Source organism: Neomonachus schauinslandi, chromosome X, assembly GCF_002201575.2.
Source record: "Neomonachus schauinslandi chromosome X, ASM220157v2, whole genome shotgun sequence".
NCBI classification, from domain to species: Eukaryota; Metazoa; Chordata; class Mammalia; order Carnivora; family Phocidae; genus Neomonachus; species Neomonachus schauinslandi.
The window spans coordinates 116,761,066-116,833,154 of NC_058419.1; the positions used below are offsets into that span (position 1 = coordinate 116,761,066).

At 42.4% G+C, this 72,089-nt stretch overlaps 1 protein-coding gene and 1 pseudogene across 1 annotated transcript; both read left to right on the top strand.

The window, feature by feature from the left end:
* The first annotated feature begins 24,497 nt into the window (after positions 1 to 24,497).
* LOC110573710 (ER membrane protein complex subunit 2-like) lies at positions 24,498 to 25,387 on the top strand. The gene is given in 2 exon segments (XM_044911779.1): positions 24,498 to 25,200; positions 25,203 to 25,387. Coding segments are annotated over 2 exon segments (879 nt in total). The 5' UTR covers positions 24,498 to 24,506.
* A 14,845-nt stretch (positions 25,388 to 40,232) lies between these two features.
* Positions 40,233 to 50,488, top strand: LOC110573741 (annotated as a pseudogene).
* The last annotated feature ends 21,601 nt before the right edge of the window (positions 50,489 to 72,089 follow it).

Here is a 72,089-nt window from a genome sequence, read left to right on the forward strand (position 1 = left end):
CCTTCATTTCTTTACTGGAACCCGCAAAAAACCATGATGACAACTGTAATTAGAGACACATCATCTCTTACCAGGACACCTGAAAATCCCATGGTCGTTACCACAGTTTAGGTCACCATCATTATTTAACGGATACCAAAAGGTAGCAGAATATGCCTCTTTGACCTGAGAATTATTTTGAACTGATTATTTTGAGCAACTGCAGACACAGGAAAAGCTCCGGAAGCTCAGTAGAAGTTTCACTTTTGTAAGGGAGATTTATATCAGAAAGGGGCCTGTACCAAAAGAGAGCTATTACCAGAGAAGTGTCTCAGGTGAAAAAGTCATCTGCATGGCAGAGCAAACTGTTTACCATGCATTTCCTCTACTCACCTTCTGGTGAATTGCCCGCCTCCCCTTGGAAGCCCCAGGCCTCTGTACCCTTCCTTAGCTCAGGATAGAATATAAGCCTCAACTGCCTGGCTGCCTGTTTGAGTTTCATATCTTTGTGGGATTCCCATATGTACGTATATGCATAAGTATCTAAAATTGTTTTTCTCTTGTTAATTGGTCTTTTGTTACTGGAGGGTCTCAACCAAGAGCCTAGAAGGGTAAAGGGAAAATTATTTTTTCTCCCCTACAATACCTTCAAAGTCCCATATTTACTTGACGTTTACCATCAGTTCTTAACTAAATACTTGTAAAATACCTTGGTCACCACAGTGATTTGCGGTGCATCATCTTTACTTGGTTATCTACAGAAGCCTATGGTCTCTGCTAGGTTTAGAAAAACATATCTTACATGGAGATCTATAAATTATCCAGATAAATGTCATTGTTAAGGACACTTCATCTCTAACCTGGGTAACTATAAAATACCTTGGTACTACCATTATTAGTTACACATTTCTTACCTGGATACCTTCAAATGTTATAGTCACCGCATTTTGAGGACATCAACATCTCTTACCCAGATACTTGGAAAATTTCTTGTTCACTATTGTAGTTAGGAGTGCCATCATTTCTTGACTGTATACCTGCAAAATCCCATCATCTTTTTCATGGTTAAGAACCTATCATCACTTTACTAGACCTCTGAAAAATCCCATGGTTGCTTCTGTGGTTAGATTTCCCATCATACCAGGAATACCACAAAATGTCATGTTCACTAATGTAATACGGGGGACCATCAGCTTCTACCTGCCTACTTGAGAAACCTCAATTTCAGTACCGTAGTTAAGGCTACCATCTCTGAACTGGGTATCTACAAAATACCATGGTCACTCCCCTTGTTAAATTGATCATTTCTTACCTATAGAACTTCAATATTCTATGTTTACCACCTCTTTTCCTGCCTGGATATTTACAAACTCCCAGACATTATGATGGTTAGGTCTCAGTCATCTGTTCACTCTAGATCTACAAAATCCCATGGGTACTACCATGGTAGGGGACACCATTATCTCTTCCCTGGATTCCTTTAAAAACTATGGTTACTACAATGGTGAGAGTCGCTATCATCTCTTACCTGAGTATCTGTCAAATCTCATGGTCACTGGATCTCTTGAATAGACATTCAAGGTGCTTCATGCTCTGACTTCTGCCTGTCTCATCAGCTTCAGCCTCTGCCGCCCCTTCTTATCCTTTATAATGTGAACATTCTAAGTAGTTGAACTTCCCTGAAAATTCCTTTTTCTCCTGGTTACAGGTAATAGAATGCTCAAGCCAGCCCTTATCATCTCCTGGGAGCTGATTATTGGCATCTCTTTGCAACTCACTGTTCAGTGGCCTAGAAATTGGCCATGGTGGAGGTATTTATGCCACAGAAATTGGCAAATGTTACACATTAGGGCTTTTATTTTAGGCATTTACCAGGATGTGCTGATGAATAAAATAATAAATGAACGGGGAGAGGCACTCCTGAATAATGACAACTCAATCTTGCTTTCTCATGAATTTGATGGGACTTCCGTGCATGAAGAAGTGTCAGTTTGTTCTACAGATGACTTAAAATAATGTTTTCCCAAATATTTGTAGTTAATGAAAAAAATGGATAAATGCTTTTATTATAAATTAATACAATATTAATGCTGACCAGGGCTTACATAATTTCAGTGTGTCCAAAGTTCATAAATTTGCTAAAAAAAGGAACCCAATAATTAAACATTAACTAGACGTAGCCAAAAAAAATTATATATGTCTCACCCATTTACCAGAGCAAATCTTTTCTTTTCCTCACCATATAAATTTCTTATTGTGCTTTTGGTGACAATCTAAATTTCTATCAGTAACCATATTTAGATTTCATGAGGTTCTTAGTCACTATTCATTTGAAAAACAAGTAAAATGTCAAGTGAGAGAAGCACCACCCTACATCCCTGCTTTTTGAGTCTACAGTGTGGGAGCCAATTTTATGGTGATTCTGGGCGGAAAACAAAGAAAAAAGGAAGCTCCACTTTGAGGCAGGTCTGATGGCTGTGTCCTTCAGGATGCCCAGAGACTAGCAGAAGTGGAATGCAATAAATAAAGGCTATTTTTTTTTCATGTTGGGATTGGTTTCAGCTTCTAACTTCATTTCTCCTTGCACCTTCACTTTCTGTAACCCCTCCCGATCATAGAATCCCCCTCAGTTAAGTGAACCATGGAGATTATAAATCTAAAACTGATAATACCACTGGGCCATTTTCGGTTTTTTGTTTGTTTTTTTAAAGATAATTACTTCTATCTCTTAATGCTTCTCGTTAACTACTACCCACTTCTACTCACCAAGGTCAGCCCTTAGCTGCGAGAAACAATGCTGGCGCCCGAATGAGTGCACCACCAGGGACGTGACCCGTCCCTGAGGTCACTGCTGTCTCCTGAACCCACTTCTCACCCACCTCGCCCCTGACATTTTCTAGGTGAAAAAGATTATCTTCTTTGCTAGTACTGATCTTGTTACAGGCACTGGTTGAATTCACGGGGAACCGGGAATTAAATGTGCGTTACAACTATAATGGGCTACCCACTAGGTCTTTAGGTTCAAAAGCCCCCTGGTCAGATTCATGGGGAGCTTTCCCCTTTATATTTTGACTTCAGTGGAGAAAGTGTTTTTACAGTCTTATCTATTAGCCATTTGGTTAGAGTAACTGAAGAGCTTGCTTCTGTGTTTATCAACAGCTAGCCCTGCTTTCAGCTGAGCAGAGGGCAAAGTCAGACATTTGGGCTTCCAGCTAAGGCACGCCCTGACTCAGCAAGATGCCTTGTCTTTAGCAACCTTGCACTCCCCCCCTCCCCCGGGACATGACTGAGAGATGCCTCCTAAAATTAATTCTGAGATCGTAGCTACATGTGTGGTGAGCACAGCATCACTTAGAGATGTTGAATCACTATGTTGTACACCTGAAACTAATGTAACATCACGTGTCAACTCTACTCATTTTTTTAATTCTGTAATTTACATATCTCAGGTCTTGACTATTATGTCTGAATACAGTCACAGTACTATATAGCTGTTATGTATATGATCTATAAGATACATGTTAGTATAGATACTACTAATAACTTTATTTTATGTAATAAGCTTGGGCATCCTGGGATTGATACTAAAATTACTACTTAGGCACTTAAGAGTTCTAATACCCATTACAATGTGTGGAGGGGAGGTTTTCCCCACACCACCAATTCTCAGACACCAGCTGGGTGTCCCCCAAATTTAACTCAAGTCTGACACTGTCTACCTAAAGATACTGTCAGATCCTACAGGTTAAGAGCTCAGTCCCACAAGACTGCCCCCCCACCCCTTCAGATGTCAGTTGCAAGCCCCGGTCATTAGTTGTGCTTTGTGTGGGGCAACCCGATCAGATGGGGGTGCCTGGCAGCATGGGCGGTGAAAGATTCACCCAAGGCAGAACAAAAGTTATAGGGCAGAGTGAGGGAGTAGGGGAATGTATGGAATTTTCCCTTTTTTGGTACCTGTGCCTGGTGGTAAGTAGTCCATTGGTCAGCAAGGGCTTATGGTTATTTCGAGGTGGGCAGGTTAATGAGCCTGTTTGCATTTAGCCCAGTGGTGGCTATGGGCCCTTTTCCCTTACTCAGGTCTCCACCGCTCAAGCCTGTTGCCCGGCCTCTACACTTTTGACAAACCCATTTAGGAATCAGATGTCCCCACGACTCCCTCCTTGGGTTTGCTTAATTTGCTGGAGCGGCTCATAGAACTGAGAAATGTTTTACTTACTAGATTACCGGTTCATTACAAAAGGATATACCTCGGCCACAGCCAGATTCATTATAAAAGGATATACCTCGGCCACAGCCAGATGGAAGAGAGGCAGAGGGCAGGGTATAGGGAAAGGGTGAGGGACTTCCGGGCCCCCTCCGTGTGCCATTCTCCCCAAATCTCCACGAGCCTACCAACCTGAAAGCTCTCCAACAGCCCTCGTCTGGGTTTTTATGGAGGCTTCATCATGCAGGCATGATTAATTGAGTCAATGACCGTTGGTGATTGATTCAACCTCCAGCTCCCTCCTCCTCCCAGAGATCAGGGGCTGGGACTGAAAGTTTCAACAAGGTTGAAAGGTTTCAACAAGGTTTAAGCCTGGTTGGTTTCCCTGGCGACCAGCTCCCACCCTTAGGCACTTTGCAAAAGTCACCTCATTAATATAAACGCCATTGTGGTGGAAAGGACTTTGTTATGAATAAACACATATACATTACACCTTTATGGCTCTGTGGGGATTTCAGAACCGAGGACAAGAGACCAAAAATAACAAAAGATGTTCCCTTTGCTCTTATCGCTCAGGAAATGCCAAGGGTTTTAGGAGCTGTGAGCCACTAATCACGGATGAAAACCAAAACTATATGAGAAATAAATTTTGATCACCTGAGTCACCAAATATATAATTCTTATAAATCACAATATTGCAGTACTTTAAAAAAAAAAATCAAGAAAAACCACACACACACACAACAGGCTGCCATTCCTAAGCATACCATTTATATTAAAAATGAAACCCTACTTATGAATTCTGATTATTTAACTTCACTCTCTTCTCCCTTTTCTATAAGCAGACACCAAAAAATCAGATTTTCTGGGCACAGTGAAAAATATCAACATCCATGTACACGGATTCGTATATCATTAAACAGGTATTTGTAAAACCTAGCATTGTTAGTTCAGCTCAGTAGTCACTGTCGGCCCTTTTGCCTTGCTCAGGTTTCCACCGCTCAAGCCTGCTGCCTAAAAGTGGCCTTTATGGGGCACCTGGGTGGCTCAGTCGGTTAAGCTTCCAATTCAATTTCAGCTCAGGTTATGATCTCAGGGTCATGAGATCGAGCCCGGCATTGGACTCCACGTTCAGCAGGGAGTCTGCTTGGGATTCTCTCTCTCTGTGTGCACTCTCTCTCGCAAATAAATAAATAAATCTTAAAATAAAGAAATAAATAAAAGTGGTCTCTACACTTTAGAAAGTATCAACTAACCTACAAAAATACCCATGAATAATATTGTAGGGAGAGGAAAAGATATGTGATATATATATATATATATATATATATATATATATATATAACTCAATTATATTTAAAATACATTATTTGTGCAAAAAATAAGTTGCAAAGTCATACACTGAAAAGTTATCTCTGAGAATGGAATAACGGGTGAGTTTTATGTTCCCCTATAGACACTTTGTAGCTTGTACATTTCTATAAGGCATATATTTGAGTTATTAACAGGAAGGGGACAAACCATCTTCAAGGTATCTGTTTTCTTCTTGACTGCTTTATCTGAGAGAGCAAGGTTGTCTGATGTGACTTCCATGAGGATTAACTAGAACATCTGTAAACCACATCTGCGGCTCCGTAGTTCTAAAGATGCTGGTTCTTGTCTCTCCACCAAGGCTATTTCTGCAATCTTATTTGTACTTCTGAAACCACTTAAAAGTTTAAAGTTGACCAAAAATCAAAATGGCTGTACTAATGCTTCAGTGAAGCTCAATTTTGAAGTAACCTTTCCCCCTCACTTCTGCAAACTTCCCCTCCTACCTTCATAGCCTTCTGTTTTAGGAACCGGGTACCACCCTAAAGACATGACCAGCAGGGCTGGCAGCACAATTCCTGTGAAAACTGGCTAGATCCTGTATTTCCCTATAATAGCACCCACCCCCAGCACCCCCAGCACCCACAACAGCCCCCAGTCCCAGTCCAGCCGCCCCCCAGAGCTTGTAGTTTTTGAAGGCCATAGCCTGCCCTAGCTTTCTTTGCCTGGCAAAGCAATAAAGCTATTGTTCCTCTTTATTCCAAACTCTTGTCTTTAAGACATATTTTGGTGTTATTACTAATTTTTATTGCATTATCTGCATGCTAAACAGACTGTAATTTTTCCAGTGTTTACCTCTTAGGACCCCGGTACCTAGTAGGCCTCCGGTAAGTAGATGAGACTATAAATCATTGACCTGTAGGGTTTGTGGGGCAGCATTTCAAGACTAACTTCCTGGGCCTCATGGAAAAATAGTCCAAAGAGAAGCATTATCTTTGTACTACAAAAATCAATAAAGAGATAAGAATAATGAGATCATTAGGATTCTGGTATAGCTGAAGAGCTAGGCCATGGTGGCTAATTTCTCGGATTATAGCAGGGTTCTACCTCGGCACTATTAATACCTTGGACCAGATCATTTGGGGTGGATAATTCTTTGTTGTGGGAAACCTTCCTGTGTGTTGTAAATGTTTAGCAGGGTCTTTGGCCTCTACCCACAAGAGATCAGTAGCACCCACCCCCCACCCCAACCCAGTTATGTCAACTAGAAATGTATCCAGACATTACCAAATGGCCCCCTGGGGATGAAATTGCCCCCAGTCGAGAAACAATGGGTTAGAGGAAGAAGAAGAAAAATCAAAAGCATGGTATTTTTTTTTACTTTCTCTAAATCATCTGATCAGTAAGACTGTGAATGGAAATCTAGAGACAGGTCATATCAGAACAGACTTAATTTAGAAAGATATAGTTATGGATTTAGCAATTTGAATAAAAATTATAATTCTTATCTTTAGTCCACTGCCTAGTCATCCTCGGAAGAGTGACTTATCAAGCAGGTCTCTTGGGCTGGAACCTATTGCTGTTTCAGATTTAAGGGAAAAGAGCTGGAAACTCATAAGGTGGAGTAGAGGTCTGCTTATAAGCCAGAGAAAGCATATTCTGGAGCAACTTAAGAATTAACTGCAATGCACAGAATTTGTAAGAAATCCCTTCTGTCACTGAAAAGGCCACTGGGATTTGATACAGTGGAAATGAAGTCTGGTTCAAACCATAAAACCAAATAGCACTGAAAGATCCTTCTCTTGAAAATTACATTTAGTTTGATTTTAACACTGTCTTTGTAGAGCACAATTTTAGCTGAAGATGTGGTTTTGTGAAGGGGTTGGTGGCTGCTGGTAGCAATCGGTGTGCCTGGTCCCCCGGGGGGCCCGAGGCTAATTGCACCTGCATTGTAACAGGCCAGCCTCTCGTTGTATACTGATCATGTCTCCCTGTTAGCTCTGACATGAAAAGGGCTGGGAAGTCATCACTCTTGTCGTCACAACAAGAAAAAAGCTGAACAAACTGAAAATCGATAAATTTTCTTGGATCTAGCAGAGAATTGAGATCACAGGGAAAACGACCATCCTGAAAACTAGAGAGATATGTAAATATAGAGAATCACAGCTCAGCAAGAGCAGAGACCTCAGGAGCCAGACTAGTTGGAACATTAAAATGGTAGTTGGTGGGGCGCCTGGGTGGCTCAGTCGTTAAGCGTCTGCCTTTGGCTCAGGTCATGATCTCAGGGTCCTGGGATCTCAGGGTCCTGGGATCAAGCCCCACATCGGGCTCCCTGCTCAGTGGGGAGTCTGCTTCTTCCTCTCCCTCTGTCCCTCCCCCCCACCACTTGCGCTCTCTCTCTCTTTCAAATAAGTAAATAAATAATCTTTAAAAAAAATGGTAGTTGGTGAATTGCTAAAGGCTGAGTGTAGACTAATTTGATAGCTAAAAGCTGCTGCTGCCCCAGCTGTAGGGGCCCTCCCACACTTTTGTGGGTTTTATATCCAGGAGTACTACCAGGAATGAATATCATGGGGGAGAAAAGTCCCCTTTCCTTTGGGCACCAAGAATCAACTGGGTCTAAGTGACGTTTATAGACTGCTTCTTCCAACAGGGCAGAATGCAAATTCTTCTCAAGCTCACATGGAACATTCACCAAATTAGATTACAATATGGGCCATAAACACACCTTAATTTAAGAGAATAGAAGCCATACAATGTATGTTCTCAGATCACAGTGGACTTTAACTAGAAATCAACAACAGACAGCTGGAAAATCCCCAAATGTTTGGAGATTAAACAACACACTTCTAAATACATGTGTTAAAGAATTATCAAGAGAAATTTTTAAAAATTTTTAAAGATTTATTTATTTTAGAGAGAGAGTGCGTATGAGTGGGGGGAAGGGGCAAAAAGAGAGGGGGAGGGACAAGCAGACTCTGCACTGAGCAGGGAGCCAGACACAGAGCTTGATCCCAGGACCCCAAGATCATGACCTGAGCCAAAACCAAGAGTCTGACGCTCAATCGACTGAGCCACCCAGGTACCCCAAAATTTTAAAATATTTTGAACTAAATGAAAATGAAAATACAACTTATCAAAATATGGGAGATGCAACAAAAGCAGTGCTTAGAGAGAAATGTATAACATTGAATGAATATATTAGAAAAAAAAGATCTAAAATCCGTATTCTGTTTCCACTATAGGAAACTCGAGAAAGAAGAGCAATATAAACCTAAAGCAAGCGCAAGAAAAGAAACAGTAGAAATTGCGACAGAAATCAATGAACTTGAAAACAAGAAAACAATTTAAAAATACCCACAAAACCAGAAGTTGTTTCTTTGGAAAAAAAAAAATCAATAAAATTGATAACCCTTAGCCAGGCTAATCAAGACAAAAAGAGAGAGAAGATACAAATTAGTAATAAAAGAAATGAAAGAGGGGCCATCCCTACTGATCCCGTGGACTAATATTAAAAAAAGATAATGAAGGGATATCATGAACAACGACGCTATGCCCATGAATTTGATAACATAGATGAAATGGAATGATTCCTTGGAAGACACAATCTCTCAAAATTTGCCCAAGAAGAAATAGGTCACTGAATTGCCAAAACCTGGAAGTGACCAAGATATTTTTCAAGAGGTGAGTGGATAAATAAAATTTAGCACATCCTGACAATGGAATATTACTCACTGATTACAAAGTGAGCTGTCAAGCCGTGAAAAGACACGGAGGAGTCTTAAATGCATATTGCTAAATGAAAAGATCCAATCTGAAAATGCTACATACTGTAGGATTCCAACTATGACATTCCAACTAAAAAGGCAACCCTATAGTCAGTCGAAAGATCGGTGATTGTCAGGGGCTCCACGTGGGAGGCGTGGAGGGGAAGTGTGAGCAGGCGAAATGCGGAAATTGCAGGGCAATGAAACTATTTTATATGACACTGTCACAGTGGATAGGTGATATTATGCATTTGTCAAAACCCATAGAATGTACAACACGAAGAGTGAACCCTGATGTAAATGAGGGACTTTAGTTAATAATAATGTGTCAATATTGGTTCCCTAATTGTTAACAAATGTACCACAGCAACACAAGATGTTAATAAGAGGGGAACTGCATGTGGGTGAGGGAGAAAGGGGTGGGGGATATGCGGGAACTCTCTGTACTATCGGCTCAATTTTCTTATAAACCTAAAACTAAATTCTCAAAAATAAAAGTCTATAAATTAAACAAAGAAAATAAAAGAAAAAGCCTGCCAATTTCTGACTCTGTCCAAGCCTACCCCTAGTCATAGGAGTCAAAGCCACCAGCTCTATTTTTCCCACTTGGTGTATTTCATCAGCCTTCCTTATCTCCCCGGAATCACAGGAAGGGGAGTGGGCTGTGGCTATCTATTCTAGAGTCCCCTTGCCTCTTGGTATTTCCTCCCCCCATCCCATGACAGGCAGCTGTGCTTTTTCTTTTGCATTCAATATTGGCCACCACTGTCCCTCCCTCTGTCCACTGCAGACATTATTCAACAATTATGGCCTTCTCTTTCACTAAGTTTGAACACAGTTTTGCATCATCATCAACACCACTTTCAATGAGTTGGGGTTTGGCACAATAGATGATTACAATTTTCTCTGTCTGAACTAGGTGTTTGCAATTTATTCCATAGATGAGATGAAGCTGCCTCAAGGTTCTCCTTGGACCTTGATATATTTTGGGGGGCAAATGACCAATAGTTGCTTTTATGAAAAAGGTTTTTTGCTCCTAACCCACTTCATAAAAATGGGATTTTAATGAATAATAATTAATATTTCCTTCTTACAAACTTGTTCGTACTGAAAGTTCTCAAAACTCTGGAAAATATGAATTTTTCTCTAGTTTTACAGCATAGAGCGGGGGTTGACAAACTTTTCTTGTAAAGAGTCAGATCCTAAATACATCTGGCTTTGCAGACCTCTGTTGCAACCGTGCAATTCTGCCGTTCCTGCAGCAGGACCCGTGGACACGGTGCAAACAAATGGGTGTGTTGGTGTTCAAATAAAACTTTATTGAAAAAACAGGTGACAGGAGACCATAGTTTGCTAATCCCTGGTATCGGGAGACTCCAGCCATGCAATTTAAAAAATACTGGAGGGCGCCTGGGTGGTTCAGTAGGTTAAGGGTCTGCCTTCAGCTCAGGTCATGATCCCAGGGTCTTGGGATCAAGTCCCATTTCAGGCTCCCTGCTCAGCGGGGAATCTGCTTCTCCCTCTGCCCCTCACCCCCACTCATGCTGTCTCTCTCGTAAAAATAGATCTTAAATCTTAAAAAAATAAAAATAAAGAGTATTGGATTTGGAGTCGAAAGACGTACTTTCAAGCCTCTGGCAAGTAAGTAAGTCGATTCAGTTGAGCTTTCTAATTACAAATCAGAATATGCCCTTCCTCATAAGATTTAATTTGTAAAAATGCCCTATAAGCTGTAATGCAAGACATCCACGGAAATACAGGACACACGTGTAGAAAGGTGTTGTAGCCGAGGTGTTGAGGGCTCTGCTCATATCTTCCCAGCACTCAGAATTCTAGTACATTCCAGTGGTCTCCACTGGCCAGTGTCTGCGCTTCTACATCGGAGGACTTCCGCTTGAGCCCAGAGCCGGTCTGGTGGGAAGTGAGGGAAAGCTCGCATCTCTGGGAGCAACCCTCAGTCAATAACAGATGGGAGCTGGAGGAGAAGTCACCCGAATAACTTGCTTCTCAGTAGGGAGCCCTCTGAGACATGTTCTACGGTGTTTCCCAAAGCTCACCTACCGATCTAGCCTCAATTGTCCCTCAACCATGACCTGCTCTCTGGTGTGCCATCCATCAGCGTCCTTCCCCGCCCTGCCTCGCTCCCCTTAGGTGTGCTTGCTGGGCTCACCTCTGGAACAGGATCCCTGGCTCAGAGCTGGCTCTCCTAGGATAAGCCAAACTAAAGTAGTCGCTGAAGAGAAAGCTTTCATCGAAGCCACATGTCCATGGTGAATAGAGTCCAGACTAAGATGGATGGTGATAGAAGGTGTGAATATAAAATGAGAAGATGGATGGAAGCAGGCTGGGAAAAGATAAAGCACTCCACAAATATAAGAGGACAGCATTAGTATTATGGGTGTCGTGAGCATCGGAGCTGGGAGATTGCTCTCAAAACCCTGCCAGCTCACAGCTATCTATAATGATGGAGGCGAGCACAGGTATGAATAATGTAGAACAGTAGATGATTGAAAACCTAGTAACACACAGTTTCGAAGAACATTATGTGAAATTTAAACTGTATTTTTAATATTTTCTTATAAATTTATAAAAATACAATAGTTTGGAGAGTAATGTAATATCTGCATATGCACTAGCTGGAATGGAAAAGTGGTAACATTTTGCAGTTATTTGTTTTAGGTCTCCTTTTAAAAATAAGCAAAGCATTGCAGATACGGTTGACTTTTCTTTTGTACTCCTCACCTGTCCTAATTCCCTCCCTCTTTTCCCGGTGGTGACCATACTTGTTAAACTGGTGTGTACTCTTCGTATTCATGGTTTTGTACTTTTACTCCATATGCATGTTTCTAAAAGCAATACACATTATAAGGCTTTGTGGTTTTAAGATTTACATAAATAGTATTACACCAGGCAAGCATTCTGCAACTTTCTGTGTTCACTCAGCACCATTACTAAGAGCAATTCAGGTTGCCACATATCAGTTGGGTTCACTCACTTATCTTTGAGGAGACCCTCCCTTTATTCTGATAGGAACCATTTGAGAGACTTTTAATAAAATAAACTGGTGGTTCTCAACTGGGGGCAACTGTGCACCCCCAAGTGAAATTTGGCCATGTCTGGAGATATTTTGGGTTGTCACGATTGGAGGTGGGGTGCTGCTGGCCTCTAGTGAGTAGCAGCCAGGGGTGTGGCTAAACTTCCTTCAATACACAGGATAGCCCCACGACAAAGAATTATCCAGTCCAAAACGTCAACAGTGCTGAGGTTGACAAACCTTGATATAGATGAAAGCTAAGCACTCAACATTCTTGAAGAATTTCTGGATATGGGGAAATAACCCAAAGGAAGGACCCTTCAAGCTGAGACAGCACATGTTCTGCTTGGTGGATCACATTAGAAAGTGTATTACATTAGAAAGTATTTTCTTCTTGAATGTGGATTTTAGACTGTTTTATGGCTAAAAATTAATGCTTATTTTTGGGGAATTGTGTGTACGTGCATGTGTATTGTGTATGTGTGAATATTATGCCAAGAGTGGGGGAGGGGGATCCACAGACTCCATCTCTGTTCCTCCTTTTTTTAAAAAGATTTTATTTATTTATTTGAGAGAGACTGAGAGACATCAAGAGGGAGAGGGAGAAGCTGACTGGCTGCTGAGCAGAGAGCCTGACACGGGGCCCGATCCCAGGACCCTGAGATCATGACCTGAACCGAAGACAGACGCTTAACCGACTGAGCCACCCAGGCGCCCTCTATTCCTCATTTTGATAGAAAAATATAACAAGGAACTCAACTAGATATGAGTTAGCAAAAACTAACCATGCTGTAAGGTCCTACTCATGGTGTTAAAAAATAAATTTTTTAAATCATGACTCTCATACAGATATAAAAATGAATGTGTATTAAAGATCTTATTTAACTCATTAATGAGGAAAATGCTAAGGTATTACAGCCAGTTCAAAGGAGAATCCAAAGAACAGACACAGTCATTGCAATATTGTGATTTACAATAAATATATATTTGGTCTTTGTCTGTTTCTGGCACAGAGCTCCAAAAACCCTGGGAATGTTCTAAGTGATCAGAGCTATAAAGGTGTCTTGATATTCGTTAACAACCCCTTTCAAGCACACCTAAGTTTACGTTAATGAGGTGACTCTTGGACAGCATCTACAAGGGGAGAGGGGTGGTTGCCAGAGGAACCAACCAAGTGATTGGAGTGTTGGAACTTTTGGTCCCACCTGCCTGACCTCCTGGCCGGCAGAGGGGCTAGAGGTTGACTCAATCACCAATGTTCAATGATCTAATCAATCAAGCCTATGTAATGAAGCTCCATAGAAGAACAAAAAAGGCTGGGATTCAGAGAGATTCTGAATTGGTGAACACATGGAGATTGGGTAGAGTAGCACCTGGAGAGGGCATGGAAGCTCTGTGCCCTTTCTCCACGCCTTGCCCTCTGCATCTCTTCACCTGGCTATGCCTTTTATAATCGACCAGTGATCTAGTAAGTAAAATATTTCTGTGAGCTGATTTTTGTAACCTGCTCTAGCAAATTAATTGAATCCAAGGACAAGGTCTTTCGAACGACCAATCTATGCTTGATCCGAAGCATAGGTGACAACCTGGACTTGCCATTGGTGTCTGAGGTTGGGAAGGGGGTCAGTCTTGTACGACAGAGCCCTTAACCTGTGGGATCTGACGCTATCTCTCCATAGATAGGGTCAAAATTACGTTGAATTGTAGGACACCAGTTGGTGTTAGAGAATTATTTAGGGCTGTAAAGAAACCCCCCCCCCCCACGTTACACACATCAGAATTGGAATCAAAATCATTAGTTGGTGATCATAAGTGGAATCAGTGCAGAATATTAGTTATAGGTGAGGAATAGTGAAATGAATAAGCCCATTGAGACGGAACTGGTTTCTTCCATGGAAGAGAGAAGTCAATTGAACCTCTAGCCCTCTACCAGACAGGACATAATTTGATGTCTATAAACAAGTATTTTGCATTGCTGTCAGTTATCAACAATTTGCAGAGTTGTAAAATAGCTCCCATGAATTGGATAACCCAGAGAGGTGTCCTATACTCTAGAAAACTCAGTTTCCCACTGAAGAACAAATTTTTCCCCCAAATGTGGTAATTTTAAGACTGCATAAGGCAGTCTTCAGAAAATACACTGCCTACTATTATAATTATCTTGCTTAAGCTATGCAGCCCAGATCCAACCCTAGAGTGGGTATAGGCTTTCTACGCCCTCCCTGCCCCCTCACCCCTGCCAAAGGGAATGGGTATTCTCCTTGTCAGTCATTCTGAGAGACAACTCCAGGGCAGGAAAATATAGCTAGACTAGGGCTTGAGAAAGTCTGGAGGATTTCTTCTTTCTCTAAGTTGGCAGGCAATGGGACCTGAACTCCAAGCTAGGGCAACACCCGGAGTTGCTGATTTCTCTTTGAGTCGTCTCCCTGCCACGTGAGGGACTGCTGAGAATTAGGCAAGTCTTCAGTGTTTGAGTTTGGACTTGTCATCTCTAAAGATAGCTACTTCTCCTGGATGTTGTAAGCTATTCTCTGTTTTAAGTTTCCTTTTCCTGGAGCCTTCGAGGCATGGCTTTTTATTTTTTAATTTTTTTTTAAAAGATTTTATTTATTTGACAGAGAGATAGAGAGCACAAGTAGGCAGAGAGGCAGACAGAGGGAGAAGGAGAAGCAGACTCCCCACCAAGCAGGGAGCCCAACGTGGGGCTCGATCCCAGGACCCTGGGATCATGACCTGAGCCAAAGGCAGCCACTTAACTGACTGAGCCACCCAGGTGCCCCTATTTTTTAATTTTTAAAATTTATTTATTTTTAAAGGTTTATTCATTTATTTTTAGAGAGAGAAGGAGGGGAAGGTCACAGGGAGGGGGAGAGAAGCATACTCGACTCAGGGCTCAATCTCACCACCCTGAGATCATGCCATGAACTGAAATCAAGAGTAGGATGCTTAACCAACCAAGCCATCCAGGTGTCCCTGACGTGGCTTTTTAAAAGTACAGTTTCATCACAGTTTAGATATGAGGAATTTGGAGAAGGACTAACCTTGCTTTGAGACCACAGTAGGGGTAGATCAATTACGGTCACCAAGGGAGGACAGCAGTGCCCAGCAGCATTACTGTCCAGAAGAAAGACCAAGAGGCAGGGACAAAAGATGGTGACCACTCCGGGGTACTTATGAGGCATTATGCTGGGGACCTCAGAAATAGCTGAAAAACAGTTTGAGGAGGGTCAGTTTCCAGCAGTTTTACTGACTTGAGCTCATGACATGCTTTGGGTGTGAGACAGAAGTGTGACTTAATATTGTTGTTGCAGACTGATAAAGCCTGAGACTTGGGTTAACAATTATTGGCACATTTTATAAAATCATGAAAGATAGAAAATAACAATGATAAAGACGATGGGCTAAAAATACGCCATTCTTCAGCTGTAAAGTTTGAGCGCTGATTTGGTTTGGAAAAGTAAGCACAGGGCACCTGGGTGGCTCAGTCGTTAAGCGTCTGCCTTCGGCTCAGGTCATGATTCCAGGGTCCTGGGATCGAGCCCCGCAGCGGGCTCCCTGCTCAGCGGGAAGCCTGCTTCTCCCTCTCCCACTCCCCCTGCTTGTGTTCCCTCTCTCGCTGTGTCTCTCTCTGTCAAATAAATAAATAAAATCTTAAAAAAAAAAAAGTAAGCACGGCATCAATATTTAATAGCAATGAGACTGAATTTACAGTGAGAATTCAAGAGCATGGTGATTCAGGTCCTCAGAGGGCTTAATCACCGACAAATGTGAATTACTGGACTTAAGACATCTACCTCAGACTTTATAACATAAGCCAGTTCCAGGGAGTGCATGATAGGTGCCTTAGAGTTTGGTGCAACGTATTCAGATATAGTCAATTTTCTTTCATGAGAATTCACTTTGTTGACTAATTTATTTAGTAAGAATTAGTAATATTTTAAGCCTAAGTTTTATACTGCCCAGCCTAAACGTCAAGGACTGAGAGATATGTCATTAGCATTCAAAGAGAATTTGCACCGGAGAGGCAGTGTGCCCAGTGGAAAGGTCCGGAATTTTGGTCTCAAATTTTAGCCCTGCCACTTCCTAGCTGCAAAATCTTGAGCAATTTGAATCTCACTGGGTTTTTATCTAATCATATGGTAAACTGAGGGGTCTGACCAGACGATCCCTAAGGATTCTAGCTTAAAGACTATGATTCTATAAAGAAATCATTGCCTTCTTCCAATTTTGCATATGGCAGCAAAACTGATAATAACAACATGGAAAGGGAAAAGCCAAAGAAGCAAGATGGTACCTCTTACTACTAAAATAGCTAAATATATTAAAATTAAAATAATAATGGGGCGCCTGGGTGGCTCAGTCATTGGGCATCTGCCTTCAGCTCAGGTCATGATCTCAGGGTCCTGGGATCGAGCCCCGCATCGAGCTCCCTGCTCAGCGGGAAGCCTGTTTCTCCCTCTCCCACTCCCCCTGCTTGTGTTCCCTCTCTGTCTCTCTCTCTGTCAATTAAATAAATAAATAAATAAATAAAATCCTTTTTTTAAATTAAAATAATAATGAGGAAACAATCTGCATCTATTTAGACTACAAAAAGTCAACAGAAAAGTCAAATCTCATATGCTGGCAAAGCTGTAGGAAAACAGTAACACACATATATTCCAGATGTTATTGGTAAAATCTTTTTAGAGGACATTTTGATACACGTATCAAGTATCATAATCTGTTTTGATGCAGTAAACCCTCTACTCTGATTTCTATATTATAGAATTATTGTATTTCTCCATTTCTAAAATAGTATCAATTTTTAAGATGCAACATCAGTTTAATTGAGGAAATATGAAAATTCAAAAGGAGAAAAATCCATATGTATGAAGATATTTACAGCAGAGTTATTCATAATTTTAAAAAACCAGCATTTGCAGCCAATAACAAGGAAATGGTTAAATAAAGTATATATATTATGTATAAATAAAATGGGATGGTTTATGGTTAAAAATTTTATGATAAAAATGTAAAACCAAGAGAAAGTGTTTCTAAAATGATGTTATATAATGTATAAAATTTATAAGTGTATAAAATATATACAGCTTGATGGATGTTAGAAACAATATGACCATATGGATAAAATTTTGAAAGAACTCCAAACAAATGAAGATCATTATCCTGTGGTCATATTGGAATTACGTACGTACTTTAAATGCCCCCCATGTATTTTTAAAGCACTTTAATCCCAAATAAAAGATTCTGCAAACATTCTTATTGTGATAGCCAATTCTCTTTCTTGGGTCCAGTTTTTTACCCAACTTGGTGGAGTGGGTAATTTAGATATTGAGCTGGGCGGCCAGGAAGTAGGCACATTGTGATTTTCGGTAATGACATGTAATGTGTTTACATAATCACTTCCTTCATGAGTAAAGGGTGTAATTATGCAGCCATCGAGGGGTAGAGCCAATAAAGCAATCACTCTCATCTCTACCCAAGAACCCTGCCTAGGCTTGCAGGAACTAAATATTTTTGAGGGAGGGAACGGGCTGGTAAGAATTCAGCTCCTCATCATGGGGAATAAACCTCAGCATCTCAGGGATGCTGGTACTTCTCTTTCCTCACAGGGGCTATGGCTCTGCCAGAATCCCAATTTCAGTATAGCTTAACCAGACTTTCCTGTTCAAAACAGTGACAGCCCCGGGGTGCCCAGCTGGCTCAGTTGGTAGAGCACCTGGCTCTTGATCTCGGGGTCATAAGTTGCGGCCCCACGTTGGGGATAGAGATCACTTAAAAATAAAGCCTTAAAAAAACAAACAAACAAACAGTGACAGCCCTGAAGAATTTACGTTTTGTTATATTATGGCATGGGATAGAAGTGGGCACATTAATCCCTGAGTTTACACATGTGATCTACCTATGAAAACTCAAACTATGAAAACCCCATACCCAAATGGGTAAGATATTTGTCTTTCAGGATCAGAGGTTACCTACCAGGGCGCCTGGGTGGCTCAGTCTGTTGGGTGTCTGCCTTCGGCTCAGGTCATGATCCTGGGGTCCTGGGATCAAGCTCCGCATCGGGCTCCCTGCTCAGCGGGGAGCCTGCTTCTCCCTCTCCCACTCTCCCTGCTTGTGTTCCCTCTCTTGCTGTCTCTCTCTGTCAAATAAATAAATAAAATCTTTAAAAAAATAAAATATTTTTAGAGAAACAAAATGGGTGAAAAGTTGAATTTTGAAAAACATTTTTGTGCTTTTAAACCATATTTACAATAATTATTCAGACTTTCTTATTTAATTGATTTTCCCACTCACCATCAGGACTAATACCATGCACTTCTACTTTACAAGTTTTTATCTTGATTAAACAGTCATTTATAGAGTACATCTGTGAGTGAATTTTCTTAGGGTGGAATCTTTTTTTTGTTAAGATTAAAAAAATTTTTTAAAGATTTATTTATTTATTTGAGAGAGAGAGAAAGAGACAGACAAGGCATGGGGGGGCAGTGGGAGAGGGATACAGAAACTCAAGCAGACTCTGTGCTGAGCACAGAGCCCTATGTGGGGCTCAAACTCACAACCCTGAGGTCAGACCTGAGCCGAAACCAAGAGACAGACACTTAACCGACTACACCACCTAGGTGCCCCCCCAATTTTTTTAAAGTAATCTCTACACCCAACATAGGGCTCAAACCAATGACCCCAAGATCAAGAGTTGTGTGTTCTACCAACTGGGCCAAGTGGTCATACCAAGGGTGGAATCTTTAGACTGTATATAAGTGAGAATGATTTCGGTGACTTTTGCACATGACTTGATACGGAATTAGTGACTCACACACAGCCTTTCCTCTTCAAAATATTACATATTCTGTCTTGTATATCCTGTTGATGCAGGCTGGTTGGGTTCGAGGACCCAGAGGGCGTCCCACAAGACCAGCCAAGAGGGGCCCCGGCTGCATGCAAGATAGAAATCAAACACGAGCCAGGAGGAAGGGAGAGCAGAGTTTATTGAAGACAGAGAGAGAGAGCACATACTGAGTGGCTGGGAGACTCAGAAAGGAAGGGGAGTGAGTCTCATCTTTGCTCGGGGTCTGGGGTTTTTATAGAAGACGATGGTCTGGTGTCCACGTCCTCTCAGGCATCCAGGAACTGGTCAGAACAAGGACCAGTGCTCTGATGTCCTCCATAAGTCACTTATGCCCTGGAGCCAGGGGTCTTGGCGTCAAGGTGTCTGGAGTCAGTGGTCTTGGAAAACGTTCATGATGGCCCACCTGGTCACTCCGTAGGTGTTATCTATTGCGCTGGAAGTCTCCAAAGAAATCGTTAAGTCCTTGACCTTTATAAGGAGGACATACATTAAGGCACGTGTAAGGCCTGGGTACAGGTCCTAGCAAGAACAGAAGCAGGAAAAGGAGGAAAAAAGCCGTTTTTTTTCATGGAGCCCCTTCAGTTTCCCTGTCTCAGTGTTATTCTGTGACACTCAGGAGAAGCCTGATTTCATACTTTGTGGATAATTTTTTTTTTCTGAAAATCTACATCATTCTTTATCTTTGAAATTTAAAACATTAGCAGCTTGCCTTCATACACTGAACAATTTTAGTCAATTTTGCTTTGACTGTGATAGGGTCTTCCCATCTAGAGATGAAACTTTTTTCTTCAGCTCAAGAAAACTGTATTCTCTTCTCCAAATATTGCTTATCTTCCACTCATTCTGGAATTTTATTTTTTTTTTAAGATTTTATTTATTTGTCAGAGTGAGAGAAGGTACACACTAGCAGGGGAAGCAGCAGGCAGAGGGAGAAGCAGGCTCCCCGCTGAGTGAGGAGCCCGATGTGGGACTCAATCCCAAGACCCTGGGATCGTGACCTGAGCCGAAGGCAGACGCTTAATCGACTGAGCCAACCAGGCATCCCTGGAATTTTCTTTTAGACATGTCAATAATCCATGTCTTGGATCTCTAGTCTCTGTGTCTCATATCTGATTATCTTAGGCTGCTATTACACCGGAGTTAGGATATATGTGTTCTTACTTTGAATTTTAAGCTTCCAAGTAATGTTCATCGCCTGGTCAAAGCTTGAGCATCCCATCATCAGTTAATACTGAGGTCAGCAGCTATCTCTCCCTCCCTCTGTGAAGGAGGAAAAACCATTTTCCCTCTATTCTACTGGATCTTGGCTGAGACGCTCCTATAATAAAAAGACAAGTTAACAGGAGAAAAGCATACAGAAATTGAATAACATGCATATGTCATGTATACACAATGGGAGAGACTCTCAGAAAGGGCCAGGCCCCCACCTTAAATACCATCTGCAGCTGAAGGCAAAAGAAAGACGTTGGGGGTAGGGAGTCAGTTATGGGAGGTTACCCTGGCAAAGCACAGTAAGCAAGGTTAAGGTTTGATGCTGACTTGTCGGTGACTTCACCATTGATAAAAGTTTCTAGAGATTTGGTACAGTGAGGGAGACACCCTTACAGATGGAGATTTCCCTTATAAAAGTTAAATGTCTCTTACAAAAGGGTAACTACTACTATCTTTTCAGAGCTTCTGTGTCTGCTGTTTTGTTTTGTTTTGTTTTTAAACGATCATCTCAAGACAATCCTTATACCAAAGAGGCATATTTTGGGGTGACAAATTCTCCGTCCCTTCACCTGTTAACGCAGGATCTCAATAAAATGTGCAAGGCAGACAGGCAAAGTTTTCGAGGCTCTCTTTTATAGAGTTGGGTGGGGGCCGGGAGTGCCAACCAAATTCCTTTGGATATGGAACGTTAGTTTGCTTCTGATACATGTGACCACTAGTGGTCCGCCTCCAGCCACATCTGGGCTGGCAGTGGGTTCCTGCAGGTGCACAGTACGAAGCCGGCATCCACCCAAAGTGAGCCCCGAACTCCGGTCGCACAGTGGCCAGATGTTGTGCATGTAGTCAAGCGCAGGAAGTGGCACGAGGACCCAGCCCGAGTCGTCTGGTGAGGCACTACCAGCAGCCGCACCTCAGTAACGCTTTTTAATAGGAATTCTCCCCTCCCGCAATCCAAGACCCTATCCCGGATCACACATTACATTTTACTGTCCTGTCTTTTTTGTCACCTTTACTCTGGGGGACTTCTTGCCTTATTTGGTTTTTGATGGCATTGACATTGTTGAAGAATACAGGTCAGCTGTGTTGTAATGCGGCCGGCACGCAGGGGTGCAAAACCACCTGGCTAAGGGGTCCCAAACAGACCAGATCTGGCCACTCGCCGCTGACAAAATCCAAAGGCAGTGGTGGTGAATGAAATGAGAAAGGGATTTATTTAGTGAGACCAACACCGGCGAAGAGAGTGGACTAGCATCTCAGAGACTATGTCCAAAGTGCCAGCCAGACATGCATCCAATCCAGGCTGATAAGAGGAAAATGTGGGGCAAAGGTGGGTGGGTACATGCAGGTGGGCAGCGAAGGGCAAAGCCATCATGGTCTTGGGATCAATCACAGGCAGGGTCTCACTGGCTCGGGGTGGTCCTTGTTGCTTGAGGGGGTAGTTTCAATCTCCATCAGGGGATGCTTTGCCCTCAGGGTCTTCTGCCTGAGCCAAGAGACAAGCTGGAAAGAACCCAACTAGAAAGTTCGAGGTCAACATGGAGGCAGCTGAAGTCTTGTTTCAGTAACGTGTTGGGGGGTGTTTGATGTTTTCTCACAATTACAATCAGGTTATGAACTCTGGCAGGAGAATTTCGTAAGTGATGTTGTGTCCTTGTCAACATATTCTACCAGGAGACATCATTTTGGTGCTGACTAATCAACAGGTTCAAGCGGTGTCTTCTGCGCTTCTCCACTGTAAAGGTACCTTTTTCCCATTTGCAATTAGTATGAACTATTACATTTTGAGACTGTAAGCCACAGTGTACTTTTTGAGTTCTTGTTCAACCTCAATATTCCACAGGCACCTTTATTACCACATGTCAAGAACCAACCTCTTTGGCTTCACCCTCTGTACTCGGCTTCTCTTTCCAAATTTCCTCCCTCCGCTAGTAATGTCATCATCCTCCCAGACTTCCCAGCTAGAAATCTCAGGCATCTTTAACTTCTGTTTCTCCTTTCCACCTGAAGGGAAGGAAGCATTCTTCTCTACTCTTCAAGGTCTTCCAACGGGACTAAGAATTAAACTGACATAAGATAGATTAACAGGAGAAAAAAATCCCAGTTTTTTTACATGTTTACAGTCATGAAATTGAGACCCAAGAGAATGACCAAGGCAGGGAGTTTTTAGACTTTGTAGACAAAGAGACAATTAATCTATGAGGAATTGACAGGGCAAAGAGAGTGGAATTTGGGAGCTTCAGTTAGTAAGGAATTCTAGACAGAATTTGGACTGGGGTAGTAAATTACTAAAAAGTAACAAGGGTTGTGTAGAGGATGCTTTTAGGCAGCAGGCTTGAGCAATGGGATGTAGAGCAAGGCCAAAGGGCCCACAGGGACCACCGAGCTGCACACAAACAGGCCCATCAGTTGACTCATCTCAAAATCTCCCTAAGTTCTAGTGGACCAGTGGGTTACTTGCAACTGAGTACAGGTACCAAAAAAGGAAAATTCCATATAATCCCAGACCTCCTTCCCTTCCCCATTTAAATACAGCCCCCAACACTGCCTCCTGGCAGACAATGTCCCCTCTGCTGTCCTGCCTGCTGTTCTCTTGCAGTGTATCCAATAAACTTCTAGCTCCTTTGTTCTGCTTCAGGTGAATTCTTTCACTGCCTGTACCACCAGCTTCCACCCAATTGGGTCGCCCCATGTTTAGGGACCCCCATCTGATCAAGAGAGACACCACAGGTCATTTATACAGCCTTCTGGGCTCAAAATTTCCCATCTCTGGTGATCAGGATGTCTCTTTCCTGCCTGCCCCAGGAAGGGTACCTTTCATATGGGAGAGTTATTTCCTGCTTTCAGGAGGACAGAGGAGAGTCTGAGAGTCCTTCTGTGCAGGCTGCCCCTTAAGTCGCTTTTATTTACAATAATCAATATGCCAAAGTGGCACATTTGAGGGCAGCCTGCCCTGGGCCCCTATACACCCAAACAGCCAACGAGTCCTGATTCCATCTCAGAAACATTTCCCAAATCAAGTGCCACCTCTACTCCAATACTCCAACAGCCTCCTAACTGGCCTCGGTGCTTCCGGAATACCATCTCTATTCTAGGCCATCCTCCATGCTCTGCCAGAATGATTTCCCCTAAACTTGACATGATAGGGTCACTCACTGCTCTGCTGAATGTCTATCCTCTATTACTGTCTATCTGTTGACCTCTCTTTGTATACAGAAAGTAAATGTTCAGGATGTATAGAATATCATCCAAGATTGCATAACTTGACCCCAGTCTAGCTCCCCAAACCCCTGTTTCTGCACTCCCCACTTTTCCCCTGAACACCAGCCAAAACGAACTCCTCATTCCCCACAGGTTTCACATCATTCAAAATCTCACGTCTTGGTCCCTGGTAGTCTCTCAACTTGCGATGCCTTTCCTTCATTTATCCTTATACTCTTGCCCAACCTTTCCAGATTTCTATCAGACTCTTGTCTTTGATGATTTTCTCAGCTCCTTCTTCACAGGAATTAGCTGCCCTCTGCCCAGACCTCTAAGCTCCTCCATTACCAAGACTGTTGCTCACTCGGTGTTGTGCCCCAAGCGCTTAGACCATTGGCAGTCAGTGCTTCATGAACATTTGCTGAGGGAGAGAAGGCACAGTGCAGCCGACCACACACCTCAAGTTGTCTGACAGAGTGTGACACTGAATGGAAAGCTGGGCATAGCACTGCATGTACATTTCATATATTTGTGTCCTAGAAACAAGAATTTAATACATCCAGTCTCATCGGCACGAGAGTTTCCATTTCCGCATGTACTGATGACGTATGTTGAGAGAATTTCGAGCAGAGCCTAAGTTGTATCTTAGTTGTAAAATGGAAGTGTCACTGAAATATTGCATCATGTCTTGGGGACCTGAGAAAGTTACTATTCCCAAGATTGCTTAATTCACCGTGAGTTAGTTTAGTTATTAAACTTTGTCACTCATTGCTAAAACATTAACTAGAATAATGCATCTTAATTGAGGGGGTCTTTTTGGGGGGGGGTTCGGTTTTTTTGTTTTTACCTTCCACGTTCAGGAAAAAGAAAGGATGTTATGACCGACTAACAAAATTATTATCAGAGATTTATTTCTAAAAGCATCTTTCAGCCCTGCCTCCAGGTTCTGAGAAGATGGCGAAGGTCTCAGAGCTTTACGATGTCACTTGGGAAGAAATGCGAGATAAAATGAGAAAATGGAGAGAAGAAAACTCACGAAACAGTGAGCAAATTGTGGAAGTTGGAGAGGAATTAATTAATGAATATGCTTCTAAGCTTGGAGATGATATTTGGATCATATATGAGCAAGTGATGATTGCAGCCCTAGACTATGGTCGAGATGACTTGGCATTGTTTTGTCTTCAGGAGTTAAGAAGACAGTTCCCTGGCAGTCACAGAGTCAAGAGACTAACTGGCATGAGATTTGAAGCCATGGAAAGATATGATGATGCTATACAACTATATGATAGAATTTTACAAGAAGATCCAACTAACACTGCTGCAAGAAAGCGTAAGATTGCCATTCGAAAAGCCCAGGGGGAAAATGTGGAGGCCATTCGGGAACTGAATGAGTATCTGGAACAATTTGTTGGGGACCAAGAAGCTTGGCATGAACTTGCAGAACTTTATATCAATGAACATGACTATGCTAAAGCAGCCTTTTGTTTAGAGGAGCTAATGATGACTAATCCACACAACCACTTACACTGTCAGCAGTATGCTGAAGTTAAATATACCCAAGGTGGACTTGAAAACCTCGAACTTTCAAGAAAGTATTTTGCTCAGGCACTGAAACTGAACAACAGAAATATGAGAGCTTTGTTTGGGCTTTGCATATTGCTTCTAATCCAAAAGCAAGTGCAAAAACAAAAAAGGACAACATGAAATATGCTAGTTGAGCAGCTAGTCAAATAAACAGAGCTTATCAGTTTGCAGGTCGAAGTAAGAAGGAAACCAAATACTCTCTTAAGGCAGTGGAAGACATGTTGGAAACACTGCAGATCACCCAGTCTTAAGGTTTCAAACTCTTTCACGTTACATTTCATAACTGCACAATTGAACTTACTGGCCTGTGACTTATTTACTAAATGCCTAGTGCTATTTATATACTAATTTTTTGTTAAGAGGGCAATTGTAAAGAATATTTATATAAACCTAAAAATGCCTTTTATTGCTAAGCAGGAAGATGGAGAAAGTCCACGGAAGAGAGATTTAACAAGATTCATATTGATTGTACATCATTCTCTTCATATCACACATATATAGCTTCTTTTAAACCACAACCTGATGTAGAAATCCCATAAATAAATCATGTGATTTATTAAACTTGCATTTGAAGATTAAAAAATAAATAAATAAATAAATAAATAAATAAAAGCATCTTTCAGGTAACATAATGTGTCAGTGTGGAGTATTCTCCAATAGTAGACAATGAAAATATATTACCGTTATTAGGGGGAAACATAACACTTTATTTTTAAATGCACAGTATAAATCTTTACTACTTAAGGTAAAACTATGCTACAACATATACATCTCAAATCTCAGTGGCTTAGAAAAACTGGAGATTTATTTCTTTTTCATGCAAGGTCCAAAAGGGGTGTTTCTGATAGGTGGGTGACATTGCTCCAAGTACCAATTCTGGTACCTAGTTTTCTTCTAACTTGTGGCTCTGCCATTTTCAACATATGGCCTCCAAGGTCATGGGTAATAGGAAAGAATTCAAAGGATGGTACGTGGAGGATTGTAATGGACCAGGCTTGGAATTCATCCACTTCACTTCTGTATGCATTTCATTGGTTAGGATATAGTCACATGGCCACACCAAACTTCAAAGGGCAGCTGGGAAATGTGGGTGCTCAAGAGGCAGAAGACAGGGGTTTGTTCAACAGCCAGCCAATCTACACCAAGAAGGTCCGACTTTCTGTGTCTCCTTTATCAACTCCCAGAGCCTAGTCTGTGAATAGCTGTGATCATAATTATGAACCCAGGGGCACCTAGATGGCTCAGTCATCAAGCGTCTGCCTTCGGCTCAGGTCATGATCCCAGGGTCTGGGGATCGAGCCCCGCATTGGGCTCCCCGCTCGGCAGGGAGCCTGCTTCTCCCTCTCCCTCTGTCTGTTGCTCTGCCTACTCGTGCTCTCCCTGTCAAATAAATAAATAAAATCTAAAAAAATAAAAAAATAAAAAATAATGATAATTATGAACCCATACTACAAGACTTAATTGCCGAAACAAACACCTAACTGAATGAATGTATGGTGCTTACAAAAGCATGAAAACTAAAGATTGAAAACAGAATGATTTTCTTAAGTTCATCCTGAGCTGGATAAAAATTAAATAAAAATATACTTGTGAAACTGCTTCAAGGCATACAGTTGACCAAAAACCAAAATGGCTGCACTAATGCTTCAGTGAAGCTCAGTTTTAAAGTAACCTTTTTCTTCACTTCCGCAAACCTCCCTTCCTCCCTTCTTAGCCTTCTGTTTCAGGTACCACCCTGAAAACAACTAAGGGGGCTGGCAACACATATACAATCCCTGTTGAAACCTGCTAGACCCTGTATTTCCCTGTAAAACACCCCAGCCCCTTCCTCCCGGAAGGCTCGCGGTTTTTGAAGGCCACTGCCTGCTGCAGCCTCCTTTGCCCCTGCAAAGCAATAAAGCGATCGTTCCTCTTTATCCCAGATTCCATCTTCGTATTATATTTTGGTTCTGAAGCACGGAGGTTGGTTTCCAACAACAACTTGTTTATTGAGATTTGCAGTTAATTCGGGTTCTGCTGTTATTATAATGCAGAAAGCTGTTACTTTAATTCATGCCTGAAAAATCAGAAGAGTTGATTTGTACCATGGATACTAAAATGCTATGGCATAAATACATGTCGCCTACTGCTTGACAAAGGCAGCCTGCCCCAGGAAAATCAGCCAGGTGGAGGCAATTAACGTGATTGTGGCTGAGTGATTCAGCTGGGGGTGGGGACTCACAGAACCCAGGAGATAAGGGGTAGCGTAGGAGTGGAGTTGTGTGATTAAACCCGCAAATTAGCTGGCTAGTCCTGGAACAGTCTATCTGAAGGCTTTTGGGGTACGGGTAGAGCCTGTGTTTTATGGAAAAAAAGAAAAGTAGAGAAGCAGCTATTACATAGCAATACCAAATGGAGTGAGCAAAGGTGGGACAGAAATTTTTTGGTCTGTGTCATGGGTAGTGTAGGGGCCAAGGGCAAGCTGCCCCAACATGGGCCACTTTGGCATGAAGGTTATTTTGAGTTAAATGCAAGCAGATTCAGAAAGAGCTCTTTACCGCCCTCTCAACTGCCTAAAAAGAGTTGAGATAGAGGACCTGCTCCAGGAAGACAGCTGTCGCCATAACTACACTGTGATATGAACTACGCACGATAGGGATGAAGCTAGCAAGACCTGTTTGATCAAAGTCCTCTATGTCCCATTGTTTCTGAGTGGCCCAGCAAACATTTGCTTATCAAACATTTACTCTTCATCCTGTAAACTGCATTCCTTCCCTTTGAAGTCCCAGATGCCTACTTCCTTCTCCTTAATTCAGGATGACATACATACTTCATTATGTCTGTCTTTGGAATTTCATGGCTGTGTGCATTCCTTGTAAGCATAAAATTAAATTTCTCCTGTTGATCTGTCTCACGTCAATTTGATTCTTAGTCTAGTAAGAAGGACCTAGAAGAGCAGAGGAAATTCTTCCTTCCCGACAGTAGCATATCCTTTGAGTTCCTGAAGCTGCAAACACCTCTTTGTTTATGATGAATGGTCAGGAAATCTCATGGACTGTACTTAAATGGAAGGAAGTGTTTGGCAAGCCATCTTATTTCCTCTTGTAGTGTCATCTCCAGATGCCTTTGTGTGAGGTGAGTTAATAAGGCAGCCTTTCCTAAAAGAGGAAGCACATAATAACCGCCACCATCACTGAGCACACAGCACAGAGCAGGTGCCTACTAGGCACGTACACATGTTGTCCCCATTGGGGATGGTGATTGTTTTTGAAAGGAACTAGCTTGCTAATTTTCTTTTTAATTTTTTTTTCTGCTTGTGCTAAATGAGTGAGATATGTCAAATCACACCAAACAGTAGCAATTTTGGAATGATAGCCCTCTTCCTTCTCTAAAAGTGATGGGATGTGGTTTGCAAAAGACAGCTATATTCAGAAATACAAAAATTAAACTTGCTCAGGGGTGCCTGGGTGGCTTAGTCGGTTAAGCGTCTGCCTTTGGCTCAGGTCATGATCTCAGGGTCCTGGGATCAAGCTCCGCGTCCGGCTCCCCACTCAGCGGGGAGTCTGCTTCTCCCTCTCCCTCTGCCCCCCCACTCGTGCTCTCTGTCTCTCTCTCTCTCAAATAAATAACACCTTTTTAAAAAATTAAACTTGTTCATAAGAATATTAAAATAATTCAATTTGGACTAAGCACTAGAGTTATTTTCTAAAGAATTCATCCATGACTGAAAAACACTGAGGAAAGTTACTGCTCTCCCAGGCACACAAATCTGGGAAGTCATTTTGGGAAATGATATGTATGAAGGTGCAAAGAAGGGAGAAAGCATTGCATTTTGAGGGTATGACTCTCAATGAGTACTGCTGGCTTGTAACATGTAATGGGACAGGTTGGGGGAGAGGAGTCAGAAGCCGGAGCACAGAAGCTGTTAAGTCCAGGCTAAAAGGTTAGGTTTTCCCTCATAGGCAGTGGAGAGGTGTTAAAGAATTTTGAGCAAGATCTGAAAAAAATGGGGAAATCACTTCTCTAAATAATCAAATTCCCTGCATGCTTTTATACCAGGCTTCACTCTCAAATGAAGAAGAGAAAGTCCTGTAAAAACTCCGTCTTATACAGAAACAAAGGACAGTAGAGTGGGTTTGTGTCTATATAGTTAATTCTGTTGGTTTGAAAATGTGCCAATTATATGGGCACACATCTCAGGAGACCCAGAGATTTGTGGGATGCATGGAGTACAGGCTACAATAGAGAGGGGCATTAGCTCAGGAAGCCTTAAATACAACAGGTAGGGGAAACGGTAGGGAGAAAATTTTTGGTCCGTTCGTTGACACAACTGTTAAAATGTCTACCCTCGAGTCATGAACTTCTCCAGGGGACTCTGACAGGTTTCTTAATCCTTGGCCGCAAGGGAAGACCATTTTATTTATTTATTTATTTATTTTTAAGATTTGATTTATTTATTTGAGAGACAGACAGACAGAGACAGATAAAGAGAGCACGAGCAGGGGAGGGGAAGAGGGAGAGGGAGAAGCAGACTCCCCTCTGAGCGAGGAGCCTGAGGTGGGGCTCTATCCCAGGACCCCTGAGATCATGACCTGAGCCGAAGGCAGACGCTCAACTGACTGAGCCACCCAGGAGCCCCAGGGAAGACCATTTTAAAGTGAAGGTCATCCTGTACCCTTGCTGGCTGGCTAGAGTGGACATGCAGGTTTAAAAGTTTTTAGGAGCTGACTGTGATGGTTATCCAAAAAGCCCATGTGGCATGACCCAGGCTCCTGCTGGAGTGTGGAGGTGGAACAATAAAGAGAACAATTAAGAATGGTCCCACCTCTAGGGAGGGGTCATGTACTGTCACTGTCACTTTCATAGAGGCAGACATATGGAGAACATATTTAAGGATGGCCTTGCTTCTAAATTGGTGTCATCCATTGTCATGGTCACTCTTAAGCTGAACAGAGAAGAAAATTACACCCACAGCATTTGCTAAATAAGGACAAAGAAAATTATCATGCAATTCATATACTCTCCCTGGCTGTCATGCGCGGCCCCTTTCCAACCCAGCAAATAGATTTGTTATCTATCACGCAGGCAGTACCTTGAACTTCGTAAATCAGAATGCTAAGACTTTTTCTGTCACTTTAACATCTTTAAAAAGAATGAATATATCACTCTTCTAATTTTTTCCCTGAGCCTAGAATTTTAAAATTGAAATCAATACAAGAAAAAAAAATCACATTTAAACGGGGGTGGAAAGATTAGAACATGAGAGGAAATTACACCACAGCCAGAGATGAGCTCTGGTCGACCCTCTGCTGTGCCCTTCAACAACAGGATGCGGGCATGGGGTCCTCCAGCATACCCAACGCTATTCTGCGCTGGAATATTTTTTCAAAGGCAATTCCTGTCTGCTGGAAACCACTCTCTCTCACATAACAACAAATCCTACATTCAACTACACTGCAAATTAGTTCTAAATCTTATGGTTGCTCTTTACCAAGGTTTTCAAATATTTGGATATATGACATTGACAAAGAGCTTGTGCTGTTTTGTTGTTGTTGTTTTTCCTCCAACCTCAAGGTAAACTCTTGTTCCTGATCATGAATTCATTTCAAAATGTTCAGATCCTGGAATAATCCAATTTGTGATATGGATGTGTGTGTATTTGAAGGAAGTAGAACTGGTAGAAGAAAACAAACTGGGATCAAGGATAGAATTATCCACATGAAATTTTATTTATTTTTTATTAATTCTATTTTATTATGTTATGTTAGTCACATACATTACAACATTAGTTTTTGATGTAGTGTTCCATGATTCATTGTTTGTGCATAACACCCAGTGCTCTATGCAATACGTGCCCTCCTTAATACCCATCACCAGGCTGACCCATCCCCCCACCCCCCTCCCCTCTAGAACCCTCAGTTTGTTTCTCAGAGTCCATAGTCTCTCATGGTTCGTCTCCCCCTCTGAGTCCCTCCCTTCATTTTTCCCTTCCTACTATCATTTTTTGTTTTTTTTTTTAACATACAATGTATTATTTGTTTCAGAGGTACAGGTCTGTGATTCATCAGTCTTACACAACTCACAGGGCTCACCATAGCACATACCCTTCCCAATGTCCATCACCCAGCCCCCCCCACCCCTCCCCGCCCCCACCACTCCAGCAACCCTTAGTTTGTTTCCTGAGATTAAGAGTTTCTTATGGTTTGTCTCCCTCTTTGGTTTCATCTTGTTTCATTTTTTCCTCCCTTCCCCTATGATCCTCCTCCTTGTTTCTCAAATTCCTCATATCAGTGAGATCAGATGATACTTGTCTTTCTCTGATTGACTTATTTCGCTCAGCATAATACCCTCTAGTTCCATCCACATCATTGCAAATGGCAAGATTTCTTTTTTTTTTTTTGATGGCTGCATAATATTCCATTGTATATATATACACCACATCTTCTTTATCCATTCATCTGTTGATGGACATCTTGGCTCTTTCCATAGTTTGGCTATTGTGGACATTGCTGCTATAAACATTGGGGTGCATGCACCCCTTTGGATCACTACATTTGTATCTTTGGAGTAAATACCCAGTAGTGTAATTCCTGGGTCATAGGGTAGCTCTATTTTCAACTTTTTGAGGAACCTCCATACTGCTTTCCAGAGTGGCTGCACCAGCTTGCATTCCCACCAACAGTGTAGGAGGGGTCGGTCCCCTTTCTCCGCATACTCGCCAACATCTGTCGTTTCCTGACTTGTTAATTTTAGCCATTCTGACTGGTGTGAGGTGGTATCTCATTGAGGTTTTGATTTGGATTTCCCTGATGCCGAGTGATGTTGAACACTTTTTCATGTGTCTGTTGGCCATTTGGATGTCTTCTTTGCAGAAATGTCTGTTCATGTCTTCTGCCCATTTCTTGATTGGATTATTTGTTCTTTGGGTCTTGAGTTTGAGAAGTTCTTTATAGATTTTGGATACTAGCCCTTTATCTGATATGTCATTCAAATATCTTCTCCCATTCCGTCAGTTGTCTTTTGGTTTTGTTGACTGTTTCCTTTGCTGTGCAAAAGCTTTTTATCTTGATGAAGTCCCAATAGTTCATTTTTGCCCTTGCTTCCCTTGGCTTTGGCAATGTGTCTAGGAAGAGGTTGCTGCCTGTGTTCTCCTTTAGGATTTTGATGGACTCCTGTCTCACATTTAGGTCTTTCATCCATTTTGAGTCTATTTTTGTGTGTGGTGTAAGGAAATGGTCCAGTTTCATTCTTCTGCATGTGGCTGTCCAATTTTCCCAACACCATTTGTTGAAGAGACTGTCTTTTTTCCATTGGGCATTCTTTCCTGCTTTGTCAAAGATTAGTTGACCATAGAGTTGAGGGTCCGTTTCTGGGCTCTCTATTCTGTTCCATTGATCTATGTGTCTGTTTTTGTGCCAGTACCATACTGTCTTGATGATGACAGCTTTGTAATAGAGCTTGAAGTCTGGAATTGTGATGCCACCAGCTTTGCTTTTCTTTTTCAACATTCTTCTGGCTATTCGGGGTCTTTTCTGGTTCCATACAAGTTTTAGGATTATTTGTTCCATTTCTTTGAAAAAAAGTTGATGGTATTTTGATAGGGATTGCATTAAATGTGTAGATTGCTCTAGGTAGCATAGACATTTTCACAATACTTGTTCTTCCAATCCTCCACATGAAATTTTAAATCTCAAGAATGTTCTAGAGAGAATAGAGAAACTCACTGGTGCTCTCTTGTGGGGAGGGGGGTTAGTCTTTTCCTGAACTGGCCACCTTTCTAATGTGTCTGAATTGTCACAGGGTACCTTCAAACCCTCATCTGATGGACAGATTAAATGAAAAGCCAAACTGCTGTACCTGAAGACCATTTCACCCTTTCTTTAGTAAGGAGAGCAGAAATGAAACTTTCTTTCCACACCTAAGTGATGTGAGATTTGATGTACACGTTATCCTTAGCAGATTCTATTCCTTCTGCCTGCCTGCTCCCATGTGCTTTTAGCTCTGAACCTCCTTCCTGAAAATATGTCATTTTCATTTGTCTCCAGAAACAAAACCTTTTACCCTTGTTTTTCCAGGCTTAAATATCAGATGTGTTGGTTAGTTTTGTCAGCAAACAATGAAGTGGTAAGCAGGTACTGGGGGCTAGGAAAGATCACAGGGTCTGGAGACCAAGACGTAGATCCTCACAGAGGCTCGGTGGCCCTGAGTGTGATGGAACAATGACTCTTACTTTTGTATTTATGCCACACTTCTAAACACACACACACACACACACACACACAATAGCTTCCAATAAAAACACACATAAAGTTGGGTGCGTACAATAGCAGCAGAAAATGAAAATTGTACAAAGGCAGAGAAGCCGAATATGCAAGCCACATAGGTTAATACTTGTACTGTCAATAAATGGAAAATTTAACCTGGGCAAAAATGTAAGCAGGCCAGTTACGCATGAAGCTTCTTAGTTTACAGAGGCGATTGCTCTTACTGCTAAAATCTAGATCCTTTATTCGTAAGACCTTGAATTACACATTATGCAATGATTTAAACAGTTTTACAAAAAAATCAAGAACGTTATGGTCAAATGGCTATTTAGCATGAATATAGGCCAAAAACAGGTTCTAAAATGGAGACTGTTAACCAATATCACAGATATTTTTTTTTTAAGATTTTATTTATTTATTTGACAGAGCGAGAGAGCACAAGCAGGGGAAACAGTGGAGGGAGAGGCAGAAGCCTCCCTTGGCAGGGAGCCTGATAGGGGCTCGATCCCAGGACCCGGGATCATGACCTGAGCTGAAGGCAGACGCTTAACCATCTGAGCCACCCAGGCGCCCCTATCACAGATATTTTCTTATCAATGATACAGTTATTGCCAGTATCTCAGAAGTTCATGTTCTCATTCCTACTTTGAAAGTACAATTGCTATTAGAACTCAGGCATCTCTTGGATGGCTCAGTGCGTTAAGCATCCGACTCTTGGTTTTGGCTCAGGTGATGATCTCAGGGTCCGAAGATGGAGCCCTGCGTCAGGCTCTGAGCTCTGCTCAGAGTCTGCTTGAGATTTTCTCTCTCCCTCTGTCCCTCCCCCCTGCTCACATGTGCTCTCCCTCTCTCTAAAATAAATAAATAAAAATCTTAAAAAAAAAAAAAAGAATTCAGGCAGCTCCTGTTTCTCATGCTTTAATTAAGAAGCATATAGGTTGCTGTATCAAAATATTTTGCTAACTGAATTTTAGTATAAGTGGTTTTCTTTGTAACTCCATGCATTTTGGCATTTTGTTTATGCATTTAAATGCTTACTCTGGGCAAGGTCCTATGGGCTTCACCAGACCACCAATGGGCTCCGAAGCACAGAAAAAAAAAAATCAGACACCTGCTCCAAAGAGGTAAGATACTAACCTAACATGGTATAGAACTTTCTGATGATCTAACTTGAGCAAAGAATAGGCTTGGAAAATCTAAAAGGGAGATAAGATAGTTTGTCTCTTAAATTGTAAACCTTTCTGCTAAAAAAAAAAAAAAAAAATCCCACGATCTTGAGTATTTGCTAAAGTTATGAAGAGCAATCAGAGAGTGAGATTCAAGGGGCCCTCCGCCCTGCTTTTTAAATTGTATCCTATTCACTGAGTGACTAAAACTTGAACATTTTCCTTTGCCTGTGTGAGTATGTCCTTTGCCATCTTTATCTGAAATAATTTCCTTCTGAATTAAGGTATGAAAGGGCAACCAATCAGCTGAGTAATAGGAAAATGGCCCCAGAGTGGGCCGGATCCTGATGTTATCGGTTATATTTCAATATCATACATTACATGTCATCTCGGGCCTCCTACTGCTTCTGTAATCCTCTCGAGCATCCTTCAGCTACAATCTGGCGCCCCTTCGGAAGGCTGGAATGTCCCATCCCTCCTGTTTACATGGCCCTCTGCCCACAGAACCTCCTTACACTGCTCTACCCCAACATCTGCTGGAGCAAGACTTACAGTCCCTTACTCTCTTATCACTGAGCATTTTTCCAGCATCAGACATTATTTGTCTCTCAAAGTATTGTAATCCTGGCTCTATCCTACTTAATATTTTTTGCAGGAAATATTTAAGTACCTTTTTATTAAAGTATAACATACATAAGGAAAAACTAACACGTTATACGTGGAAGCTTGATGAATTTTTGCCAAGTGAACATACCTGTGTAAACAGCACCCAGAGGGAGAAACTGAACATCACCGATACCCCAGGAGCTTTCTCGTGACCCCTTCCTGGCCCTGGGCCCCCTGCCCCACCAACATTAATCACAAGGTTGACCTCTAACAGCACAGATTAGTTTTTCCTGTTTTTTCATACTTTATAGAAAGGAAATCGTCAAGTATCACATTTGTGTCTGGTTTCTTTCGCTCAACACTGTTTGTGGGATTCGGGTTACTGGAAAATTTTAAACTCCAAAGTTTAATTCTTGTTTATCCCTTTTGAAGGTTAGTGTATGGTATGGGGAAAAGAACAAAAATATTTCTTTTAGAAAAGTTGACTCTCAGGGGACCCAAGAATCCAACCCTCATAGTCTAGATAGTATTATTTTTTACTTGTTCTGTGCTTTTTCTTAGAAATTGAGCCCTGATTATCATTCTGTTTCCTGTCCAGAGTTAGCGTTGAGTACAATGAAGCTATGGGCTATATTGGACTCCTTGCACAGAAATTGTATCTGAACTCTTGAAAGCAATTTTACTTAGAAGTTAGACCTCACTGGGGCGCCTGAGTGGCTCAGTCGTTAAGCGTCTGCCTTCGGCTCAGGTCATGATCCCAGGGTCCTGGGATCAAGACCCACGTTGGTCTCTCTGCTCAGTGGGGAGTCTGCTTCTCCCTCTCACGCTCCCTCTGTACTCTCTTGCGCTCTCTCTCTCACAAATAAATAAATAAAATTAAAAAAAAAAAAAAAAGAAAAAGAAGAACTTAGACCTTACTAACACTCAAAGCCACCCAGAACATCATAGCTGCACATTTAAAGCAAACCAGGGTGTACTGCATTATTACTTGTTTAGAATCCTTTCTCGTGGCTGCTTCTCTGTGTTACATGCCTTATGACGTAGATGAGCAGAATCAACATGGGACAGTGGGAAGAAAGCTGAGCAAGGGATAGAAGACTCCTCTTTTGTTCCAAACGTGGGCTCATCCAGCTGGGTCACACTGATTCTTTGAGCTTCGGTTGCCCTCATCTCTCAGGCTTGAAGAAAAGAATGAGACGATGTGTAAGAAAGGCTTTACAGACCGTTTCGTGCCTCACACAGTTGCGAGCTCCCCATATCCCTGCACTCTCTCATTCCACGCTTGCTGTTCTTACTCAGATTCGATTCCTTCTGTCTGCTTACCGATTCTTTTTCATGACCTTCTCTCTGCTTGATTGCTCATTTTCCTTTCCTACCTATACTTCAAGACCTAGCTCAAAGTATGACACGTTCGTGAAATTTCTGCCATATGTGCGCCCACTGCTTTCTCTCCCTTCTCTGGACTCCTTTCATCCTCATGGATAATGTTTCCTCTTTGTTTTCTTTTCTCAAATAGGTTATGCATTCCATTAAAATATATATATACACACATATATATATTTCTCTTTAGGAATATATATATATATATATATCAATATATATATATATATACCAATATATATATTGGTTTTTTTGGTGGGTCCACCATCTTAAAAAGGACATGGCAGGCATTTCATGCATAGTGTTCATTGCTTGTATTTAAAAAGAAGGGACAAAATCAATGGTGTGCTGGCAAAAGCCCTAGTTTGTAGCATTTGCTGATTTCCATAGTGTAAATACTTCCACCATGGCCGATTTCAAGCTACCAACATGATGTCAGTCAACTCACAAAATTCCTGCGTTTTTAAGAATTAGACCTTATGGGCCAGTGTGGGCTGGCTCCAGTACCCGACTCTACAAAATGCTCTAAATAAGAAGTCCCTTCTAAAGAAACATCATAACCTTCTTCCTGATTCCTAAGAAAATCTGATATTCGATTTTATAAAAGTCATTCTCTTACTTCCTTAATCTCCCAAGAGAAGGTTGGATATGTGCATTTTTTAAGAATAGTTTAACATGGACAGATGCTGCAAACCAATGCCTAATTTTTCAGAAGCATTTTGTTCTGTCTGTCAAGTGTGGCAAACACCATAAAGTGATTCATCTGTATCATGTGTGTGACTTCGTGTCACCTTAATTAGAAATGCCACTCTTCTAACCATAGCACTGTGCTGCAATTTTAATTTGAAAAATGAAAATGTTCCCACAGTGGAAAATTTATTTCCAACATGCTGAAGCTTTGAGTAGAAGGCTCTCAATCGGTGAGGTGCAGGAGAATGGTCTTGAAGCTGTAGGAAATTGCTCCAAGCTCCAGGGTGGCATGGGAAGGAGGTCAGGACACCAGGGAGACTTCCTAGAGAGAAAGATACCAGAAAGCAACCAAAGACCCTATGTATTCCTTGAGTGTTTTGAGAGGTCTTGTACTAAAGTCTCAACAATATGCTTAAAATCTTACAGTAATCATCCGGTTGGCAGAAAAACACATTTCATAAAAACAAACAAACATATGAAGTTCATTTTTAACAATCCACATCTCTGTAGAGAAAGCAATCTGGTTTGGTGAGGTCAGAAGAGTCTCAAAAGCATCAAATAAGATTCATCCAAGATGTGATAAATTTGGACTTTTTACCTAACCTGAGCCAGATCTTTGGAAATTTACTATCTCTGGGTAACAGGAAAGAGCGAGGTGAAATGCACATGAGCATATGTACAAAGGCCATATGAAGGAATAATTGAATGCTATGCTAGTTGAGCCCTGGTCCTTTGTTTTCTGAGACAGAACTAGGAACTGACCTACATACCAATCATTTATTTTCTTTTTTTCCTGAATTAAAAATGAGTTCACTGTACAAAAGTGGCTGGTTTCCACACCAGGGGGGGAGGGCGGGAAAACCAAGGGAATGATACAAATGGTTTGCACTCAAAGGGCCTCTGTAAACAAGGAAAAGCAATTCTCTGGAACTGCAGAACTCAAAATAAATAATGCATGGGGGCATTTTGGGTGGAAATCGTAGGGGTTTGAGATGTTGAAGTCCCAGGATGTGACCCTATTTAGAAATAAGATCTTTGTAGATGTAATTAGTTAAGATGATGTCATACTCAAAAATGTTCAACAAAATACCAGCAAACCCAACTCAAGAGCCCATCAAAAGGATTATACACCATGACCAAGCGGGATTTTTTTCCTGGAATATAAGAGTTGTTCAGCATACGAGAATTCATCAATGTAATATAACACATTGATAGAATACGGGACAAAAACCACATGATCATTTCAATCGATGCAGGAAAAGCATTTGACAAGACCCAAAGCCCTTTCATGATGACAAACACTCAACATACCAGGAGTAGAAGGAAACTACCTCCACATAATAAAAATCCCATATGAAAACTCCGTTGCTAACACCATACTCAGTAGTAAAAGACAAAAAATTTCCTCTAAGATCATGAACAAAATAAGAACGCTCTCTTTTATTCAACATAGTATCGGAAGTCCCAGCCAGAGAAATTAGGTAAGAAAAAGAAAGAAAAGGCATTCAAATTGGACAGGAAGAAGTAAAATTATCTGTTTGCAGGACCTGAGCTTATATGGGAAAACGCTGAAGAACCCCCACAAAAAAGTGTTAGAAATAATAAATGATTTAGCACAGTTGCAAGATACAAAGTGAATGCACTAAAACCAATTGTGTTTCGATGCACTGACAGTTAACAATCTGAAAAGAAAATCTAAAAATATTTACAGTAGCACTGAAAATAATAAAATACTTAGCAATAAACTTAACCAAGGAAGTGAAAGACTTACACATTGAAAACTATAAAACATTGCTGTAAGAAATTAAAGACATAAGTAAATGGAAAGACATCTGTGTTCATGGATTGCAAAACTTAGTATTAAGATGTTAATACTATCCAAAGCAATCTGAAAATTCAATGCAAGCCCTATCAAAATCCCAATTGCACTTTTTGCAGACCGAAAAAAAAAAAAAATCCATCCTAAAATTCATGTGAAATCTCAAGGGACTGCAATCAGTCAAAACAATCTCGAAAAAGTTGGAGGTCTCACACCTTGTGATTTCAAAACATATTTGAAAGCTATAGTAATGAAAAGAATGTGGTACTGGCATAAAGACAGAACTGTAGGCCAAGGGAATAGGATAGAAAGCCCCCAAATAAACCCTCAGATAGGTGGTCAAATGGTCTTCAACATAGGTGCCAAAACTATTTGATGGGGAAAGGATATTCTTTTCAACCAATAATGCTGGGAAAACTGGATATCCACATGCAAAAGAGTGAAGTTGAACCTTTCTCCTATACCATATAAAAAAATTAACTAAAAGTAGATTAAAGACCTGAACTTAAGACTCAAAACTGTAAAACTCCCAGAAGAAAATGAAAGGGTACAGGATGAGACACCCCAAAATGTGCCATTTTGACATAAAGATCATTTTGAGTTAAAAGTAATAAAAAGCCAGCGGATGCAGGATGCAGGAAAGGTGCTCTGCCTACATTTACATTGGAAAGGAGAGCCTGCAACAGGAGGGCAAGTATGAACAGAGGCCCCTTTTATGGAAGGAACTCATCTGCATAATAGAACAATCTTGTTTTTCCAAACATCTCCTTTCACCTTCTTGCTAATGAGCTTTCTCCCCTTTGTATCAGCAGACCCCAACATTTTTCCTTAGCTCATATAAGCTTCACATCACCTCATGGTCTTCAGAATCTCATTGTGTGGATTCCCTGTATCTATGCTATTAAATTTGATTTTCTCCTGTTAATCTGTCTCATGTCAATTTGATTCTAAGTTCTACTCTTAGCCGAAGGACCTTGAAGGGCAGAGGACACGGTCTTCCTCCCTGACAAAAGCGTAAAGCTAAGAGCTTCGTGACTTTGGATTTGACAATGATTTCTTGGAAATGACACCAAAAGTACTGAAAACAGAAGCAAAAATAGACAAACGAGACAAATCTACCAAACTTAAAAGCGTTTGTGTATCACTCTTTTTTTGTGGTGCCTTGGAGGCAGTAGGCAGCTTTAGGATAAAGATGAACATCTCTTTCCCAGATACTGGCTGCCAGAAACTCAGTAAAGTGAATAATGAATGCAAACTTCGTACCTTTTACGAGAAGCAGATGAGCACTGGGTGTTACGCAACTAATGAATCATTGAACACTACATCAAAAACTAATGATGTACTACTATATGTTGGCTAACTGAACTTAAATTTTAAAAAATTTAAAAAAAAGAAGAAGAAGGATATGGCTACAGAAGTTGCTGCTGATGCTCTGGGTAAAGAATGGAAGGGTTACATGGTCCAAATCAGTGGTGGTAATGAGAAACAAAGCTTCCCCAGGAAGCAGGGTGTCTTGACCCATGGCCATGTCCACCTGTGCCTGAGTAGGGGCGTTCCTGCTACAGACCAAGGAGGACTGGGGAAAGAAAGCGCAAATCTGCTCAGGGTTGCACTGTGGATATCAATCTCAATGTTCTCAGCTTGGTCATTGTGAAAAAAGTGGACAAGGATATTCCTGGACTCACTGATTATACTGTGCCCCATCACCCGGGGCCCAAAAGAGCCAGCAGAATCCACAAACTTTTCAATCTCTCTAGAGGTGATGTCCACCAGTATGTTGTGAGAAAGGCCCTAAACAAAGACAGTAAGAAACCTAGAACCAAAGCGACCAAGATTCAGCGTCTTGTTATTCCACGTGTCCGCCAACGCAAATGACGGTGTATCTCTCTGAAGAAACAGCATACTAAGAAAAATAAGGACGAGCCTGCAGAATATGCTAAACTTTTGGCCAAGAGGATGAAGGAGGACAAAGGAAAACGCCAGGAACAGATTGCCAAGAGACGGAGGTTGTCCTCTCCGAGAGCTTCTACCTCCAAGTCTGAGTCTAGTCAAAAAGGATTTTCTAAGAGTAACAAATCAATAGGATCAGACATCAACAAATCAACCAACCAACAAGACAAAGCAAAACAAAACAAAGCTGGTCTATCCAAGGGCATAATCAACAAAGGGAAAAGGCAAACTATGGGAGAAAATCTTTGCAAATCATCTATCTGATAAGGGGTGAATAATTAGAACATAGAACTACAACTCAATAAGAATAACAACAAACAAATACCATGATTTAAAAATGGCCAAAAGATGGGGCGCCTGGGTGGCTCAGTCGTTAAGCGTCTGCCTTCAGCTCGGGTCATGATCCCAGAGTCCTGGGATCGAGCCCCGCACCGGGCTCCCTGCTCAGCGGGAAGCCTGCTTCTCTCTCTCCCACTCCCCCTGCTTGTGTTCCCTCTCTCGCTCTGTCTCTCTCTGTCAAATAAACAAAATCTTTAAAAAATAAAAAAAATAAAAAATAAATGGCCAAAAGACTTGAACAGACATTTCTCCAAATCGCCAACAAGCACATGACAAGATGCTCAACATCACTCACCCATTAGAGAAATGCACATCAACACCACAATGAGATACCACCTCACACCCATTATGATGGCTTTAAAAAAAAAGAAAAGAAAAACAAATACTAGTGAGGATGTGGAGTAACTGAAACCCTTGTGCCCTGCTGACAAGATGGTAAAATGGTGCAAGCAGTATGAAAGGGTATGACAAGTCCTCCAAAAATTAAATCTAGAACTACTACATGATCCAGTAATTCCACTACTGGGTATATATCCAAAAGAATTGTGAGCAGGGTCTCAAAAATTACGTGTTCTGAGGGAAACAGACTGTTCTGTTTTGATCGGGCCCACGGAGGACCTGAAGTTTCTGGCCAACAGCCCCCTGGAACTGAGGCGAGCCGATAACCACATGGGGGAGCCTGCAAGCTGATCCTCCAACCCCAGCCCAATGTTCAGGGGACTGCAGCCCTGGTCAACAGCCTGACTGCAACCTCATGAGAGTCCAAGAGCCATCACCCAGCTAAGGTGCTCTTGACTTCCTGATTCACAGACGTGGTGAGATAACAGATGTTTGCTGGTTTAAACTATGATTTGGGGGAGTTTGTTATGTTCGTATACAAAACGAACAGATAGCCATAGCACTAACATCACGAATGGAACAAAGACATTTAAACATTACTGCAGAGACCCATCCCTGTTTTTCAACTTGGGCTGCTATTGTACATTTATGGGGAAAAGAAAGAGTTCATTGTTTAAAGTGCTTTTTAAATGTACATAGCGTGGTTGTTTAATAGTGGTGGGAATGTCATAATCAAATATCAAAACTAGAACACACAGGGCGCCTGGGTGGCTCAGTTGGTTAAGCGACTGCCTTCAGCTCAGGTCATGATCCCATGGTCCTGGGATCGAGTCCCGCATCGGGCTCCCTGCTCTGCGGGGAGCCTGCTTTTCCCTCTCCCACTCCCCCTGTTTGTGTTCCCTCTCTTGCTGTGTCTCTCTCTGTCAAATAAATAAATAAAATCTTTAGGAAAAAAAAAAAAAACTAGAACACACAGAGGATTACATGGGATCACATCAGAATGTGACCACTGATGTTCGAAGGACCAAAATATTGTCAACGATTTTGACTAACTGAAGAATGCTGGCTTCATATGCCCTAACAATATTTTCATTTTATATTCAAGATATTCAGATTATATGCTGTACTCCTCACTAGGATTGCATGCTCCAGATCACAGAACATTGCCTCCCCTCATCATGATGTAAGAACATTCTATTTCTCTGCAATTACAATTTTCAGGAGTGGCAGCTGCTGAATAATCATAGGAAAATTGCTTTAGTGCTCTTCCATAAAATCTACATGTTCCCAAACCTGGCATTTGTTGAGATTGTAACCCCATGGCTTGAAGATGTGCATGGTCTAAATGTATTTTATAAGATTTCCTTTGAATACCTTGGCTGTTTTACAGCATCGGGCAAAGGGAATATTAGTGTTCTGTGAATTATCCATTCAGCCAATTTTTATTTGCCCAAAACTGTCATTTAAAAAGAAATATAGAATGTATAGGTCCTCCTTAAAATGAAAGGTTGGAATAGATGATAGATAATTTTTAAGGTCCATTTTATAGACTCTAAGTGTATCTCAGAAGGGACTCAAGGACCTAAAATGAGGAGTCTTAGGGCTTGTCTAGAAGCCCTCTGATCACCTAGTGTGTGGCCTTCTGGGGAGGGGCCAACTCTCCCGAATAGTCAGCATGGGAAGCAGGCTGACCCTGAATAAGATATAGGTCATCCTGCTATGGATGGAATCAATGATAGGAATGTTCTGGAATCCAGGCTATTTGTTGTGGTTCCCTAGCAGGCAGGTTGATTTTTTTCTGAGTAAAGATGAAAGAGAACGCTTGGGCAGAACCATTGGCGTGTGGCCAATCCATGCAACAGGCATGTGTATGTGGGGTGTGTGGATCTGAGAAGGAGGAGCCCCCTTTGGGGACCACTTTATATAAGCACATAGACCCCAGTGAGGGGACAGTCAACGCTGGATAAGTTGGAAGGGATGTTTCTAGGCTCTCTCCTATTGATATGTGACATGTTTGAGGAATCTGAACCTTAGAAGCCTACAGAGAAGAGTCTCTGTCAAGAAGCAACGAAAAGGGGTGCCAAGATGGCTCAGTCAGAAGAACATGCGACTCTTAATCTCACGGTCATGAGTTCAAGCCCCACGTTGGGTGTAGAGATTACTAAAAATAAATAAATAAATAAATAAACTTTAAAAAAAGAGAGAGAGAGAAAGAGAGAAGCAACTAAACAAGGAGGAAACACACCAGTTATTTTAACAGAGAGTTTAGTGAAATAGGTATTAGAGGACTGAGAAGTCATGGAGGGAAGACTGTAGTGACACAGAAGTAGTCACTGCTCCTGGAAGCAGTGGTCACTCCCGGGCCTACAGGAGCAGAGAGAAGTTGGGGCTATCAGAACCCCAAATCTATGAGCAGAGGCCTTTACAGCCAGGCTCCAGACCTCTGAGGAGGCAGCTGCTAGTTGGCTGGTGTTGGTACCTTTAAGGGGATGGAGAATAATACTGGAAATCGGAACCAACTATTCCTGGAAGCAACAGCTACAGGGCAAGGAAGCATGGCCAGGGTGACCCTGGCAGGACCAGCAAGCAAATGGGAAGAAGTCACGTCCTCTGTCCCTCGTGCTTCTCTCCCCAGCTAGCACCCTTACTGGGACAGCCAATCAGGGGGACAGATGGCAAAGGGGCCATGAGGTTTGCAGAGTTCCAGCCCCAGCATCAGAGGGCAGAGTCCAGAAGGCAAGGCTTGAGCTGAGAGACTATGGTTTAATAACTAGTCTAAGAAGGAGAAAATACACAAAAGAGGGACTGTGGCCTGGGGAGATCTTGTAGCAAAGGGCAACAGGATTGACCTGAGAGACTAGCAGGGAGCCAGGGAATGGGCTCTCCTGTGAACAATATTGAAGCCAGGGACTGGACTCGGGGGTGGGGGGTCAGTGGAAGGCACGGGGGGCCAGGGAGAGTTGGGGCATTTGGCTCAGGCCTCAAAGTTGGGTTTGGATGGGGCTCAATGTCAGCCATCGTTCAGTGGAGGAGTTTGTAAGGGAGCAGGGTTAAGTCCTCATCTATTTACATAGGCCATTGAGAAAGAGCAGTTCCTGTACTTAGGTGTAGCTCAGAAACTAATCTTGAAACACTTACTTACATTCACCCAGTGGTGTTGGAAGTTAGATACTAAAATGCAATGGAACATGATTAAGAGCTTCCTGCTTTGTCACCAGGTAAAATAGGAAATGGATATCCACTTGCTTTCCGGAGTTGAGTGAATGAGTTTGCTCCCCCATGATACCTTGCTCCACTCCGAACCTCCCTAGTTTGTGGCCCTAACACCCCACCCCTCTCTCCTTACAACGAAGCGAAGTTTCCACTTAGGGAAAGACTCATTGCTGGGTTTCTTGTAGAATCAAGATATCAAGTCACTCCCTAAATGGGTCTCCCCTCTTTCCCCTGGATTTAATACCATGGAAGGGGCAGGAAGATCCATTTAAGAGAAATGTGTGAGTATTTTCCAGCATCACTGATTCTGCTAAAGTAGATTCTAAAGAGAACTACCCACAGCCATAGCTTCCAAAGATGCAAGAGGTTTTGATGCCGAGAAAAAAAGAGATGCTTTTATGGCCCAAACAGGATGAGTCGTAAAGACACTACCACTGCTCCAAAGTAGGATCAGAACGGGAACAAACTGATGACAATGAAAAAAATATTGCAAAAGATTCTAAATTATCCCCTGGATTTTGTTTTACTCAAGCTATCAGATCTGCTTTTTAGTATTTATGTCTTAACAAGGGTTCCTGTTTTTATAAAGTACAAATGGAAAGCCATGTGGTCACAACAAAGTTCCCCTAGGGTCAGTGTACCTAATTTCAAGGCAAGTTCCTAAGAGAAAAATGGCCTTTGAGTTTCGAGTTTGCAGTCTTAAAGATTCAAATTAATGATAATAATGCACATAGAAGCATGTTGACAATACTGTTCTCTCTTTTATTCCTGGCTGTTTCCAAAGCAGTCCCAACTAGTAATTTTTCGTATTCATAGTTAGGCTCACAGCTAGGTCCATGCCACGTGTCTTTCTCAGACTAACCCAGGAAGTAATTATAAACTCTGTCACTTTTGAGTAATAAGGTTGGGCTGTGTTTCATCCTAACATCTAGCATTTATCATCTCCAGGGGATGTATAAACTTGTACTCAAAACCACCTGCCACGCCTGTGAATAAGCCTTTTCCTCATCTGCAGCCTGTTGGGTTGGGACTTGTAACTGGAAGGCAGATTTAGGCTCAATCAAGCTTGATCCAAAAAAGGACTACAAAAATAGTCTCTTGTAATTTTCCCTTTAAAGTCTTCCAGCTGGGGTCTTGGCCTGCTGTTTCTGTATCAAAGCTCCTGAAAGCGTTTCCATTTCAAACTTTTTACCTTTTAATTTGGTCCCAGATTTCCCATGAAATAAACCTGTCCAAGAGTTGTATGTGGATGGTGACCAACCATGCCAGGTTCCTGGGACTTGGGACTTCAGGGCTAAAACTGGATAAGCTGGTCAGCCAGCAGATGGCTGGTTGGCCCCAGGAGGCATTAGGGATCAACTTCAGCGGGCTTCTTTTTTGTCTAAATTCAGCTTCCATGTAACAACGTGTAACAAGAGCTTCTAGTAGGTTGGTTGTTGTTGTCAAAAAGCAAGCAATTTGGGTTTTACGCAAATGTAAATTTTATTGTTTAAAACAAGGGTCAGCAAATCCTGCCCATCACCTGTTTTTCACATGTTTAAATGACTAAAAAGAAAAGATTACACAACAGAAATTTTCTGGAGCCTGCTCCTCAAAGCCTAAGGTATTGACTACCTGCTCCTTTACAGAAAAATTTGCTGATCACCAGTCTAAGATATAGCAAGCTATAGAAATAGCATATAACCAAAACACTAGGCCCATTTTCATGACAGGATGAAATATATTTCTGACAGATTGCCCCAAATTCCTTTATAAATTGTATATTATTTTGTCATATAATGCTTTATAAATTTATAAAAAATATAAAATGTTAAATTCGTTAATTTTTTTCTAAATTCATAGTTATTTTTCTTTCTAAATTAAATGAAACAGTAGAAATCACACAACCAAGCCCTCTCATTCTATAGGTGAGTAAACTGAGGCTAGGCAGAATGAAGGTACTTGACAGAGCTCACCCATAGCTTAGTCAGAGAAAGAGCCAGATTTAAGAACACTGCCTGGATTCTAGCAATTCTTGTTTGTTTGTTTATTTTCAAGCAATCTGTACACCCCGCGTGGGGCTGGAACCTACAAACCCGAGATCAAGAATCGCACGCTCTACCAACTGAGCCAGCCAGGCACCCCAAGCATTCTTTACTTTATACCAAGGTGCTCTTCTCATTCAAGATGGCAATTTAAAGAATGAATCATCGCGGGTGCTTGGGTGGCTCAGTCGATTCAGCCTCTGCCTTCGGCTCAGGTCATGATCCCAGGGTCCTGGGATTGAGCCCTATGTCGGGCGCCCTACTCAGTGGGGAGTCTGCTTCTCCCTCTCCCTCTGCTGCTCCCCCTGCTTGTGCTCTCTCTCAAATGAATAAATAAAATCTTAAAAAAAAAAAAAAAGGAATGAATCATTGCTAAGTTGTTAACATACCAAAACTATTCTCCTGGATGATTTCCACTCCCTGCCTCCACCAGACTAAGACAGAGAAATGTCGTTACCATCTCTATGGGGCAATATTTGCCAGTTTACCTGCCAATTTGGTGGTCTCTGGTAGTCTGTGCTTTAGAACTGGGTTTCCAGCCAGCCTTCCCACTATGGAGGCATGGTAGAATGGCCTGATGTGTGTACACGTGTGTGTGTGTGTGTGTGTGTGTGTATTATTTTGTTTTAATGTCATCCTCAGTTATTCTAATCTGATCAGTCTGATTGAAGCCTAAGAATTGAGTATGCTTTTAAAGCTCAATTGATTCTCATATGGACCACTGTGCTTTACAGAAAGTAAAACTATTTTTTCAAATGGTGAAATATGAAATATCTTCACCAGAGCACATACTCTGATTTGGGCAGTGTCTCAGGCCTGAGTGATTTTTAAACAATAGAATAATTTTAATTAGGAACTTTTAAGGAAAAAAACCATATATTCTACAGACTATAAGATAACTGAAGATGGATTAAGGCAATTCACTTTGGTCTCTATTTTATGTTTCTCTTTATAAAGTTCATTATAATCGTCTATCATTTTTTTCCCCCTGGCATCTAACATCTACTTGACACTACAAAGAAGGTACTTAGCTAACTTATAAAGCAATGTATATAATAACTAGTGATCAATAGTCCTTAGAGTTTTGGATCTGGAGTGGTTTAGCTACTTGGGTAGAACAACTGGTATCTAAGGAAAACAACACAGTTGGCCCTTGACCAACACAGGTTCGAACTTCATGAGTCTACTTATATGCGGATTTTTTTTCCTCAGTAAATACAGTACACTACTGTAAGTGTATTTTCTCATCCTTATGACTTTCTTAATCATGCTTTCTTTCCTCTAGCTTACTTTCTTGCAGGAATACGGTATATAATACCTATACCAAAAAAGTGTTAACCAACTGTTTATGGTATCGACAAGGCTTCTGGTCAACAGTAGGCTATTAGTAGTAAAGTTTTGGGAGAGTCAAAAATTATATACAGATTTTTGACTGCACAGGGGGTGAACACCCCTAATAGCCACATTGTTCAAGGGTCAGCTGTATATGATTTTCTATACATCTGTATCTATTTATATATGTGGATGCATATGTGTATATATGAGATTACTGACATTCTGATTTCTAAATATCGAACTGAAAAAATTTTGATTTGGGAAAACATGATATTAAATAACATAAACCTACTACAACATGTGATTTTAGATATAGATTTAATTATATATATGTGTGTGTGTATATATATATATAAAAATATATATAACACATGCATATTTGAACAATGTATATTTTACCCCAATGTGTCATATTCTAAGAGGTTATAAATATTTCCAAGTGAGGAGGAAGAATTCTTTAATCACATTTCATGCCATTTGGAGTATATTTAAGACTCAGCTGAGCGTGAAGTAAAGACACGTTGTTGGCTGTAAGCAAGCAGAATTACTGCGCGTAGGAAAATTTTCACCCCTCTGTGCTCAATATACAATTTTCTAAAATTTTACACCCACTGCTTAGATCAAATCTTCCAATGATACAGCCAAAGATGAGAAATTATCCTGTAGGTCCTGTTTCTTTGTCAAGAATGGTTCCATATTCCAAATTAATATAGTGAACATGGGAACCTAAGTCCCTCGAGGTGCCCGTTCATCAGTAGCAATTTGTCTTGATGGGAATTTGTAAATTATATTCACAAAAAAGGCCACAGAGCCGAGCTTCTCAGCCTCGGCACTACTGACATTTTGAACCAAAGAAGTCTTTGTCACACAGGGCCATCCTGTGCATTGTTGGATGCTGAGCAGCATCCCTCGCCTTGACCCACTAGATGCCTGTAGCACACACAGCCCTTACTTGTGACAACCAGAAATGTCTCCAGACACTGCCCAGTGTCCACTTGGGGCAGAATCCCCCCCCCGGTTGAGAACCACTGCTAGAGAGTATGGATCACAGAAGGGAAATCATTTAACAATGAGAATGTGAAATTACTTTGTCACTAAACGCCTTTCCTCCCTTTCAGGATGAAATGATAAGATGGCAGGTTCTTGACAAGAGTTACGGTGACATAAACAGTGATTCAGTCTCTGTGACGGTATTAGCTACTGGCAATGGATTCTCCTATTTATCGTCACATCATGTTTCCGCTAAGGCTCTCAAGTCTGGAAAAAAAGGGCAAGTCCCTTCCAGTCACAATGAAGTTAAAACTGAAACTATGTCTTCATTTTAGCTAGAGGAAGGTTTTGACTGGTACACGGCTCTTCCTCGTGTACTCGTCCAGGAACTGTGCTCTTGGAGGGGGATGGGCAACCTTGAGTACATATCAAGTGGAGGGCGGGGTGCTGGGCAGACATTGGTCACCCAAGAAAATATGTCAACATCTGTCTATCACTGCAGCCCTGGCCCGAAGATCATTTTTTCTGCTTCTGTAAGCACCAATGACAAAATGCCACTGAGCTGTGTCCTTTGTTGCCTGTGGCATTTCCCACCACTGCGCCACCTCTGATATGCTAATGAAGAAACCCAGGGTTTTGTGTGGCTGAAAAGGCTTTCAGGCACCATCCTTGGGTCGACAATCCTGTGACTCGGCAGGGCTGTGTGAGAGGCTCCCCTTCCCAGGGCCCTTCCTCACACCTTTTCTGTGCATGTGCATGTGCTTAAGGAAGGGCAATTAACCATCTGGCTGCTGGAGGAAGGGACAGAACATTAAACAGCAAGAACGTGCACCTTGAAAACTGCCAAGTGGCACGTGATTGTCTAGCCCACTCTGGGGTGAAGCCATAAACCGATGGCCTGAATCTGAAAATGACCTGTTGGCACCACTTCGTAGTACAACTTTGATGAGAGCAAGGTCTGACTCCATCATGCCTGGTTCTTCATGTAAATCTACCCCATGTGACTGCCAAGGTTTAAAAATACCTTCTGTAGGCGTTCAGAATCATAAGGTCACAGAATTAGGAAACGTTAAGTGGCAGAAGTATTTTCTTTTTTCTCTCTTGGCAGAGTTATTTGCTCATACTAAGTCTTCAATATTTATTCATTGGATTGAAATCAACAGGTTTAAACGGAATCTTGCATGGATTCTTTTTCTAGAATTGTCTCTACTTGCTAGAATTATTTAATGATCGTTGTGTCTTTATCCAGACCAAGTAACGCCAAAGATTTGTTTTTGTCTTTTTTTTTTTTTTTAACAAATTCATTTATTTTTTTAAGTAGGCTCCATGCCCAGCGTGGAACCCAATGCAGGGCCTGAACTCACAACCCTGAGACCAAGACCCAAGCTGAGATCGAGAGTCGGATGCTTAACCAACTAAGCCACCCAAAGGTTTTTTTAAATCCAAAAAAATTCACAGTCATAAAGTTTCCCCCACTCCTCCTTTCAAATTCTAAAAATTCCTACTAATACTGTTAACTATTGCAAAGAAATACTGTCGTTCTCCTTTAAAACCTGGATTGTCCACTGCCAAGGTTTATTCATTTATCAAAGATCTATTGCAGTGTCAGACACTCTTAATAGCCATGAAAACTCAAAGAAGAGTAAGATATAGTCTCTGACCTGAGGAAAAACACAGTGACATTAAAGAGACAGTATGTAAGACAAGTTAGTACATGATGAAGCAGTGTACGTGGTGTTTCCGGATCATAGAAGAGGGGTAGTCAGGGGAAGTCAAGGAAGGCTTCTTGGAGGAGGTGAAGCTGTGTGCTGGACACCGTGTTAGGTGCTGAGGGAAAAAGAAAGGAAGTGTAAGATACAACACTGGGGTCTGTAATAGAGACAAACTACCCTTTAGAGAGAGTTAAGAATGGTCCAGGGAAGAAACACTGTGCAGCTATAATGCTAAGCTGGTCCTCTCTGTTGTTGTTGCCTTTGTTTTGGTTTGGTTTTTTACTATTTAAATATTCTTTCTCTTGAGATATTTCTGCTTCACTGATAGAAGAGTTGAAATCCTCATAGGAGAGCGCTAAATTTCCCCTTTATTTTCTTTCTTACTCTCCGAGACTATCAACCCATCAGATACAAGCTTTAAGGGCATTTATCTTCTATCCCAGCCAAGAGCCCGGAGTCACCAGATCTGCTCACTCTGCTCAGAAAATAAAAGGCAGATGTTCTTCTCGCAAGGAGACACCATTAGTTTCATCCAAGTGTGGGTTGTTGGGACTTCTGTGGTGTTAAATGTGTCTGTCATGCCGCCTTCATTCATTAGCTAGTTGATTAATTCTTTTGCTTGAGATGTGGGTGCCCACACAGTGCTAGCCTTCGGTGATGCAAAGAGGACGGGAGCCCCTCCTCGACCTTGAGGAGCTCTGCCTTACGCATTAGAGACATGAATGCAGATGACTTTGAACTGAATCTGGGGCTCAAGAGTGAGTTTTCCTAGCGAAGAAGTTAGAGAAATAGCATTCACAACAAAGGAAACAGCACAGGGAGAGCCATGGAGGTAGAAGAGCGTGGTGGTCTCTGCTATCGGGTGGTGAGCTGTACACGGGAGACAGAGGGGCAGAGGGGGCTCTGGAAGGGACAGCTGGGGTTATGTCGTGAACCATCCTAAATGCCAAGCTAATCTGGTCCAAGAAGCAGTGGGGCACTAGCAGGGACATGTAAGCGTGAAAATGTCACCAGAAGCTCTACGGTTAAACAGGGCTATCCGACAGAACTCCCTGCCATGCTGAGAATGTTCGCTAGCGGCATTAAAATATCGTAGCCACTAGTCATGCCTGACTACTGAGCAACTGGAATGTGGCTCGTGTGCCTGAGAAACTGAATTTCTACTTTTATCTCCCTTATATTAATTTAAGCTGAAATCTTCCAAGCCACATGTGACTGGTGGCTGGTGACAGCGATGTTGGAGTCCCCAAAGCGTGAAAGTTATCCCAGGAGCAGCAGGGAATGGAGGGGAGGTGGCCACCTGTGGGAACACATAACTCGATTAGGGAGGGAATGCGTTGTCTTCTTCTTCTCTCAGAGATAGATCTTTAATGTCATACAAACAATTTTGACTATGGATTTGTATATTCAATATATAGACCAAAACTTATTACAGAGCCAATGTAGTCTGTGTATGTCTGTAATTGAGAGGAAAGGTATTTCAGTGTAGAGTTATGGAAGGCACCACTGATCCCACCTTGAGGCTGAGGATGGAGCCGTGAACAGTTCTTTCATTCCTTAGATCTTTATTTCGGAGAGCTGAACTTCCACTCCCACTCCCCCAACCATACCATCGGTGTGGTCACCAGTGAAGTACTTTCTGCACACGAAGGCCAAGACAGTGATTCTCAATGCAGAGGATTGGGGCGGGGTGGGGGTGGGGGGCAATTTTGTCCCTCAGGGGACATTTGACATTTGGCAATATCTGGAGACATTTTTGGTTGTCACAACAGGAGGAGGGGATGTTACTGGCCTCCCATCGGTAGAGCCCAGAGATGCTCCTAAACACCCTAAGCACACAGGACAGCCTCCCCCACAGCACAGAACGATCTGGCCCAAAATACCACCAGCACTATGGTGGAGAAATCCTGGGCTAGGGCAGTACTTCTCAACCCTCAGTGTCCTCTAGACTCACTTGGGAAACTTTCAAAGTATCCCAATGCCCTGGGCCTTCCCCAGGCCAACTGAATCTGAAACTCTGAGAGTGGGGCCCAGCCCAGGCACTGGTACTTTTAAAAAGCTTTCCAGGTGATTCTAACGCGCAGCCAGAGCTGAGAACTCCTTCACCATCCTAAACCCCTAAATATCTGATTCCTAAAGGCATCCATTTTGTGTCTCTCATGGAGTCCTCTGCATTCCCACCAACCCCGTGGACCGCCGCCATGTTACTTCGTCTATTTGTCACTGTGGGGCTCCTGAGAGCTGTTGGACAAAGATAGGTTTGGGTTTTGCCTATCAAGTGACAGGAGATTAGAGGGGCTTCTCTGGTAAACCACGCCATAGACTGCTTCCTGCCCAGCAGGGGGAACATGGCTAACAGGAAAGCTAGTGGAGGGAGATCATTAGCAACTATTAGTTCTTTGGTGGCTTTATTCATACTCCATGGGATTACTCAGTAGCAGGAAAGGCCGGCCTTATCTCAAGCCTGTTCAGCTTAATGAAGTGGAAAAGAACAACAGTTGTTGTCACATTTTTTTAAAGGTGGAAGAAACACACATTTTGAAGTTGCCCTTGTTAATTTGTTGAAATGTTATTGGAAAGATGTTTCAACGGAAGAAAAAAAATTTCATGGTTTTTGTGAGAAATCAAAACACTTCCCCTACATCATCCTTTAATCGTCAAGAGACACCAAAGGGAACTTTCTTACCCTTGTTTCACTTAAAGCTAACAGCTTGGGGGAAAAAATCAGAGGCCTTTGTTCTCTGCAAATTCTCTGGGCAGCCAGCACGGCCCATTGGCTCAAGGCCTTCATCAGCCATCCCCTGGGACCTCTGGAAATACAGCCCTTCAGCGCACGTGGCTCTGGTTTTCAGTTGTTTTACGCTTTCCTAGGGGTTTCATTTGTTCAATGTTATATCAACTCTAAGCATCCCACTTAATGCTTGCATACCTGGTGGGAGCTCACTAGGCTCTCAGCACGGTGTCTTGACGTCTTTTGCTGCATCTGTCCAGCCAGGAGCGGTCCCCCTTGGGGCAGCTGCAGGAAGCTGGAGAATGAAGGTGTTCATTAATGCAGCACTGTGTGTCAGCATGCAACTGTCCTTCGCTCTTTCATCTTCAGCACTGGGACCGCACTCACCTCAGGCCACCGTTTCTCCACCTCTCCATGACTGACATTTGGGACTGGACATTCTTTGGCATCCGTGCGTGGGCCGTCCCAGCAGCATCCCTGGTCTCCGCCCACCAGATACCAGTAATGCCCCTAGTGATAACAGCCCAAAGTGTCTCCAAACATTGCCCCGGGGTGGGGGGTGCAAAATCACCCCCAGTTCGGAATCTCTGTTGCAGACTTAACCAGCTTCTAGTCAATAATCCCAACAGGGAACTGCTATGGGGTTTTGGGTGTGCCAGCTGGCAAGGGAGGAGGTGAGGGGTATATCTGATTGCTGCTCTGTGGGGAGTGGGGGGCAAGGGGACAAGAAGAAGTCTAGACCAGGTAAGTCCATGCACTAGTCCAGGCAAGAGGGCGTGATTGCCTAGACAGGGATTTTAGCAGTGGGAATGAGGGGTGGCCAAAGGGAGCCACAGACCCAAAATGGAGTCACTTGTGTGAAGCCCACATCACCAAACCGAGACATATCACTTGGCTTACTTACAGGTTCAGCCTGACCCGGGAGTGGGATCTTAAGCCAGTCAATCTAGAATAACCTGGTCAGCACTAGTGAAGTAACTGGCCTGATGGACCCCTGCCAGCCACCAAAGGCAGGTGACTGCCTGAAACAATCCATTCCTCCCCAGGAAGTTCCCTGTCCCGCCCCCTTCCACCTACAAACGTCTTTCATACTGTACAGCTCTTGGAGCTCCATTCTATTTGCTAGAACGGATGCTGCTTATTCAGTGAGTCATGAAAATCAGTGAATAAAGTCAATAAGATCTTTAAAATGTACTGAGCTGAATTTCATTTTTTAACAGAGGGACAGATGGATTGGAGCCATGTTCTGAGAGAGCCACCAGGGCCACGTCGATGGACTGAAAAGGGGTGTGTGTGGAAAAGATCACCCCAAATGGCTCTTAGGTTGCTGGCCCTTGGTGCCACAAACCGGGAAGCAGGCTAGGGGAGGAGAAACTGGTAGAACCCAGGGAGAGCCCGGGAGGGTTGGGTCAAGAAGTCCTGCTTTGAGCACGTTAGTTTTGAAATCCCACTAGACAGTCTGGCAGAGATGGTAAGGAGGCAACTGAGTGTCAGAGTCTCAGAACTCGGGTGTGAGGAGTTGGGGAAACAGATTTGGTCAGAATACAGATAGTGTGACGCGATGGGGAAGCAAGTGTAAACGGGGGGGAAGAAATCGAGGGCTTCTTACACTTGGCAGCCCCCATTTCAAGCTCTGTTTTCGACTCCTGCTGCCCCAACAGATTACAGGCAGCAGATTACAAGTGGGAAGAGGCTAGTGGGGTTTAGCGTAGCCGGATTTAGCCGGAAGCCCCGTTATGTTTGAATTTCAGACAAGCGAGAAGTAAACTTTTACCTAAGTGTGTTTGGGACATACATGTTTCATCTGGCCCCCCTAAACGGAGGCCAATACACCAGAGAAAGATGGCAATGGGCAATGTTTGATGGCCATAATGTGTGCCTTGAGGAGCAACTAGAACAATGCTTGGTACCTTCTTTATAAAAGGAGCGTCAGCATCACTGAGATGCTGAAAATACAGAAATGCAGAATCTCAGGCCCCATCCAGGTCACTGAATCAGAATCTATATTTTAAGAGGAGCCCTGGGTGATTGGCATGCACATTAAAGTTTGAGAAATGGTATATTGCGCTATCTGGAAAATGGCCCCGGAAAATCCCAACATGGAGCAATAATAAGGATGTGTGGGACTATGGGATGCATGAAAACATAGGAGACTTACAATAATTCCATCTTCCCTTGCATAATGTTGTAACTGTTGAAGTGTTCTTGCATATATCAGCTCAGTTACAACCAGGAAGGTTTTTGCTCTGTCATGTTACAGTTCTATAGGAACCTTCATACGTGGAAGGGTCTGGGCTTCCCTAACCCTCTCGCTTAGCCCAGGGTGTGGGTCTCTCTCCCATGTCCGGCACAGCCATGCTAGAATGCCCCAGGCAATGGGCTTCACGCCCTTGCTACTGTCCCTGGTTCTGCCAGTTTTCGCCACCAAATGCTGCTCCAACAGCACCCCGGCCGGTTCATTAGCTATGTCCCTGCAGGACCACGACAAAAACAGCCGCTACCAATCCCTGACTATTCTTCTCACTTTGAGGATGATAAAACAGAAGCACAAAGAAGAAGTTCAAGCGTTAATTCTCCCTTCAAGTGCAAACAGGGGAAACAAAACAGAGAGGCAAGTCACGAAGACCAGACCACAGTTCCCTCCACGCACCAGAGGGGAAAAGTTGGGCCAACACCTGGGTGGCTTATTGGGAAAACGAACCGGGCTAATCTGGTCATTTACTCGATCCAACTCGTAAGTGGCAAAGCCCCATCCAAGCTGTGGTGCCTGCAAACGTCCTGCCATCCCTCTAGATCAGTGATCCCCACCCTGGGCTTCACATGGCAATCATCGGGGGAGATTTTAATCTCGTTGCCAGGCCACACCGCAGATCAATTACCAAAATCCTTGGAGGGTGACTCTAGGGTGGAGAAGCACTTCTTTATATTCCATGGTCAGTGGCATCCCCCAGCCTAAGGCCAAATATACGGCTTTCTTCCTCAAATCTGCACTCGGCGTAAATGAACCAGCCAGGCTGGAGGAGGGCGACTCTATGACTACTTTAAATTTACACCATGGCCTTGTGATTTTCCATGAGATGAAGAGACCAGCTTTTCCCTAAACAGCCAAATCCCACGCCCCACCCCTTTTCACGAGACAAGACGGTCGCTCGAGTTTTCTCTTTCTAGAGGGATCTCCGACCAGAACTCACCATGCCAGCGCAGCTTTCAGAATCCCATGTGGGTGCTTCTATTTAAAAGTTGTCTGTCTACAAATGCTCGAGAGAACAGACAGTCTGGTTTCTCCTTCACTTTTAGTCAGTTTGTGCTGGAAATAAACGTCCAGGTTTTGTGTGACAAGTGGAGACAGGACCCTGCAGAAAGGAGGCCCGGGACCAGACTGGCTGGGAACAGAGTTGCTCTCCGCCCACCTGCACTGGTACATCTGATGGGATGCTTAAGTACCAAAGGACAGGACTGCAGGACCTGTTAGTATATAAACAGATACTCAGTCAACAGTGACCTGAGCAACCGTGGGGTCCCCTCCTTCCCTGGTCACCGCGCTCGCCTCCCACGATCCGGCCAGCATGGCCCAGCAAGGGTCCCCAGGATGGCTCAGCTCAAGGGCCATCCTGTTCAGATTGCTCGTACCTTGGGCTGCACGGTTGTGGGTAAAGGTCGCGCTTCGGAATCAAGTGACCTGGGTTTCCGCTGGCTCCACCAGTCACACACCTTGGTTGTGAGGGCTTAGCTTCCTCAGCTGCAAAACATGAAGTTTCAAGAAACGGTAAACTGCTTCGTGCCGTGATCAATAAATAGTACTCTTATTGTCTTTAAGTGTTTTTGTCCAGTTACAAAGAATGGACGCTCACATCCCTGACTCTCTCGCTCTTTCCTGTCTGTTGGGCCTATGGAATTGTCCAGAAAATCCAGTATAGTTTAGTCACCTAGAGGGCTGGGAGGCTGAGGCTTCTTCTTTTGTGGGGGTTGTGGTTGTGGTTGTTAGAGATGTTTTACTTCTTATCACGCCTCACATTTTAGAAATCTATTTTTAAGCATGTTTCACATTTCCCCTGAAACCACCATCGTCACTTTCTTCCAGGACTCCTTGGTGCTCCTCAAAGCCTGGATGTGCCCCTTCCCCACTGTACAATGCAGACTGCGCCTGGTATTCATGGTGCTACTCCTTGCTTTTCTCTTTCCTCCCGCTTCCCCCTGTTGGGCAGATTAGATACACTCGGGTCTTTTTGTCTTATGGCTACAAATGGTGGACTTCCTGTTTCCACGCCGCAGGTAATTCTCTTTCATTTCTCAGCAGCCTTAAAATCTGTGTGTCATGGTCAGTTGCCATCCTCCTACCTCAGGGCCCCCTCTCTACCCATCAGGAGCTGGAGTTCAAGTTTCATTGTTTTGTCTTCATAGCTGTGTGTTGCCTCATTGGACGATACAAGAATAGGGCCACAGATCTAAGTGCAGAATGACCTTAGTGTATGGGTTAGTCATCTATTGCTGCCTAACAAATCACCCTAAAATGTAACAAGTTAAAATAACAATAGTTATGATTTTACACTTTCTGCAGGTCAAGAATCTGGGAGTGGCTCAGCTGGGTCTCTCGCAGGCTCTGGTCAAGGTGTTGGCCAGGAGCTAGAGTCATCTGAAGGCTCAAGTGCTTGTGGGCAGGATTCAGTTCCTTACGTACTATGAGACTGAAGGCCTCAATTCCTTGCTGGCTTTTGGCCAGAGGTCTTTCTTTGTTCTTTGTCTCATAGGTCTCTCCATAGGCCAGCTTGCAACATGGCATCTGGCTCCATCAGAGAGAGCAAGCAAGAAGAGCCAGAGAAAAGGCAAAGCTGAAGTGATGATCTTTAGAACTTGATCTTGGAAGCCATATCCTATCACTTGCACCATATTCTATTTGCCAACAGCAAGTCACTAGGTCCGGCCATCACGCAAAGGGAGGGGACTACACAAGGTGTGACTACTGATGTAGGAGAGACGTTAGGGTTCAAAGCCCATGGCCAAGAAAGAATTCTTGAGACATCTTTGGTGCAAAAAGGTGGTTTTATTAAAGCACGGGGACAGGACACGTGGGCAGAAAAGAGCTGCACTGGGGTCATGAGGAGTGGCCCATTATATACTTTCAAGTTGGGAGGGGGTTAGGGAGAGCACAAGCCTCCCAGGTATTTTGGAAACAAGATTTCCAGGATCCTGAGGGGGCTAGCTATTGTTGGGGAAAGGTCATTTATTACTGTTTAGGAAAAACTCAGTCATGAGACCCTTCAGATGTATATCAGTGGGTCATATGCTTGGGGGATGAATGTCAACATGCATCTTGGGGGGGTAGAGATAAAGGAAGTTTCCAAAGGAATTTTTGTATGTTAAAGTAGACTTACAGAATCCTGGGGGTTGAGCTAAGATTGCCTTTTTGCCCTTTGCAGAGTATTAACAGCAAGGCAGCTGAGTCCTCAGAGGAATGTCACTCTGCCTGTTTCAAGGACTTGTCAGTGGGCTGTAGGTAGTAAGGAAATTTAATGATTTTTCTTCTGCCTTTGTTTCCCACATCAATTACCAGGAAGTGGGGATCGTGGGGGCCATTTTGGAAGTTGCCAACCACAGTGTAATGGTGCAACGTGGCATGAAATTAAGAAATTCACGTGGATTTAAGCAGCAAAGTATATGGCAATCATTGCTCTTTGCAGTTTATTCCCAAACATCAATACCACACAGGAAATCAGAGAAATCTACACTAGAACTGTATATAAGTGGTAACAAGTCCACCAAAATGCTTCAATGACCACTATTTTCTGGGATAAAAAAGTTCTACACAATGCCTTTATAAGACTCAACTGAAAAAAACTTAAGAGTACAAAAGGGCATTATTCAGTAAAATACGTCCCACATTGGGCAACAGCATTTTAAGGCTAGGATGGCTTTCATGGTATGAAAACACAAAGACAGTTTTCATTTCTTCTGGCTTTATGTGTCCAACATTGCTTTAAGCACAAGTCAATTTCATTTGACCCATTAAATCAGTGAATACATACCCACTTCTACCATATATATTGTTGATATGGAGCAAGGCAATTTATGGTCCCAGACTCCCTCCACTGAAGACCAACATTTTCTAACACCTGCCTATGCAGTGGCTCTCTATGAAGGAGCCATTGCATCCACACTGCCTTACTAGGTGCATCACTTCCCTTGATTCCTATTCTGGGCTGTAATAACTGGCCTGGTTTTCTTCCCCCAGACATTTTTCTACTAAAACTGAGGCCATTTAATGCCTCTTACTGGGTCAGCCTCATTTTAGAGCAGTAGTTCTCAACAGGAGTGATTTTGTCCCCAGGGGACGTTTGGCAATATTTGGAGACATTTTTGATCGTCACACCTTGGCAGGGGATGGAGGTGCTATAGGCATCTAGTGTGTCAAGGCTAGGGATACTGCTAAACATTCTACGATGTCACAGGACAGCCCTGGCATCAAAGAGCTATCCAGTCCCAAATCTCACTGGCGCCAAGGTTGAAACTCTGAGTTAGAGTTAGTGGTAACTTTTTTTCCTATTCAGGGGGAATTTAGTATCTTTTTTTTGGTAGGGAAGTTAATATAATCTCAGGTTAACCTGGGTTCTGACCTTGCTCTTACCTTGCCCTAATTCTAATGCTGGGGTTCCTGTGCTCACCTCTCTACCTTGGTATCCCGGGTATCCTGCTTCTGGGTAGTCCCTGCACGGTCAAACCCTGCCAGAGATACAACTCAGAACCTAAGCTCTGAGATCTCAAACCAGGATCCTGCCTCTGATTCACAGGCAGCATGAGGCCAGGCTGATGTCCTTCCTGCTCTTTCTGGCCAACCTCCTGCTCATGGCTGACTGGCTCCTGCACATCACCTAACCCTGTCTGGCACTCACTGCCAGTCCATCTGCCCGCCCACCTTTCTCAACCCCTTGTCCCCATGCTCCTACTATTTGCTTCAATTTCTGATGCTACCTGTCTGGGGTCTCCCAGATGTTCTATGGTCCCGCTCTCTGAACTTCCCCTCATATAGTTAGGCATGGTCTGGTCCAAATTTCTGTCCTTTCCCGGTCCAGAAGTCTAGTTTCTAATACCTTGCTTGCCTAGTCTAGTCCTTCCTATTGCCTGATGACCTCTTGTTCTGACCCATGAGATAGATCCAGCTATATGTTGAGTTATGCCAGAACAGGCACTAAAAATCGTAGAAAATAAATTCATTAAATGGATGATGACTGATTTTATGTAGGTAAAATGGCAACCAGGAGAGCCTTTTGACTGAATTTTTAAGTTTTCCCAAGTTTTTTTGATTGGTTTTTAAAATTGTTTGTTGTTGTTCGTTTTGGTTTATTTGTTTTTTGAATTATAGTGCAGGGGATCAGAATATGCCACCTCCAAATAAACTACTTTGGCATAAGATTTTGAGCTGAAGAAAATTGAGAAACAGCAGATGCCAAAAATAGCTCTCTGCCTTCTCCCCATTTGCCTCAGAGCAGAACATAAAATTCCATTTGTAAAGGTGTCTCTCTCTCATACCAGGAAGAGGAGGACAATTCTTAGACTCCTAAGCACCAGGGACAACCGTAGCCTCTTATTAGTCTGGAGATGAGAGGAATCTATCCATAACAAACTTCACTAGCTAACCATTATCTTCCATTAGTTTCCCCACATATATTTACTTTACTGTGGCTTGTCACCCCTAAAAGCCTAAGCCTGTTTTCCTTTTGTCTTGTCACCTCTCTGTAAATCTATTGCCCTTGTTAAGATGCCATAACAGCTTAAGTTCTAACCACCACTTTAAGTTATCACTGAATTTCTTCCACATATACACACTCTGCTCGTGTTAATAAACTCAGTTTTTTCCTTGTTAACCTGTCTTTTGTCAGTGGGACCCAACTGCAGGGACTGAGAAGGTAGAGGGAAAGTTTTTTTTTCCTCCCTTACAATAGACACAATTGAAATGTTGGCCCTGGTATGTTTAGAAGGGCTTCTTAAGAGCCCACTGAAGCTTATAGTCAGGCAAAAGAAGAGAGGGTCATCAAAAGCCAAGAAGGAAGAGTAGGAGAAATAATGACTAAATGCAACGTAGTGTCCTGGATGGGATCCTGGAATAGAAAGAGGACAGTATGGAAAAACTGGTGAAATTCAAATAAAGTCTGGGGCTTGGTTAAATTACACCAATTTCAGTTTCTTCATTTTGACAAATATGCCACAGTCATGAAAGATACTAACCATGAGGAAACTGTGTAAGGGGTTAAAAAAATAAACACAAAGAGGATATTTGGGGAATTTTATGCTGTGAAGAAACCCTTCAAAAAAGCATAAGGACATGGTTTTTGTTTTATTTTGTTTTGTTTTGTTTTTAAAAGGATGTGATTCCAAGGCCACTTCTGTTTCCTCCCTTGTCCAGACACCATCCCTTAGGTCAAGAGGGTGAGGTAAGCCATATGGTTGGTCCCCACATTCTTCCTAGTTCAGAATGGTTTGAAACAGATGTTTCCACGCAACCATTTGAGGACAGAATCCGTTTCCATGCTGAGAAACTCACACCCACCCTCATGTGTATTTGTTAATTTCTTTCGAATACATCACTTCCTTTTGTAGCAATAGTCTTCCAATCACAAACATATGATGTCCTGGCCTCAGTGGCCTCATAGAAGTGTGCACTGTTATTAGAAAGGGTTAGCCAGACCCCTAGATGAAGAAAAATGTGAATTTGACTTCCTGGCATTTTCAGTATGAGTGAATTCACATAAGCAAGTGCTCCCTGTCCTCGAACGTGATTTTTCCATTTATTCTGGATGGTCACTTCTGGGGAGTTTACCACTGCAGGGGCAGGTACAGATGCATTTGCCAAACCCATTAGAGAGGAACTATAGTGAAGCCCCTCCCCCATGTGACCTCCAAATTGTCAAACAATGCGTTCAACATGATATGTCCTAGTTGTGACATTTTTCGCCAGCTAGGGAGAGACCAAGCATAATTTTTCAGAGAGTAAATCTTCCAGCAAGTAAATAATTACTGAAGGTTTTCCCTAAGGTATTTTCTAAAGTAATGTGAGTAAGTGTAGTTAAGGGTGTTCTGAACATGTCATCTCTCTGCAGAATAATAAGGAGAATATTTAAGAATCTGTTGCCATTTTATGCAGTATGGGTTTGCTCCCTTCAAGAAAGGCAGTGACAAGGTTTTTAAAATGGAGGATCTGATTCTCATTCAAGATCATGCCTGTTTTAAAAGCATTTGTTTTTACCAATATTCAAATAATATTAAAGAGAATGAAACTGATCCATATAGCCAGTGTTTCCCTTGTAAGATAAAAGGACCAACCTTCTATAAGTAGATTAATAAAAAAAAATCAATAAATAAACCTTGGTTCAGAATGAAATTATGGACGATGCAATTCTTAGAATAATTGAAATGATAAAGAAAAATGGTACTATGCTCATTCCTTCCTTTATAGATCATGTTCTTATGCTGTATTCTTTATCTGCTCATCCTTGCCAGGTGGCCAGCATGCAGACACCATGCAGCCAGACATGGAAGGGTTAACTTCCATTTTCTAGTTCCATGCTGTCCCTAGGACCTTATGGGATATAGCCTTTGCGGGATCCACAAATAACAAGGCTGAGGTCTTTGATTTCCCTATAGAGTTCCAGAACCCTCTCCTTGGGGCTGTTTTCAGCATTTGGCATCACAAGCCCTAGAGACCAAGAGAATGGGAGCTGTCTCCATAAGAACGCCCATAATAAGTAGGTATTGGCATTTTCAATTATACGGTAACAATACTATAATCCTGAGTTTCTCAGCCTTGGCACTATTGACATTTGGGGTCAGAGAATTCTTTGCTATGAGGGCTGTCTGGTGCATCGTAGGATATTTAACATCCCTGGTCTCTATCTACTAGATAGCATTAGGTCTTGGCAACCAAACTGTCTCCAGACATTGCTGAATGTCCCCTGGGAGTCCCAACAATCCACCTCCCCTTCCCCGCCCCCACCTCTGAGAACCACTGCTGTAGTTGACAAGGGAGGAATAGCTGATCCAGAGCAGCTCAGGAAAGAGGCCAAAAAGAACAAATACAAAGAATGGTGCGTCGGGTTTAAAGTCTTTAAAAAGCCCATCTATTACTGTCTACTTTGTGGCTTTTGGTACATTTACAATGTTGTGCAACCATCACCTCTGTCTAATTCCAGAGCATTTTCATCACCACAAAAACCCTGTACCCACAAAGCAGCCATTCCCTTTGTCCCCTCCCCAGTCCCAGACAACCACTACCTACTTTCTGCCTGTCTAAGGATTTACTTATTCTGGACATGTCATATCAATGGAATCATACAACGTGTGGCCTGTTGTATCTGGCTTCTCTCACTTAGTATAGTCTTTTCAAGGTTCATCCATGTTGTAGCACACAGCAGGGCCTCATTCCCTTTTACTGCCAAATACTTTCATTGTATGCCTAGGACCACAATTTGTTTATCCATTCATCCACTGAAGGACATTTGGGTTGTTTCCACCTTTTGGCTACTGTGAATAGTGCTGCTATGGACGTGTGTACAGGTTTTTGTTTAAACACCTGTTTTCAATTCTTTTGAACACATACCTAGGGGTGGAACTGCTGGTTACATGGTAATTCTATGAAGAGTAACCCATTTTTAATCTGGAAATCTAAAGTGGTTAGTGTTTTTGATGATTATTTAAAAAATCTACCAGTGACCAGACTTAACACCAGTGATAGCTTTGAAAGGCCCTAGAATAAGCCTTGTTAACCTTGGGTTTCAAGTGGTCTTGGGCAATCTCTGAATGGGTTTCAAAAGAAAACCTCTAGAAATGTGACAATTTTGTGTGTGTGCAAATGTGAACCTTGCTAGGGAGAAGGTTATTAGTTGTCAGTAGAATCCCAGAGGTGTCCGTGACCGCCCACCCCCCAAACCTAGAAGCCTCTATATCAGAAATATCATTCAGTTGCTTGAAGAAAAAAATAGCATAAATATATTACAATTCTAATTGTCGATTATACCTCAATGGAGCTGAAAAATAAAAACAGTGTGGAAAGTCTAGTTTTAAGACTGGGAGTGGTGCGATTCTTGGCAAACATCAACATTTCTGAGTCTCCCCATCTGAAAAATGGTTCCCTGCATTCATCTGCCCAACCCCCCAACATCATCCATTGATTCTCAACACTGCTGCCCAGGTGATCTTCTTATACTGCCAATTCGATCAAGCCACCCTTTCTAGAAACACTTCAGTGGCACCTCTTTGTTCTCTGCATAAAAGCCAAAATGTTAGTGGGGACTACAATATATTCTCATCTATTCTTTCCATTCTGTCATTATCTCCCATCAGCCTCCCTCCTTTTCAGAGCTGTTTCCCATTTCTGCAACATGCCAAGCTCCCTCCTGCCTCAGGACCTTTGCACATGCTGGTCCCGCTGCCTGGGAACACTATCACCACCTCCTCTACCTGCTCACACCTATTGACCCTTGAGGTTTTAAGGCAAACATTAGGTCCTCAGGAACACTGTATCTTAACCTCCCACCCACAGATTAAGCCAACTGCCCCTACTGTGGTTCTCATGGCACTTATGACAATTATACATTTACAGTTACCCAATGATTGGATTACAGTTTGTCTCACCCAATAGAATAGAAATTCCATATGGGCAGAGACTTTGCTTTTGCCCACCATTGTATTGCCGGCACATTGTGGTGTATATACACATGTAATTCCTGAGTAAAAGAATGCTAAATTCATCTGTTAATGCTAAATAGGTAAAATTCTGACACCAAAATTCTGACCAAAGTGTGATCCCCAGATACCTGGGGGGTCCCCAAGACCCTTTCAAGGGTTCTGTGAAGTCAAAACTATTCTCCTAATGCCTCAAAGATGTTATTTGTCTTTCTCACCATGCTGATATTTGCACTAGTGTTACAAAGCAGTGGGGAGTAAAGGTGCTGGAACCTGAACTTAAATGAAGGCGTTGGCGCATGCTGTACTAATGGGGTTTGTGTTCTCACCACCATGCACTTGCAGAAAACACAAACGCCAGTAAAATTATTACTTTTACTATCTTTCAACCCTTGAGTACACATGTTCTTAAATTCTGTGTGACAAAATGAGAAGTATGTCTAAATCCTTTCTGCTGCCTACCAATGTTCATATATTGTCTCAAGGAAAAGCCCTCAGTGACTGTTTGGGGGCACCTGGGGGGCTCAGTCGGTTAAGTGTCTGCCTTCGGCTCAGGTCATGATCCCGGGGGTCCTGGGATTGAGCCCCGCATCAGGCTCCCTGCTCCGCGGGGAGTCTGCTTCTCCCTCTGCCCCTCACCCCACTCGTACTCTCTCACTCTCTCTCTCTCAAATAAATAAAATCTTAAAAGAAAAGCACTCAGCGACTGTTTGAAGTGCCAATATTTGAGTTGCCAGGTAAACTAGCTGCTGTTTTCACGTGATACTATTTTAACTTGAAAGGCTGACAACCAGGGGTTTTTACAGAGTTGAGGATTAGGCAGACATTTTCTCAAAAATGAACAAAATGGGCTTGTCAGTTTGAGGAAAACAATTGACAGTATTTGCTGCCAATAATAAAATTTGAGTTTGAGCTTGAGTTTTCAAGTGACAATTACAATTTTAGAAAACTTGAATATGCCCCCATGGGCTTGACAGCTTCCCATCATTTAAAGACTTCTCTCAGGAGATCAGTGGTATTAATGAGTGTGATTTTATTTTATACTGTATAAGGAAGATCTGCATAACTCAATGAAACAATATTTCCCTCATGACCAACACACGATGTTACAAAATCATGCATGGGTAAAATATTCATTCAAAATGTAAGATAAACCAATGAATTTTAATGTAACAGAGTACAAAAACGTCATTACTATGGTTTCAAATCTCATAATGTATATTTTCTTCAAGAAACTACCACTTGTCACAACTTGGTGTACTACCAAAGAAGAATATCCACAACTACCTGAAAAAGTTGTTAATATACTCCTCCTATTTCCAAATACTTATCCTTGGGAGGCTGGGTTTCCTCTATATTTTCTGAACAAAACAATATTTCAGAATCTATTGAATACAGGGGCGCCCGGGTGGCTCAGTTGGTTAAGTGTCTGCCTTCAGCTCAGGTCATGATCCCGGAGTCCCAGGACTGAGTCCCACATTGGGCTCCCTGCTCAGCGGGGAGTCTGCTTCTCCCTCTGGCCCTCCCCCCTCTCGTTCTCTCTCACTCTCTCTCAAATAAATAAAATCATTTAAAGAAATCTGTTGAATATAGAAGCAAATATGAGAATCCAGCTTCTATTAAGGCAGACATGAACAAGACTGCAAAAATGTGTAACAATGCCATTTTCCCAATAAATTTTTTATTTAAGAAAATAGTTATTTTCATGAAAATGTGTTATGTTAGCATATATTGGGTTTGCTATTGTGATTTTAAATAAATTAATAAATAAGTATTTAGAAATTTTTATCCACTTTTACTTCTAACCTGGTAACACCAATTGATAAAATCCACACAAACATGAGCTTTCTGGAGTCATCAATGATTCTTAAGACTAAATGTTGGAGAATGGCTGACTTACATTACAAATAAAGATTTCCATTTTAAAATTTTGAAATTGCTCATAGTGTTATAACATGAGGTTAATATTCAAAATATATAAGGAACTCATACAACTCAATAGCAAAATCCAAACAATCCAATTTTAAAAAATGAAGAGAGGACCTGAATAGACATGTCTCCAAAGAAGACATCCAGACAGCCGACAGACACATGAAAAGATGCTCAACGTCACTCACTCATCGTCAGGGAAATGCAAATCAAAACCACAATGAGCTATCACTTCACACCTGATAGAATGGCTAGTATCAAAAAGACAAGAGCTAACAGAAGTTGGAGAGGATGTGGAGAAAAGGGAACCCTCATGCACTGTTGGTGGGAGTATCCCTTGGTGCAGCCACTGTGGAAAACAGTATGGTGGTTTCTCACAAAATTAAAAACAGAACTACCCTACAATGCAGCAATTCCACTTCTGGGTACATATCCAAAGGAAATGAAATCAGGATCTCAAAGAGATATCTGAACTTCTATGTTCATTGCAGCATTATTCACAATAGCCAAGGTACAGAAACAACTGAAGTATCTCTGGATGGATGAATGGATAAAGAAGATGTTTCTATATGGATATTATATTATATACATAAGTAAATGCACAATGGAATATTATTCAGTCGTGAGAAAGAAGGAAATCCTGCCACTTGCAACAACATTGATGAACCTTGAGGTCATTATGTTAAGTGAAATATATCAGAGAAAAACAAATACTATATGATCTCACTTATATGTGGAATCTAAAAAAGCAAAACTCAGAAACAGAGAGTAGATTGGTGGGGTGCCCGGATGGCTCTGTTGGTTAAACATCTGCCTTCAGCTCAGGTCATGATCCCAGGGCTCTGGGATCGAGCCCCGCATTGGGCTCCCTGCTCAGCAGGGAGTCTGCTTCTCCCTCTCCCCCCCTCTGCTCGTGTGTGCTGTCTTTCAGATAAATAAATTTTAAAAATCTTAAAAAAAGAGAGAGTAGATTGGTGGTTGCCAGGGGCTAGGGGATACAGAAAATGGGGAGATGGTGGTCAAAGGGTACAAACTTACAGTAATAAGATGAATAATTTCTGGGGATCTAATGTACAGCATGGTGACTATAGTTAACAATACTGTATTATATACTTGGAAGTTGCTAAGGGAATAGACCTTAAGTGTTCTCATCACAACAACAAAAAGTAAACAACAAATTTTTGTAAAAGTCATCATGGAGGTGTTACTAACATTATTGTGGTAATCATTTCACGATATATATGTGTATTAAATCATCATGTTGTACACCTTAATCTGTGTTACATGTCAATTAAATCTCCATAAAGCTGAAAAAAAAATAATTATAAAGCAACCAGACTGTAGTCTGTAGAGCAAAAAAGCAGATATGCCTCAAGTATTTTAACAATAAGTCTCTTAAGCAAAAAAAAAAAAAAAAAAAAACTATAAATTATAAATAGCAAAAGCTAAGAGCAGTCACTCATAGAGATATATGTACCTGTTTAGGAAAACAGGAGTAGTATCCAATTACCAATTATCATGTCCAAACGCCTATATCCAAGTACGTATAACATAAAGGTGAGGAAAAAGCCAAGAGGGTATAAGTGTTCATAGAAGGATAACTCTGATTCATTTGAACTATTTAGTTATTAATAATCACTGATCACAAAGTAAAACACCCTTGCAATCTCGAAAAAGAAGTAATCCCGGGGCGCCTGACTGGCTCAGTCAGTGAAGCAGGTGACCCTTGATCTCTGGGGTGGTAGGTTCGAGCCCCACGTTGGGTGTAGAGATTACTTAAAAATAAAATCTTTAAAAAAGAAAAAAACAGTAACCCGACAAGACTGGATCATGGAAATATACTTTTTTTTTAAGTATGCTCCACGCGCAACATGGGGCTCGAGCTCACGACCCCCAGATCGAGAGTCACAGGTGCCACGAACTGAGCCAGCTGGGTGCTCCGAGACTGAATCATGGGTATACTACTCTTTGTTATATTATTCTCTGTGTTTTCTAGGCTTGAAATTTGCATGATAATAAAAGCAGCACACCACACTGGTAAACTGGGGAAACAGAGTAATTCTCAAAGTGCGAACAGGAAGACCCTCAAACAATACAATCTTAGCAACATTTATTCTTTACCCACATGCTTTTTAAATTTTTCCCAAACCCATAATGTAATGGATTTTATCCTGAAGCAGGGCCTCTCCTCCCTGCCAGTTTTTGACCCATTTCTACGTTTACTTAGGGGAAGACATCAGAGAATCAGAGATGCCCAATTCCCACCACCCTACACGGGATTTCCTCCAGGGGCTTCACGACGGAGTTCCCGCCCTTCAGCTTCCCCGCCCTCCACACCCCCCCACAACCCTAGTGATTATTTTTACCTAAGGAGTAGCTGCTAAAGGAAGCCTGCTCCATTCAGGGCAAAGGTCTGGTTTCCTGGCTGTGCCAGCAGAAAGACAATTGCCCCGGAACATGCATCGTGTACTTTAGATACAGGTTTTGGCTTCTTCTTACTTCTACCCCCCCCCCCCCAGACATGGTCTAAAGACTTTTGTATTTTGTGGTTGGTGAGGATGATGACAGAGCTGATAAAAATGCAAATTTAACACTTCTAGCTCTTAACCCTGTCACCATCCCAAATATTTTCCCCGGGGAGTTGGTTTCATTACCCAAGGTTTTAGGATAGCTAAAATTCACATATAATGAAACACACAAATCTTCAGTGTATCCGTGAGTTTGGACAAATGTGCGCCGCGCCACCTAATCCAAACCCCGGTGAAAATGGTCATTACTTTCCCTCCAGAAAATTCCCCCCTTGCTCCTTCCTTCCCGGCCAAAAATCACTATCCTCTCCTGCTTAGAGGCAGTCACTGTTTGATTTTCCCATCGCACTGAATCCCGGAGTGTATTTGGGGATTGGAGGGGGAGGAGGCAAATTTCTGAGATCCCTCATTCATTAAATGAGTTGAGTTGTGGATTCATCCAAAGGGGCTCTGCTCAGTCTTGAACTGGAGGCCAAATTTTCACAAGGGGGCTTTTGATTAAGGCCTAGCTGAAATCCATTTTCCCCAAAGTTGCTTCTGGGGGGAAGCTATATCCAGGAGATGTCAATGCTTAAGGGCCAGGGAGGAGAAAATATAGCTAGGCAAAGAAATCAAGACTCAAAGTTTAAAATCTAGCTCTTACTTGGAACTCACCATTTTTATGTCTATGCTTTATATGAAGAGGCTTCAGACTAGGGATCTAAATTTTAAGCATATCCCCAACCTGGACAGGCCATGACTTTGGATAAATTACTTCCCATCTCTGAACTTCTTCTAGCTCTAAAGTGAGTATCGCTGTACTGATTTCCACTATAATGGGCAGTGTAAATCTTGTAGCCATGGTATTTGGGATGATGGCTTGTTTATGTGCATCCAGCCTCCCTCAGCTTCAAGGAAAGAACAAGGAGTCCCGGGTCCATGAGGTCTAATGAAATGAAAGCAGACTCCTTCAGTCACAACGCAAGAGGTATCGAAGAGAAAGTTCGATGACAAAATTAGCCATGCACTTATGGGGGAAGGACAGTTTCCAGAATTTTATTATCAAATAAATTTGGTTATTTTATATTTCCTGTCAGATTACTTTTCAGATGTCAGTACTCATCAGTATGCAAAAAAAGAAATGCTACCTTTCTAACTCTGCTAAAGTCACTTCTGGGGGCGCCTGGGTGGCTCAGTCGGTTAAGCGACTGCCTTCGGCTCAGGTCATGATCCTGGAGTCCCGGGATCGAGTCCCGCATCGGGCTCCCTGCTCGGCGGGGGGTCTGCTTCTCCCTCTGCCCCTCCCCCCTCTCATGTGCTCTCTCTCATTCTCTCTCTCAAATAAATAAATAAAATCTTTAAAAATAAATAAATAAATAAATAAAGTCACTTCTGTATTGTGTTCGTTAGAATGTTCAGGAAGGATTCATTTGGTTCGTACAATAAAGGAGCTACAAATGGTAATGATTCCCAAACAGCACTTTGTTCGCAAAGAATCCCACACCAGAACACTGAGGGGGCTGACTTCTGTGGTGGGAACTTAGCTGCACCATGTGTTCTAACAGAACCCAGTTTCTCCCTGTGAGCAAGTCATTCTCCTTGGCAGCCCAGAGTCTGTCTTTCCCCGCGGGACTCCTTATACCCTGTGTGGCTTTTGCTTTTATACCTTCTCTTTCCTACTCCTCTCCTGCCCACGAGGATTCCCGTAGAACCTCAGCGTGAAGATCCAACACAAAAAATCACAAAGTCCAACAAGCAAACCCTCAGGTACAGAAATCCCTTCTCTCCTCTCAGGCTCGATCTATTTCTTGGCGGAGCCCCAGGTCAGGAGGCAAGTTCGCTGTGGATGCGCGTTCTCTGCATTGGGTGCCTCCCAGGGCGCTGCAAACCTGTGCTTGGGGTGAGGGTGAGCGTTCCCACCTGAGATGGGGAATCAAATCCTCGGGGTGCGGCTGCAATCGGAGAGAGTGGGAACAATGGGGGAGATTTAGGGGTTCAAGCTTCCGATGCCTGGTCTGGGGCTAGAAACCCCTATTCTCTGAGCCTCAGTACCCTCACATGGAACTGGGAAATGAGGACCCACGTGCTTGTAGAACTCCGCTCAGACTTTAACACTCATAATTCTCACCTGAGGCTCTTGTGACGCTGCAGAGTCTGCTGCCACAGGTCTGGGGTGGGAGCAGACACCGCAGGTCTTCCAAGCTCCCGGGGGACGCTGGTGCTGCTGGTCTGCAGACCCCAATTTGAAGAGCGTATTCTGTGACCGGGCTTGGGTCAGGTGATTGGCGTTTCAAAAGGTCTTCACAT